Raw genomic sequence first — 71556 nt, 5'->3', positions numbered from 1 at the left:
TCTGAATATTTCCTGGCAGTTCTTTATTTTTTGCTTTGAATAGAATTTGTGCTGTTTGGAATTTCACTAGATCGTCAATTTTCAATATTTCAGACTGCAAAAATAGTGACATTAACAAGGGTCTTAGTTTGAGTCCAGAAGAGCATTTCAGTGAACTAAAATAATGCTGTCCACTTTTTATTTTTAAGAAAATGCCAATATTGTTTAGTATTAACATGTCTTTAACAAGTGTATGAGTCAGTCCGAGTTTTTATTTTTAGCTCATAAAATCAATTCTTGTGATCATTTTGAGGCTGAGTCATTTCTAAATGGCTCATTGATGGTCTCACTCTGTGTAGGTGTGTTACTAACCTTCTGCAGCCACTTAAAATACAAACATTTATCTTTTAAACCTTGTTTGTCTAAACACAGATCGTCCACGTCAGAGTAACTTTGCTCTTGCTGTCTTGCTGCACTTCCACATTTCTCTTCACTTTCAGTGATTTCGGTTACGTAGTTCTTCAGCTCCACCTCTAAAGTTTGGACAAGGTCATTGTAGTTCATCGTTTTAACAGACTGTGAAACTACTCACATCAAATTTCTTGTTCATGTTCACACAAAGAAAAGCAGAAGAAAAGTTCAGTGATACTCAAAAATGAAACAAATGACAGGAAACCTACAATACACAATGACTGCTTAGAAGCTTAGCATGAATGTTTTCAGTGCTTGTGAAGAAAAACTTTAGTTTGCTAACTCAATCAATTAATCAATATTTTATTTCTATAGCACATTTAAAAAGGACAGTGTGCTTCACACAAGGTAGCAAAACAGAAACAACAAAAGCAACAAAAACGGTTAAAAACAATTAAAACCAGTTACAGTTACACAGCACAACTGCAGACCGGGAGGAAGTCCAAACTAATTTGCTTCAAACGCTAGATGGAACAGGTGAGTTTTTAAGCGTGATTTAAACGATTGAATGGAATCTGACACGCGGACATCGGACATGCCAGTGTAGATTGGCTAGAACAGTAGTGATGTGATCATGCCTTCTGGTGCCAGTTAAGAGGTGTTTTGAACTAATTGCAAACGCTGGAGGAGAGAGAATTGGAGGCCCATGTACGGAGAATTGCAATAGTTTAGTCTCGAAGTAATGAAGGCATGGATGAGCTTTTCAAGGCCTTTATGTGGACTATAGGGCTTTGCTTGGAGATTTTGACGTAGCTGCTAACTGTTTGCGTCATTCTGAACAACAGACCAAAGAAACACATCAAAGTTACAAAATAATAATTAAATAATTGATGCACAACAGCTTACTGTGTTTTTGGCACCTGAGCTGTGCAGACTATTGTTTTTCTGGAGTTCTGGGGACACAGTGTAAAGTATTTAGTATCCACTGCTCATCCAAAGACTTACTGTATGATACTGCATGTGTCTGTATAAGCAAGTTTAGTACAAGAGAGCCTAAAATCATCTTTTCCTCTCTCCAGGTCAGTCAGTCGGTGGTCTTTCAGCAGTGACATTATGGCAGCAGCAGCACCTGGTGAGTCCAGACAGACCTGCAGCCTGCTGAGATCAGATTCATTGTTTTATACTGACAGGAGTGTGAAAATTGGTTGGCACTGTTGGCTTTTGGTAACTTACTGTGATTCTAAGACCATGCAACACACCTGTTCACCTGTTGGAAGAAAAAACCCATCATGATAATAATAATTCTCTGTTTTGTAAACAGATAAACAAATAAGATGAGTTTTTTCCACTTTCTGTTGAATTAGTTTTCTCTTAAAAACAAACATAAAAAACATTTATGTTCAGCACATAAATCAGCTCCAAATGAAACTTTCTGATTTCAAGGTTTCATTTCAATCAAACAGATCATTGACTTACAACTTAGTGTGCCTGATGTGTTAGATGCCTTCAGGCAACTGTTGTTGTGATTTGATGACAAAGAAAAAGTTTCTCTTGGCTTGAACTCTAAATGTGTTCACAGGGTGTCCCAAGAGTCTCTATATACTTTAATAGGTTCCTACAAATTACACAACAAACTGAGTTTATTCATGATTTTAGCATCAACAAAGAAGCTGTTGCAGTTTTACTTGCTAGTTTTGCCATCACTTTCCAACACTGTGAAGATTAGGTGTATACCTCCTCATGAGCAGCTCAACTTTCAGCCGTCTTGGGACTTGAGCCTCTCAGACATTTTGCAGCATCCCTTCCCTGACCTCGCTGCAGGCCAGACTCTGCACACTAAACCACCAGCTTCGACCAGAGAGAAGAGAATCATCACTGAACTTTTCCAGGACGGAGGTTGCAGGAGTGATTCACACATTTACACTCATCATTATAATTTGCTGCTTTAAATTTCTGAATAACCTGAAGCTGGTACAGGCAGAGCTTTATCCTCTCTGAAGCATCCACTGAATCGAGCTGTGATGCTGAGTTAGAGTGCAGCCCTCCGGATGAACCTTCGTTGGCTTTGCATGAACGCCTGCTCCAGGAGGCGTTTCAAGAAACTTGCTATGGATTGCATAAGTTGTGTTATGCATTACACTAATGCACTAATGTGACGTCCATAAAGTTTCTCAAACTCACATTGAACTGCAGTCAGGGACTGAAAAATCTGCCAAGCAGCAGGTTTTTCTGCTTCAGTGTTGGCGAGAAAGGCGAGTGATCGTCTTACAAGAAATAAGTCTAAGCTTTCACACGCTGATGCCCAAGCAACGAAAGAAGGAAGTGAACGGGGACTTTTGGGATGTGTGGTATTTGATTAAGTACACACACACACACACACACACACACACACACACACACACACACACACACACACACACACACACACACAGACAGTGTTTATTTACTTATCATCACTGAACATAAATGATTTTAGGAGGAAATACCATTTAATGAGTTGATTGAATTATGATGATTGATGATTTAATTGTAATCATTTTTCATTTTGTACTGATGTAAGCAGTGGTGAGCTCTGACAGCTTGGGTTAAATATTGATCCGTATGTGTTGAAACTGTCTGTGTAAAGGTGATGCCAGAGCAGTTAACAAACTAAACTTACTTTTGCTAGACTGAAAAATTTTTATATTTTAAAACTTTATTCCCGTAGCATTTGTAGATTCTTGTGTTTTCAGCCTGAAATTGTAAATTGGAGCACACTGATTCATGTTTCTATATTTTTGCAGATGATGATTTTAACAAACCAGAACACAGCAGCTCAGAGTTTGAGGACTGTAAGTCAAACTAACAACATTTCATATCATGAATAAAATAAGAGAAACTGGTGGATTAGAGGAATGAAATGTTATGCCAGGAGCTTTTTTATTTAAAAAGAGAACGAAGCATCTATTAAATCCTGCAGCCTGATTTCCTGCTTATTTATGAGTCCAGTCAAAATCTTGACTGCATTGAATGGGAAATTAAATTGATTAAATAAAGATGTATATTCCTGTTTTCACACTGTTAATATTTTTGAAGAAATTGAGTAAAAATGCTCAGTGACCATGGAAATCACTAGCTGGTAGTGAAGCCGTACGTGTGTCCTTGTGCAGTTGAAATAATCCACAAAAGTTGCTTTGTAGCTGAAAACAAACACACAAATATTAATTTCCACAAACTTGAACTCACATCAATCAGGCAGAATGTCGCTGTACACTGCACGACAAAATTATTTAAACTGTTTGACTCCACAGCTAGTCACAGTCAGTGTTGGGAAGGTTACTTTCAAAATGTATTCCACTACAGATTACAGATTACATGTCCCAAAATGTATTTTGTAACGTATTCTGAATACTTTGGATTACTTTGTAAAAAGCATGATAATGAATGTCCTATTGCTGTGTGATTTATTACTATTACTGAAGGTTACTCTCCATACCAACACCAGCTAGATGTTTAAATCTTAATATAAATGAGTAACAGTAGGTGGACATTAGGTAAGGCTGCACTTTTTGCAGCGATCTCGTATAGAAAACTATTCCGCGCATATATAAAACAGGTCCGCGGCTCTGAACCGTAGTAAAGGGACCTCTGGCTAATACGTCGGGTTCGTGTCGGGCTCGTAGCTGAAAAATAGCTTTACTTTGTTGTCTGGGTCAACTTTGCTAGCGAGAGCAGGGCCGTGCAGAGAGGTTTAAAGGGGCGGGTGCTCAAAGTTAAAAAGGGGCACATCGAACCAGGCTGAATAACAACAACACACATTCATCAAGAATCTAATATGGGAAGGGCAGGGCTGTGCTGATCTGAGACTGTAGACAGTAAAAAGTCCATAGGAGAGATGGTAGCTGATTAAACAAGTGTCACGAGATAATAACAAAATGCAAAGATTGGTGACAGCGCTTGGAACCATAAGGCAACAAAAAACTGTGAGAAATAATTTAGGCTCTGCCTGTGAATCACTCTTTGCTTCTCCTCTTCCTTCCATCCCATCATTTCATATATCACTCTCCACTTGCTGTCTATCTGAGAACAAGGCACAACTTGCTATTGCAATAAACTATCATCTAATTATCCACACCTAACAACTCTTGCACTTAATCTATAATAAAATGATGACAGAAAAATGTTATAGCCCTGCCTTTAGTAGCCTCACACAGCTCCTACTGTTTCCTCCTCATGTCCTTACCAGCCATGTCTGGACAATGTTATATCATGAGTAATATTTTTACAAAATCCATATACATAAAACAAACACACACATGCACGCACACACAGTGACATTTTAGACCTTCTTCAGAATACTGTATACACTATGGGCATCACTGTGCTGATCCAGAATCCTTACATTATTATTTATTACTAGAGCTACAATAATAAAGCAATGAGGAGGGGGAAGTAATAAATATGAAATAATGTCATTATGATGATTCCATTTGTTTCACTAACTACTCTGTGCAGGGGCAAAGCTTATTACATTTTTAAACTGTAGAGATACAATAATTTTACTGCAGTAAAATCCAAATTTTGTCTTATTTAAAATATAAATCTAATATAATCTGCTTCTTAATGTATGTTCTTTAAAATACATGTTTTTTAATATATTATAATTATAATAATGCATAATTATGTGGACATGCATATTAGATCGTTTTTAGTGAAATATAATCCCTCCAGAAAGGCAGGAAAAGCCCGGAAACTTACTTTAAAACTAAATATGTTCCCTAAAACGGTGACAGAGCTACAGACCCATGACAGCCTTACACAGGTAGCCAGCAGCTATGACCAGCACTACTTGTGCAGTTAATAAAAGGACAGGTAATGTTTGTCACGCTGTTGCACACACAGCACGCTCGTTTGTTTCAGTTCGTCAGTTGCCACAAGACAGCTGACCAACGTGTACATAATAAGCTAATACTCCTGTGTGCTATACACTACAGTGTACGCTGTACACCTACTTACTGGTTTTGTCGCATCAGTCTGTGTCTGTGAGTTAACTTGTGTTTCTCCTGCAGCTCCGGACCGCTAAAAATGCGCGTGCTCTTTGTGAGCTCGTTCCCGGCTCGTAACCAGCGCGTTCTGCCGTCAAGGGCGATCATTGGTTAAATGTGATCATGTGACTGATGCAAGCCAGATCCTTTTATTTAGCAAAACTGTGATTAATAGTTAAATATTATTGTTGAGGGGCACAGACAGGACTCCGCACGCACACACACATTAAAAAATAATAATAATAATAATTTTTTTTTTAAAAAGTTGCCTCAAAAAAGGGCACTTTGGGCACCCATCAGGAAAGGGGCGGGTGCTCAAGCCCCTCTAGCTCCCCCCTCTGCACGTGCCTGAGCGAGAGACAGAGAGAGGCGTTGAAAGGCTGCTGCAAGGGGACTGTTTCAGAGGAAAACACGAACACGGTGTACAGTCGAGTCTTAATAGCTTACTTACAGCTGGGCTCGTCAGGCTCTCTTCTTGGCTGCAGTGGTTATTATTATATTTACATGCTTCCAGCTCCCGTTTTTGCTCGATGACAGCTCGTACTTTTCCTTTTTCTCCCTCCCTCGCACTCACCAAAAATATTACCAAAAATAGAGAGGACAGAGCCTTTTGACACAGGAAAATACCGCCGTGTAATCCATTTATTTCAACAAAGTAACTGTATTCAGAATACCACCTTTTTAAACGGTAACTGTAACGGAATACAGTTACTCATATTTTGTATTCAGTTACTCCCCAACACTGGTTACAGCCTCTACAGTGCAGAGGTCCAACTGCCCAGCATGGGCGTTATTACTGTGGACTAAAGCAACAGCAGAAACTAAAAAAGTAGAAAAACACTAATTAACCATGAAAATGATGCTAAAATGTGATTTTAAATTAAAATGAATTTCCCCATTTATTTAAGTGTTTCCTTATCTATAACCATTGGAATCTAAATTATTACCAATATGTACATCTTACAACATGGATAAAATATTAGACATTAACAGGCTAACTTTCGTCTCCTACATGTTTAAACTGTTTTAGACTGAAGAAGAGAATTGTTTCATTTTTTTTACAAAAGGAGAAGAAAATGTAGTTAAAACATCACAGAATATTTTAGTTTCTATAAAAAATCAATGAATAATTTAAAAACGTGTGTTTAAAATAAACTCAGTGTTTCAGTAACTGAACTTATTTTTCAGTGTCTGAGCTGAGGGTCGTTCTGCTGGGGAACAGCTGGTCTAAGAGGAGCTCAGTGGGCAACTTCATACTGGGAGCGACTGTGTTCAGCTCTGAGGATAAAGCAGACCTCTGTCTGAGAGTCAAAAGAGAGCTGAAGGGAAAAGAAATCGATCTCATCAACACTCCAGATCTGCTGTCTGCTAAAATCTCCCCAGAAGATCTGACGAAACAAGTTGAGGACTGTGTGAGACTCTCTGCTCCTGGACCTCATGTGTTTCTGCTGGTCCTCCAGCCTGCAGACTTCACTGAGGATCACAGACAGAGGCTACAAATGGTCCTTGAACTCTTTGGTGATCCATCATTTGATCGTTCACTGGCTCTGATAATGCCCAAAGACAAGAGTTCAAGTTCCATTGAAAAGTATCTGCAGCATCCACAGTTAGGAGAGATTATCAAGAAATGTAGAGAAAAATTGTTGTGGCAGAAGAACCTGGAACAAGAGCAGCTGTTAGCAGCCATTGATACAGTGGTGAAGAAGAGCATGAGGGTGGAAGTTTCCAGTGAGGAAACATCTGTTTCACCCAGTCAAGATGAGGAAGAAAAAGTCTCTGCCAGCTTGGATCCTATTAGGGGTGGTGAGTCTAAAATTGTGTTTTTTATACAGTATAATCTGATGGTCAGGTTTAAGTTCAGGGTTTTCAACAGTGTTTTACAAATCCTGCAATTTGTAAAACTGTCTGAAAACTCCTGACAACTGCTGGCTCACTTCCTTTCTGAAAGAAATCCTGGAGATGACTTTTTTTTTTAAATGATCCAGCTCTTAAATATAATCCCGTCCACATGTAAACGCTAAAAATGAAATGTTAGCCAATCAGAAGTCTAGAAGCCTGGGAGGGAAAGAGTAAACAAGCTTTTGTACCTCACAAAACCTTCAGTACTTCTGAAATGTTTTTGTTTTTCTGAAAGGCAGCTAATTTTGTGTTACTTTGCAAGTGCCATTTTCAAGTGCTTTCCTTATTTCAAATGTTAATAACTAAAGACAGTATTTTGGCTGTTGCGTAGACTCACAAGTTAGGAATGAACAACATGCATAGAGCATACAGAAATGTAATTGAAAAAAAATTACATTTATTCAAAACGGACGTCGGGATTTGGGTTTTGACAACGTCTGTGTTGAATGTAGAAACCACGTCCGAAATTCACTCTGACGCCTCTGTCTTTCTTAATGGAGGGACAGTAACTGTGTGTGTATGTAAGCCTGTGAAAACTGCAGATAGTAAGATTAACAGTGGATAGAGACAGTATTTTGTTTTTTATCCGCCATTGTTGAAATTCATCTCATGTAAACAATAGCGTGGCGCACAGCGTGACGTCAAAAACGGCACACACCTTTGATGTTGCGTGAGTAAATTGAAAATCTCCACCCTGGCAGGAGTTTTTTAAAATCTCAGCTGTCAGTGACCCAGAATGCTGTTTATGTGTAGACGAAAGGCACAAACGCATAGAAAAATCTGTGTTTTCAAAAGTACCCATGTACGCGTGGACGTAGCCTAAGGTACTGTTGGTAAGAAAAGTTCAGTTCAGGTTTGAACGATTCCAGTTTGAAAGAAGGTGGAGATCCTCTTCCAACTGTGGACCATGGCCTTTGATTTGGAGGTGCTGATTCTCATTCTCGCCACTTCACACTTGGCTGTGAACTGTTGCAGTGCGAGCTGGAAGAAACCACCTGATGAGCCAAACTGATGAGAAACACATAATCTGAAAAAATAAGCAGAGATGAATTTCTGATGCCAAAAAAGTGGAAGCCTTCCACCACTGGACTACACCTAGAAATTCTGTCCATAAAAATAATTAACTGGATTGGTGACAAAGGGCAGTCCTGCTGGAGTCCAACACCCACCAGGATCTGATTTGTTGCCAGCAGTGTGGACCCAGCTCTAGCAATGGTTGTAGAAGAATCAAATGGCTTGCTGCAACAGGTGAAACACTCCATACCCCTGAAGAACTTCTCACAGAATACTCTGAGGGACACGGTCAAAGGCGTTCTCCAAGTCCACTAAACGCATGTAGACTGGTTGGGCAAACTTCCATGCACCCTCAGATATCTCTGTGAGGTTAAGAGCTGGTCCAGTGTTCCGTGATTGGGACTACAACCACATTGTTCCTTCTGTATCCGAGTTTTGACTAAAGCATGGACTTTCCTCTCCATCATCCTGGAATAGACTTTCCTGGAGAGGTTGAGGAATGTGATCCCCATATACAGTGGCTTGCAAAAGTATTCGACTCCCTTGAACTTTCCTACATTTTGTCACATTACAGCCACAAACATGAATCAATTTTATTGGAGTTCCACGTGAAAGACCAACACAAAGTGGTGAACACGTGAGAAGTGGAACGAAAATCATACATGATTCCAAACATTTTTTACAAATAAATAACTGAACAGTGGGGTGTGTGTAATTATTCAGCCCCCTTTGGTCTGAGTGCAGTCAGTTGCCCATAGACATTGCCTGATGAGTGCTAATGACTAAATAGAGTGCACCTGTGTGTAATCTAATGTCAGTACAAATACAGCTGCTCTGTGACACCTCAGAGGTTGTCTAAGAGAATATTGGGAGCAACAACACCATGAAGTCCAAAGAACACACCAGACAGGTCAGGGATGAAGTTATTGAGAAACTTAAAGCAGGCTTAGGCTACAAAAAGATTTCCCAAGCCTTGAACATCCCACGGAGCACTGTTCAAGCCATCATTCAGAAATGGAAGGAGTATGGCACAACTGTAAACCTACCAAGACAAGGCCGTCCACCTAAACTCACAGGCCGGACAAGGAGCTGATCAGAAATGCAGCCAAGAGGCCCATGGTGACTCTGGACGAGCTGCAGAGATCTACAGCTCAGGTGGGGGAATCTGTCCATAGGACATCTATTAGTGGTGCACTGCACAAAGTTGGCCTTTATGGAAGAGTGGCAAGAAGAAAGCCATTGTTAACAGAAACCATAAGAAGACCCGTTTGCAGTTTGCCACAAGCCATGTGGGGGACGCAGCAAACATGTGGGAAACACAGCAAACATGTGGGGGACGCAGCAAACATGTGGGGGACACAGCAAACATGTGGGGGACGCAGCAAACATGTGGGAAACACAGCAAACATGTGGGGGACACAGCAAACATGTGGAAGAAGGTGCTCTGGTCAGATGAGACACACTCTCACTCTGAACACACCATCCCCACTGTCAAATATGGTGGTGGCAGCATCATGCTCTGGGGGTGCTTCTCTTCAGCAGGGACAGGGAAGCTGGTCAGAGTTGATGGAGAGATGGATGGAGCCAAATACAGGGCAATCTTGGAAGAAAACCTCTTGGAGTCTGCAAAAGACTTGAGACTGGGGCGGAGGTTCACCTTCCAGCAGGACAACGACCCTAAACATGAAGCCAGGGCAACAATGGGATGGTTTAAAACAAAACATATCCATGTGTTAGAATGGCCCAGTCAAAGTCCAGATCTAAATCCAATCGAGAATCTGTGGAAAGATCTGAAAACTGCTGTTCACAAACGCTGTCCATCTAATCTGACTGAGCTGGAGCTGTTTTGCAAAGAAGAATGGGCAAAGATTTCAGTCTGTAGATGTGCAAAGCTGGTAGAGACAGACCCTAAAAGACTGGCAGCTGTAACTGCAGCAAAAGGTGGTTCTACAAAGTATTGACTCAGGGGGCTGAATAATTACGCACACCCCACTTTTCATTTATTTATTTGTAACAAATGTTTGGAATCATGTATGATTTTCGTTCCACTTCTCACGTGTGCACCACTTTGTGTTGGTCTTTCACCTGGAATTCCAATAAAACTAATTCATGTTTGTGGCTGTAATGTGACAAAATGTGGGAAAGTTCAAGGGGCCGAATACTTTTGCAAGCCACTGTAGTTGGAGCACCCCCTTATGTCCCCCTTGTTGAGGATGAGAACTCCCACCCCGGCTTACCAATCTAAAGGCTCTCAATGAGATCCTGTAGAGGTGTGTGAACCAAGACAGCCCTACAACATCCAGAGCCTTCAGGAACTCGGGGCAAACCTCATTCACCCCAGGGGCTCTGCCACCAACGAGTTGTATAACTGCCTCTGTGTCCTCACCTACGGTGAGGGATGACTTTGTCCCTGTTGTCCCCAGACTCTGGTTTCTGGAGGCAGCAACCTAAGCAGAGAACCTCACACCTTGCTATTTCTAGACAACTCCTCCAGCTTATCCGGTGGAATGACTAAGCATTCCCAGGCCTCATGCACTAGCTCAGGCTCCTTCCCCACCAGAGAGGTGAGAGTCCATGTCCAAGTCACCAGTCTCTGTAGCAGGGATCAGTCTGCCAGTGTCAACGTTCTTAGTACACACATTGCACCCGACCTCTATGGCGTCTTAAGATGGGTGGCCTAAAGGAGGATGGGCCTATGTTCCTTCTTCAGGTTGCACCCGGCCAGGCCCCATGGGCTAAGGCAAGTCACCAGATGCTCTCCCTCAGGTCACCTCCCATGTCCTAGCTCCAAAATGGGGCCCAGGTAACCGGATGCCTGACAGGGTAAACTGTTCGCTTGGTCTGGTAAGGGTCTTATAAGGGTCTTCTAAATGGCTTAGTGTCTGGTCCCTCACTCAGGGCCAACTTGTAATGGGACACACAACCAGGTGGCAAAAGCCCCCCAACAACATAGCCCCTGGGATCCCTGGAACACACAAGCACGAAACAGCGATTCACAGAGGGGCAGATAATATTAAAAGGTGACACTGGTTGTGCGCTGTGAGTAGAGAGTGCATCTGCAGTTTTCTTGTTATCGAGAGTAATCATCAGCTAACTGTTTTAAGAAATAAATGGTGGTGGTGTAAACATTGATATTTAACCAATCAGGTGATCTTATTAATATTTCAAACACTGAAACAGAATGTAGTAAAACTGTGGTGATAAAAATCTGTGTGTCACAATTTTAAAGGTAATTTACAAGTTTTATCTTTTGTCATTTTTTGTTTTTCAGCACATGAACTCAGAATAATGCTGTTTGGAAAAAGTGAGAACAAAAAATCATCCCTGGAAAAGATCATCATTAGAAAGAAAGAGTTCAATATGCCTAAAGTTCTTGGAGGAAAGCAATGTCGCGCTGCCTCTGGAGAGTGGAAAGGGAAACCGTTAACAGTAGTCAAAACCCCCGACATCTTCAGTCTGTCTGTGAAAACTCTGTTAGAAGTGATGAAGAGCTGTGTGAGTCTCTGTCCTCCTGGACCAAACGTTCTGCTGCTGTTAGTGAAACCTTCTGATTTTACTGAAGAGGACAGAAAAACTCTGAATTTGGTCCTGAGCTTGTTTGGTCAAGATGTCTTTCAAAACTCAATGGTCATTATAACACAGAAACAAGAGAAAGGCAACAACTCAGTGGAAAAACTCATTGAAGACTGCAACCAAAGGCAGAACTGGTTTGACAAAAATTGTTCTGCTACAGATTATTCAGAGTTGATGGAAGAAATGAATGAGATAGTGAGTGAAAACTGGGGGAAATATCTAATGTTAAAAGAGGAGGCTAAACCCAATCTGAAGTCCAGTCTGAACCTGGTTCTGTGTGGGAGGAGAGGAGCAGGGAAGACGTCAGCAGCCAAGGCCATTTTAGGTCAGACTGAGCTTCATTCAGCCTCCAACTCATCAGAGTGTGTTAAACATCAGGGAGAGGTGTGTGGACGTCGGGTTTCCCTGGTGGAGCTTCCTGCCTTGTATGGAAAACCTCAGGAGGCAGTGATGGAGGAATCACTCAGGTGTATCTCCCTCTGTGATCCTGAGGGTGTCCATGCCTTCATCCTGGTCCTACCTGTGGCTCCCCTCACTGATGAAGACAAGGGAGAGTTAGAGACCATCCAGAACACATTCAGCTCTCGAGTCAATGACTTCACCATGATTCTGTTCACTGTGGACTCAGATCCTACAGATCCAGCTGCTGGTAACTTTCTAAAGGATAATGAAGACATCCAGGAGCTCTGTGAGAGCTGTGGAGGAAGATCCGTTGTTCTCAACATCAAGGACAAACAGCAGATCCCAGAACTGTTTGAGATTGTGGATAAAATTAGTCAGCCTACAGGACAACTGTGCTGTTATACAACTACAACATTTTTACACGCACAAATGGAGAAAGTCTTAAAACTTGTCACTGGTAAGTAGTTTCGATTTTATATTTTCCAATTACCCAGAGTTTGAATCCAGTATACAAGTGTTAACTCTGATTGTTTTCATGTTTTAGGTGGTGAAGTTGGAGAACAGGACTCAGACTGTCTCAGGATTGTGCTGATTGGGAAGACTGGCTGTGGAAAGAGCTCTACAGGAAACACCATTCTAGGAAGAGACGAGTTTAAAGCTGCATCAAGTCAAATATCAGTTACACAACAATGTCAGAAAGTACACGGTGAGGTGGACGGTCATCCCGTTCTTGTGGTCGACACTCCTGGTCTGTTTGACACAAGTTTGTCACCTGAAGAAGTTCATGAGGAGCTGGTGAAATGTGTCAGTCTTTTGGCTCCAGGACCACATGTCTTCCTGGTGGTGATTCATATTGGCAGATTCACAGCAGAGGAGAAGGAGACACTGGAACTCATTAAGAAATTCTTTGGGAAGGATTCTGAAAAGTTCACCATTGTTCTTTTAACAGGAGGAGATGATCTGGAGCATCAGGGAGAGTCTATTGATGATTACATCAAGAAGAAATGTCACAGTTCCTTTAAGAAGCTGATCTCTGACTGTGGAGGAAGATACCATGTGTTCAATAACCGTGACAAACAAAACCACACACAAGTCAGTGATCTGATAGCAAAGATTGACACCATGATGAAGGACAATGGAAGACGCTGCTTCACCAACAAGATGCTGCAAGAGTCTGAAGCTGCGATAAAGAAGGAGATGCAGAAGATTTTAAAGGAGAAGGAAGAAGAGATGCAGAAAGAAAAGGAAGAAATTGAAAGAAGATATAAAAAAGAAATGGAGGCCATGGAGAAAAGAATCGATGAAGAGAGAGAAAAGGAGAGGATACAGAGAGAAAAAGAACTCGAAAAAATGAGAAATAAAATTAGAGAAGAAGAAGAGAAGAGGAAGCAGGAACAGGAAATCAGGGAAAAGGAGAAAAGGGAAAAGGAAGCTGAAGAAGAAAGACGCCGACAAGAATTTGAAACAGAACTTGAAACGCTGGACAAACAAATTCAGTCAGAAAAAGAGGCAAAAGAAAATGTGGACAGAAAACTGGAAGAAGCCAGAGAAGAGATGAGAAGAAAACAAGAGGAGTGGGAGAAAGAACAGAAGGAATGGTGGGACAAACAACGACAAGAAGAAGAGAAAAGACGAGAGGAAGAGAAAGAAAAAATGGAAAAACTACAGGACGATTATAATGAAAAGCTGGAATGTGAAAAAATCAATAAAGAAGAGGATCAAAGAAGAAGAGAAGAGGAAATAAAAGGATTGGAGGAAATTCATAAGAAAACTCTGGATGATCTAAAGAAGAAACATGAAGAGGAAGCCAGAAAGAAAGCTGAAGAGTTCAACCAAGCCCAGAAGAAACACGTGGACGAACTAGAAAAACAGAGGGAAGAACATGAGAAGGAAATGTATGACTTAGTGAGACGTGTGACCAAAAAGACTGAAAACTTGAAAAAGATGAAGAATTTAATGCAAACACATGAAAAAGAAATGAGATCTGTGACAAATGAAGAGGAGATTGAAAACCTCCAGGAAAAACATGAAGAACAACTACATGACTTAATGCAAGAAATCTTGAATGAAGAGATCAAGGACGCGTCAACCTGCAGCATTTTATAAAGAGAAATCTACTTTTACAGCTGTTCTTTAACTGCTAGAGGAGAGAAACATTAAAAATGTGCAGACTTGTTGTTCTGCATGTTTTACACCTGCTTGTTCATCACGACCACAGAAAAATCTGCTGATTGGATATCATCTCAAATAGTTCAGTTCAGTTTTATTTATATATAGCACCAAATCACCACAACAGTTGCCTCAAGGGGCAATAACCAATAATAATCATTTTGATTTACACGTTAACCTGCACTATTTAAGTAAAATTACTCATTTAAATGATTTTCTTTGGTTTGGTAAAAATCACCATTTGACCAAAATGTTTTTTTTCTTTTTTAATATTAGATTGCTCTTAAAAGGAATCTTGATGTTATGTGTTATTTCATATATTGTTCTGTTGTGAATATTTGTGGTTTGATTATGATTGTTTTGTGTTTTTTTTGCATAAATGCGTGATTAGTAATAAACACAAGATGAATAAATAAACAAGTGAAAGAAAACTTAATTATTATTTTTCTTTCACTTATGATAAATAAATCATGTTTTAAATTTTGTTATGATTTAACCTATTCTCTCCAAATATCATTTATTCATTATTTAAACATATCTGCATATCATTTACACCAGTCAGACAAAATGCCTTTAATGTTTTGATTTTTTATTTGTTCTAATGAATATCTATGAATGTGATTTTTTAAAATTTATAATTAATGACATAATTAATAATAATCTAACATAATTATTATTGTAAACAGTTTTTCTCTGTAATCAGCTCTGATCGTTGTTAAATGATGAAGTCAAACATCTTCATTCATCTCTGAATTTATGTGTTTTTAAATTACTGAACTTACCAAATTACATTTACTGCTCCACCTATGCTGACATATTTGATTTGTTTTTGTCTATGAGTAAAAATATGTATAACCTGTATTATGGTAATTAGTAATTGTAATGTGCACAACAAAGTCCTGATAAAGAAACTATTGCTAATAAAAACAAAGGTTGGAATTTTAAGCAAAGTTTTAACTTGTTTCTTGAGTCATACTGTGGCAGGATCAGTCGATTTATGTTTTTGGTCCCTTTTCATTCTCAGCATCATTGCAGGTAAATGCAGGATCCCTGAGCTGTCAAAAAACATTTGGTATTTTTCTTAATCTGATTTAAGTCTCAGCCACTCAAAAACTTTTTTTAAAGAGAACTTGCTGGTGAGTTTTGGATCATTGTCCCGCTGCATTACCCAAGTGCTCTTTAGCTGCAGAGCAGGAAGTGATGGTCGAAGCTCCTTCAGGTTTTTCTGGTGGAGACATTCAGCAGCAGCCCAGCCCATCACACTACCATCACCATGTCTGACTGTTGTTGTGATCTTTTTATGAACTGCTGTTAGTTTGATCCAGATGTAACGAGAATCAAAGTTCAGCTTTTTTCTCGTCAGCCCACAGAAAGTTTTCCCAGACGTCTCAGGGATCATCCAGATGTTTTTTGGCAAATGAGCAATGAAAGGAGACACAAATCCTTTTAAAGAGCAACACCTGAGTGTGAGAGCTGGACTCAAAAATATCCCATTAGTTACTTTCTTACATACTTTTAATCAGCTTTAATTAAAAGTGGCTCTTGGTGGCGCTGTCACTTGGTGTTTGCTCGCTCTGTGGTAGAGTATCACTTCCTGTTCCTGCTTAAACACAGTGATATTTCTCAGTAGCTTATCTGCTTAGCAATTTAATTAAAAACTTTTAAATAGATTATTTTTTCATAGTATAATCTTCACGTGCTTCATCCGAAACACACTTCCCATGTACTCACTACCTAACTTATAGCCAAGGTATTCACTCACTGTCTCTGTACTGTTTTGCTAGCTTAGCTTAGCTCGCAGCCGACTTGTTAGCACCATGGCTACTTCACCTGTCCCTCCTGCACTTTCCTGCTCATTGTGTCAGATGTTTAGTTACTCCTCGGCCTCCTTTAGCAGTAATGATATCTGCAACAAATGTAGCATATTTGCAGCTCTGGAGGCCAAGATTACTGAATTGGAGACTCGGCTTCGCACCCTTCATTCACCCGTAGCTAGCCAGGCCCCTGTAGCTGGTGCAGCCGAAGATAGCGTAGGCCCCGCTAGCTGTTCCCCGGCAGACCCCAAGCAGCTGGGGAAAGAGGGCGGCTGGGTGACGGTGAGGAGGAAGCATAGTCCTAAACAGAAGCCCCAGGTACACCACCAACCTGTTCATGTGTCTAACCGTTTTCCCCACTCGGCAACACACCCGCCGGGGGTCAAACTCTGGTAATTGGTGATTCTGTTCTCAGACATGTGAAGCTAGAGACACCGGCAACCATAGTCAATTCAAGGGGCCAGAGCAGGCGACATTGAAGGAAATTTAATACTGCTGGCTAAGGGTAAACGTAAATTCAGTAAAATCACAATTCACGTCGGCAGTAATGACACCTGGTTACGCCAATCAGAGGTCACTAAAATCAATATTGAATCGATGTGTAACTTTGCCAAAACAATGTCATACTCTGTAGTTTTCTCTGGTCCCCTCCCCAATCAGACCAGGAGTGACATGTTTAGCCACATGTTCTCCTTAAATTGCTGGCTGTCTGAGTGGTGTCCCAGAAACGATGTGGGCTTCATAGATAATTGGCAAACCTTCTGGAGGAAACATACTTAGAAAACAGGAAATACTTTGTATCAATAGGTAACTTCACATCTGAGCAGACAAGTATCACATGTGGAGTTCCCCAAGGTTCCATCTTGGGACCCCTTCTGTTTAACCATTACATGCTCCCACTGGCACAGATTATAAAGAACAACAAAATAAACTATCACAGCTATGCAGATGACACACAAGTATATATCACAATGTCACCAGGAGACCGAGGCCCTGTACAGGCTCTTGGTAAATGCATTGAGGAAATTAATGGCTGGTTGTGCCACAATTTTCTCCAGCCAAACAAAAACAAAACTGAGGTAATAGTCTTTGGAGCCAAAGAAAAACAATTACAGGTCACCAGAGAACTTCAGTCTATAATCTCTACACCTAAAAACCACAAACCGAGAGAAAATTGGGTGTAGTGATGGATGCAGACCTAAACTTAGAAAAACACATTAAGACAATAACAAAATCAGCTTACTATCACCTCAAGAAAATTTCAAGGATAAAAGATCTGATGTCTCAACAGGACCTGGAAAAACTAGTGACTGTAACAGCATCTTTACAGGTCTACCTAAAAAATCAGTCAGACAACTACAGCTCATTCAGAGCTCTGCTGCTCAAGTCCTCACTAAGACCAAAAACGTGGACCACATCAGTCCAGCTCTGAGGTCTTTACACTGGCTGCCTGTCCGTCAGAGGATAGACTTTAAAGTTCTGATGCTGGTCTATAAAGCTCTGAATGGTTTAGGACCAAAATACATCAGTGACCTCCTGACCCAGTATGAACCTTCCAGATCTCTCAGGTCATCTGGATCCAGTCTTTTATCAGTTCCCAGAGTCAGAACCAGACACGGAGAAGCTGCATTCAGCTTTTATGCTCCTTATATCTGGAACAAACTCCCAGAAAGCCTCAGATCAGCTGAAACACTCAGTTTATTTAAAACCAGGTTGAAGACTCACTTATTCTCAGCTGCATTTGAATAAAACACCAAATCCACTTTTAAGCCACTTTTAACACTTTTAAGCTTAAATTTCAAAACGTACATTTTAACTATTGATTTTATCTACTGTTCTGACTTTATCTACTGTTTTTAATCAATTTTAAATTATGCTTTTTATTTGTTTTTGTTTTTTAATGTCTCTGTAAAGCACTTTGAATCACCTTGTTGTTGAATAGTGCTATATAAATAAACTTGCCTTGCCTCTTGTTAGGAGAGACGGCATCCATCCCACTTTGGATGGAGCAGCTCTCATTTCTAGAAATATGGACAAATTTATTAAACCCCCCAAAATATGACTATCCAGAGTTGGGACCAGGAAGCAGAGTCGCCTCTCTGCAGCTTCTCTCCTCCTGCTACCCCCCCCAAAAACCCATCTCCATAGAGACTGTGTCAGCTCCCAAACAGACAAAAAACAAACTAAAAACCAGCAACAAACAACTTAAACATAAACAATCACAAAGAAAGAACAATACAGTATCCACATCTGAACCAAAGAGTAAAACAGTGAAATGTGGATTATTAAATATTAGGTCTCTCTCCTCCAAGTCTCTGTTAGTACATGACTTAATAATTGATCAACAAATCGATTTACTCTGCCTGACAGAAACATGGTTGCAGCAGGATGATTATGTTCGTTTAAATGAATCAACACCCCCGGGTCATTCTAACTACCAGAAACCTCAAAGCACAGGCCAAGGGGGAGGTGTGGCAGCAATTTCTCACACCAGTCTATTAATCAACCAAAGACCCAGACAGACTTTTAATTCATGTGAAAGCCTGATGCTTAGCCTCGTCTACCCGAGCTGTAAAACTCAGAAACCAGTCTTACTTGTTATCATCTATCATCCACCTGGGCCATACACAGAGTTTCTGTCTGATTTCTCAGACTTTATATCTGATTTAGTTCTGAGCTCAGATAAAATTATTATCAGAATCAGAATCGTGTTTATTGGCCAAGTATATGTGCAGGCACATACAGGGAATTTGGTTCCGGTAGATGGTGGCTCTCAAGCACATCAATGTAAATCACACACACACACACACACACACACACACACACACACACACACACACACACACACACACACACGTGTCTATATACACACATTACACATACATACACATACATACACAAAGCTGTGTAAACCAACTATTAATAACTAATCTAAACTTATATACATAAAATACAGAAATGAAATGAGGTGGAATGAATACCACAGAATGTACATAAGGTGCAGTTGCAGTCTGGCAGTGGGAGCAGTGTGACAGGTCAACTGTTAAGAAGGGAGATGGCGAGGGGAAAGAAACTGTTCCTATGTCGGGTGGTCCTGGTCTGTGGGCTTCTGTACCGTCTGCCAGAGGGCAGCAGATCAAAAAGTCTGTGTCCAGGGTGTGAGGGGTCTATGATGATTTTCCCTGCCCGTTTCCTGGTTCTTGAGAAGTACAGGTCCTGGATGGAGGGCAGGGGGGGCGCCGATGATCCTTTCTGCTGCCCGTACAGTCCGCTGCAGTCTGCTCCTGTCCTGTTTAGTGGCTGCAACATACCAGACTGTGATGGAGGAGCACAGGACAGACTCAATGACCGCAGTGTAGAACTGGATCAGCAGCTCCTGTGGAAGACTGTACTTCCCCAGTTGTCTCAGGAAGTACATCCTCTGCTGGGTCTTTTTGAGGATGGAGTTGATGTTGGTCTCCCACTTCAGGTCCTGGGAGATGGTGGTACCCAGGAACTTGAAGATCTTCACAGTCGACACAGGGCTGTCTGATATGGTGAGGGGGAGCAGAGTTGAGGGATGTCTCCTGAAGTCCACTGTCATCTCTACAGTTTTAAGAGTGTTCAGCTCCAGATTGTGCTGACTGCACCAGCCGCTCAACTTCCTGCCGGTATGCAGACTCATCACCATCCTGAATGAGGCCAATGACAGTGGTGTCATCTGCAAACTTTAGGAGTTTAACAGCCGAGTTCTTGGAGGTGCAGTCGTTAGTGTAGAGGGAGAACAGTAGTGGTGAGAGGACACATCCTTGAGGGGCACCAATACTGAGGGACCGAGTTTCAGGGGTGATCTCCCCCAGCCTCACTTGTTGCTTTCTGTCTGTCAGGAAGCTGATGATCCACTGACAGGTAGCTGGTGACACGCTGAGCTGGGAGAGTTTGGAGGAGAGAAGTTCAGGCACAATGGTGTTAAAAGCCAAACTAAAGTCCACAAACAGGACCCTGGCATAAGTTCCTGGGCGGTCGAGGTGTTGCAGGATGTAATGCAGCCCCATGTTTACTGCATCATCCACTGACCTGTTTGCTCGGTAGGCAAACTGCAGAGGGTCCAGCTGGTGGCCTGTAATGTCTTTCAGATGGGCTAACACCAGTCGTTCGAAGGATTTCATGACCACAGACGTCAAGGCGACAGGTCTGTAGTCATTCAGTCCTGTGATGGTGGGTTTCTTGGGAACAGGGATGATGGTGGAGCGTTTGAAGCAGGAGGGAACTTCACACAGCGAAGGAATCTGTTGAAGATGCGAGTAAAGATGGGAGCCAGCTGTTCAGCACAGGTTTTGAGGCAGGAGGGTGAGACGCCGTCTGGTCCGGGGGCTTTCCTGGGCTTCTGTTTCTGGAACAGTCGGCTCACATCCTCAGTGTGTATTCTGAGTTTCAGGGAGGAGGAAAGGGGGGTGAGAGGTGTGGTGGAGGTCGTTGAGTCTGGATTGGAGAGGGTGGTGGAGGTCGTTGGGTCTGGATTGGGGAGGGTGGGGGTGGTCGTTGAGACCTGATTGGGGAGGGTGAGGGTGAAGGGGGGAGAGGTGGAAGGTGTGTTGGGGGTCAATGTCTGAAGCAATGTCCCTGGGGAGGAGAGGGTGGGGCGTGGGAGTCTGTCCGTCTCAAACCTGCAGTAGAAAGTGTTTAACTCGTTGGCCGGGTCTTATTATTGTGGGTGATTTTAACATCCATGTAGATGCTAAAAATGACAGCCTCAACATGGCATTTAATCTGTTATTAGACTCAGTTGGCTTCTCTCAAAATGTAAAAGAACCCACCCACCACTTTAATCACACTCTAAATCTTGTGTTAACATATGGCATAGAAACTGAAAATTTAACAGTGTTTCCTGAAAACCCTCTCCTGTCTGATCATTTCCTGTGACATTTCTGTTCTAGGTGTAGTTTGAAAAAGAAAACACCACTTACCTGCTGTTCCTCATATCTTAAATAACTCTGTAATCAACTTCTAACTAGCATTCAAAGGTGTCCACATATTTTTCTGCATCACTGATTTACAAACAAAAAGAATTTAAACATTGAATAAATAAATAAATAAAATTGAATTGAATTAATAAAAATATAAAAATCTTTTTTTTATTTGTGCGTCATTGCTCATATATTAGTTAAATAGTAGTTAATTAATCTGTATCATCTAACGTGCATTTGCTTCACAAGCATCTATAGAATTATTTAAATGAGCAAAAAACTCCAAAACAATCTGAACTAAATGTCGATGCAGATTCAGTTCCTGCTGATGCTGATTTTGTGATGCTGCAGATTTTCAGTATGTCAGAGAATGCAATATAATCACAACAGTTATATTTTCCTAATCATTACTAGTTTAATGCAGGCAAATGGGTGACTGCAGATTTTCCTCATCGAACTCACACATAAGCTTCATTTAAATCTTCCAGCATTATGTTAAAGAATCATTTCAAGGATTCAAAGATTCAATGAGCTTTATTGTCATTCGCATCACATGTTAACATGAGGTGGAACGAAATTATATTTGGAGGTTTAAACAGCTTGAAATGACAAAATGACTCTTTGTGTGAGCGATGACTTGAGGATGTTTTATGGTGCTTTCTGTTGTTGCTCAAACTTTGTAGAAACATCGTTTAGTTTGAGATGAATAAAAAACAAAAATGCAGGGTTAGGGTTATGCAAAGTAAAGATGATCTGACTGATCGCTCTGAATATGAATCCAACAAGGTTGATTCAATCATCTTTGTTTTACTGAATGGCTCAAATTTATTCTTCTGCATGAAACTTGTTACACAGCCAGTTAATGATGTAATCAATAACTGGTATTGATTAAATCTGAAGCATAAAGGAACATGAAGATCAGACGTGTCCAGACAGCAGTGATAGAAATGAGAGTGCTGTTGTTGGAGAGCTCTTAGTTGTGGGTGTTTGGCCTTTAAAAAGACCTTTTGGTTTGTGGGGTGAACATCCGGCTGACTTGGAGCTGCTGTGGACGTGATGGAAGTCTTTCACAGGTCTGTTTCCTCGACATCGCTGGCCTCCTGCAGACCATCCACAGCCAGGCAGTGAGCGCACACGTGCTGGTCAAAGTGCAGAGCCAGCTCCCGAGCCAGCTCCTGGAAGTCCTGACCACGGCTCAGCATCTCCAGTTTGTCCCTGCAGTCAGAGATGTCCATCGGAGAGAAGTAGAAGCGTGTATGGCTGACGGTACATGAGCAGAGGACAGGAGGTGTCCTGGAGGTCGGAGTCTTGTTGTTGGGACTGGACGGAGTCTGGCTGCTGGATCTGTGCTCTGTGGTCCTGCTTCCATCCATCGTGGTCTGGGTGATGTTCTCAGTGTGAACTGTGGGACTCTGCCCTTTAGGCTGCTTTATATCCTGAGAGCTGCGTGCTGATTGGATGAGACAGGACAGGACCTACAGGTCCAGGTCTCCATTGTTCAAGTGAACCCCCCCCCCCCCCCCCCCCCCCCCCCCCCACCTCACCACAGGGCCCTGAAGCCATTCAGGAACAAACCAGAGTGTAATCAAAGCTGTTGATTAGTTTTTGTTGAACACAAACACAAGACTAATTTTATTAAACATATAAAAGGAACTTTTTGAAAGTTTGATTTGACACAGTCAGAAACATTGCACCTCCTGCTCTAACTGGTCACTCAAATGAAGAGTGTGAAAACTTTCTTTCTTTCTTAATAAGTCTAATATTTTCAGAGCAAACATCAGTCCTCCTCCTTTCTCTGTGACTCCACACCTTAACAGGCCACCACTCTAAAAGAGCTTTGGACCAAGCTCTCTGAACGCTGTCATCAATTTGGTTGACAAAATGAAACCATCCTCTCGCCCACCACACTCTTCAAAAGGGTCTTTAACACCATCTGACCGTTTGTTCTTAAGGTAATTAATAATTCTTTGACCTCCGTCTGTGTCCCTACATATTTTAAACAGGCTGCCCCCCACCCCCACCCGCTTGAGAATTTTAGGCCAATTTTAAAACTGCCTTTTATTTCAAAAGTGTTCTATATATGCTCCCACTTGGGCATATCCTGAATAGCTTTGAGTACATCTCATACCATTGTTATGCAGACGGTATTCAGCTGTATATGTTCTTCAAACCCCAGAATGTAGCCACATGATCTATCCTGTATTCATTTCATAAAGAAGTGTGTGGCAGCAAATTATCTGTCTTTGAATACAAAAACCTGAAGTTCTGATCTGTGCACCCTGTTCTGTTTAAAAACCATCTGTCTGATGTAATGAACATGAAACAGGAAGTGTTCCTCTAAAATCTGGGAGAGTTTGGAGGAGAGAAGTTCAGGCACAATGGTGTTAAAAGCCGAACTAAAGTCCACAAACAGGACCCTGGCATAAGTTCCTGGGCGGTCGAGGTGTTGCAGGATGTAGTGCAGCCCCATGTTTACTGCATCATCCACCGACCTGTTTGCCCTTTAGGCAAACTGCAGAGGGTCCAGCTGGTGGCCTGTAATGTCTTTCAGATGGGCTAACACCAGTCGTTCGAAGGATTTCATGACCACAGACGTTAAGGCGACAGGTCTGTAGTCATTCAGTCCTGTGATGGTGGGTTTCTTGGGAACAGGGATGATGGTGGAGCGTTTGAAGCAGGAGGGAACTTCACACAGCGATGGAATCTGTTGAAGATGCGAGTAAAGATTGGAGCCAGCTGTTCAGCACAGGTTTTGAGGCAGGAGGGTGAGACGCCGTCTGGTCCGGGGGCTTTCCTGGGCTTCTGTTTCTGGAATAGTCGGCTCACATCCTCAGTGTGTATTCTGAGTTTCAGGGAGGAGGAAAGGGGGGTGAGAGGTGTGGTGGAGGTCGTTGAGACTGGATTGGAGAGGGTGTTGGTGGTCGTTGAGTTTGGATTGGAGAGGGTGGTGGTGGTCGTTGAGTCTTGATTGGGGGGGGGGGGGTGGGGCGTGGTCGTTGGGTCTGGATTGGGGAGGGTGGGGGTGGTCGTTGAGACTGGATTGGGGAGGGGGGGGGTGAAGGGGGGAGAGGTGGAAGGTGTGTTGGGGGTCAATGTCTGAAGCAATGTCCCTGGGGAGGAGAGGGTGGGGCGTGGGAGTCTGTCCGTCTCAAACCTGCAGTAGAAAGTGTTTAACTCGTTGGCCGGGTCTTATTATTGTGGGTGATTTTAACATCCATGTAGATGCTAAAAATGACAGCCTCAACATGGCATTTAATCTGTTATTAGACTCAGTTGGCTTCTCTCAAAATGTAAAAGAACCCACCCACCACTTTAATCACACTCTAAATCTTGTGTTAACATATGGCATAGAAACTGAACATTTAACAGTGTTTCCTGAAAACCCTCTCCTGTCTGATCATTTCCTGTGACATTTCTGTTCTAGGTGTAGTTAGAAAAAGAAAACACCACTTACCTGCTGTTCCTCATATCTTAAATAACTCTGTAATCAACTTCTAACTAGCATTCAAAGGTGTCCACATATTTTTCTGCATCACTGATTTACAAACAATAAGAATTTAAACATTGAACAAATAAATAAATAAAATTGAATTGAATTAATAAAAATATAAAAATCTTTTTTTTTATTTGTGCGTCATTGCTCATATATTAGTTAAATAGTAGTTAATTAACCTGCATCATCTAACGTGCATTTGCTTCACAAGCATCTATAGAATTATTTAAATGAGCAAAAAACCCCAAAACAATCTGAACTAAATGTCGATGCAGATTCAGTTCCTGCTGATGCTGATTTTGTGATGCTGCAGATTTTCAGTATGTCAGAGAATGCAATATAATCACAACAGTTATATTTTCCTAATCATTACTAGTTTAATGCAGGCAAATGAGTGACTGCAGATTTTCCTCATCGAACTCACACATAAGCTTCATTTAAATCTTCCAGCATTATGTTAAAGAATCATTTCAAGGATTCAAAGATTCAATGAGCTTTATTGTCATTCGCATCACATGTTAACATGAGGTGGAACGAAATTATATTTGGAGGTTTAAACAGCTTGAAATGACAAAATGACTCTTTGTGTGAACGATGACTTGAGGATGTTTTATGGTGCTTTCTGTTGTTGCTCAAACTTTGTAGAAACATCGTTTAGTTTGAGATGAATAAAAACAAAAATGCAGGGTTAGGGTTATGCAAAGTAAAGATGATCTGACTGATCGCTCTGAATATGAATCCAACAAGGTTGATTCAATCATCTTTGTTTTACTGAATGGCTCAAATTTATTCTTCTGCATGAAACTTGTTACACAGCCAGTTAATGATGTAATCAATAACTGGTATTGATTAAATCTGAAGCACAAAGGAACATGAAGATCAGACGTGTCCAGACAGCAGTGATAGAAATGAGAGTGCTGTTGTTGGAGAGCTCTTAGTTGTGGGTGTTTGGCCTTTAAAAAGACCTTTTGGTTTGTGGGGTGAACATCCGGCTGACGTGGAGCTGCTGTGGACGTGATGGAAGTCTTTCACAGGTCTGTTTCCTCGACATCGCTGGCCTCCTGCAGACCATCCACAGCCAGGCAGTGAGCGCACACGTGCTGGTCAAAGTGCAGAGCCAGCTCCCGAGCCAGCTCCTGACCACGGCTCAGCATCTCCAGTTTGTCCCTGCAGTCAGAGATGTCCATCGGAGAGAAGTAGAAGCGTGTATGGCTGACGGTACATGAGCAGAGGACAGGAGGTGTCCTGGAGGTCGGAGTCTTGTTGCTGGGACTGGACGGAGTCTGGCTGCTGGATCTGTGCTCTGTGGTCCTGCTTCCATCCATCGTGGTCTGGGTGATGTTCTCAGTGTGAACTGTGGGACTCTGCCCTTTAGGCTGCTTTATATCCTGAGAGCTGCGTGCTGATTGGATGAGACAGAACAGGACCTACAGGTCCAGGTCTCCATTGTTCAAGTGAACCCCCCCCCCCCCCCCCCCCCCCCACCTCACCACAGGGCCCTGAAGCCATTCAGGAACAAACCAGAGTGTAATCAAAGCTGTTGATTAGTTTTTGTTGAACACAAACACAAGACTAATTTTATTAAACATATAAAAGGAACATTTTGAAAGTTTGATTTGACACAGTCAGAAACATTGCACCTCCTGCTCTAACTGGTCACTCAAATGAAGAGTGTGAAAACTTTCTTTCTTTATTAATAAGTCTAATATTTTCAGAGCAAACATCCGTCCTCCTCCTTTCTCTGTGACTCCACGCCTTAACAGGCCACCACTCTTAAAGAGCTTTGGACCAAGCTCTCTGAACGCTGTCATCAATTTGGTTGACAAAATGAAACCATCCTCTCGCCCACCACACTCTTCAAAAGGGTCTTTAACACCATCTGACCGTTTGTTCTTAAGGTAATTAATAATTCTTTGACCTCCGTCTGTGTCCCTACATATTTTAAACAGGCTGCCCCCCACCCCCACCCGCTAGAGAATTTTAGGCCAAATTTAAAACTGCCTTTTATTTCAAAAGTGTTCTATATATGCTCCCACTTGGGCATATCCTGAATAGCTTTGAGTACATCTCATCTCATTGTTATGCAGACGGTATTCAGCTGTATATGTCCTTCAAACCCCAGAATGTAGCCACATGATCTATCCTGTTTTCGTTTCATAAAGAAGTGTGTGGCAGCAAATTATCTGTCTTTGAATACAAAAACCTGAAGTTCTGATCTGTGCACCCTGTTCTGTTTAAAAACCATCTGTCTGATGTAATGAACATGAAACAGGAAGTGTTCCTCTAAAATCTGCTGTAGATTCATCGGGTTGGACTGTAGCAGCATAGCTCGAGTTCACTCACATCTATCCAAAGCAGTTTCTATCATGTCACATGACCTAGCTTGAACTTTTATGCAGGTTCATGTTGTTCTGTTACTCTCCCCCAAAGAGTCTTGTATCTTCAAATTCACAACAGTATAACAGACCTCAGGGGACACGAGTACCAAGCTGACCTCTTCAAGAAACCGGAACAAGTATAATAAAGGATATGAAATGTCATGGAGACAGCTGTACAACACATGTTTGACAAGAACAGGCTGACGTCGTCATATTTGAGTAAAAATTGTAATAAATGTTTTAGCTTTGCCTTTTAGGGGAGTTTTTTTTTTTTTTTTTAGACTAGAATAGAATTAAACTTTATTGTCATTGCATATGTCACAGGTACAAGGCAACAAAATGCAGTTTGCATCCATCCAGCAGTGTTTTAGCCATGATATAGATATAATACAAACATATATTATTATATATAATATATTAGCAATAATATAGATATGTAAGTATTTTACAGAAATGGGTCTATTATGGTATGTTATAATGTACACGGTATGAAATATGTTATGAATATGCTATAACTATAAGTATGTACAGGCTATGAACAGGATATAAATATGAAAAACTATACAGAAATGTGAACTATGCAGGTTATAAACAGTTGTAGAATTAAAATAAACACATTTTAAAATGTGTTTTTGTTTAACCAGTTTTGTTTCCACAGAAGTAAAGAACACGATCTGTTATCATAAGACAAAGTGTCACTTTTCGCTTTCTGGAAACTCAACCACACCACAGTATGCAGAGACTCCACCAGGGGGCGATGTTTGTCTCTCTAATAGGATTCGTTATCACGGTTTATTTATAAAGAACAAAATGTACATTTTAAATACATGTAAGCTTCCTTCTTACGGCACATTTAGAATTCATACCTTAAACATTAGCTGGAGATGTTTTAATCTGGTCACTTTGAAACCTTTATCATCTATTAATTACATACAGCTCTAAAAGCTTTAATTCTCACGTGAAATGTATAATTGTGTTTAATGTGTTTAATAGTGCTCTTATAGACAAACCATATTAGTTCTGACTCCATTATCTGATTTAATCATCAAGCTTCTGCAAATAATCTGAGATATATATTTTTAATAGAAACAGAGAAACACTTTCAGCCTCCTGAATGTTTCAGTGTTGATTCCATCTTCTGTGTAAAGTGGAGATCTTTGGCTTCTGTATTTGGGTTGTTCGAGATCCGCCGCAGTAAACTCGCTGTTCTCTGTGGAGCTCACAGCCGCGATGAGCGAAGCATTTTCTCAGGATTAATCTTCAGGTAGCAGGAACAAGGCCCCATTTATGAAGTTAGTTATGATCAGATTACACTTAACAGGTCAGGTTACAGATCAGCAGGTATGACATCACTGCCTACTGACCAATCAGACCTCAGCAGGAGAGTCTAAAGTCTTCGTGTCTCCCTGGTGAGCATCAATAATAAATAAAGATTATTAGACACAGCTTTATTCCTGCATTTTCTTTCTGTTGGCAGCAAACAATTTGTCAATAATTTTATTGTTCAGTAAACGTTACTGACGCTAAAACAGAACACCTGTACTGTACCTGCTGACCTCGTATACTATTTAATCTTTACTCTTGTAACAAGTATCCCCTGGCAGTATCTATATATATATATATACACACACATATGCTGTAGAGAGCAGCAGTCTGGCCCGGAGACTCAAACCCAGGACGCTTCTACTGTAAGGTGTGTGGGTGCTGCTCGATCACTGACCTGGTTCTCAGTGTCTCAGTATTCTCACTGCTTTGTGATCCTCAGTGAGGCCTGTCATTGACATAATGAGCGGTTTAAAGCACTCGGGCTCAGCATGACTCACTCTTCTAATCCCGTTTACACCTTGAACTTTGTTTACGCGTCAGAGATGCAGTGACGCGTCCTGCTTTATGACAGCGTCACTGACTCTGGACTGGTTGTTGGGGGTGTGGTCCAACATTTTTCTGTGCATGCTCACGTGTAGATGTCCCACATCTACTCAGACTCACCCTGGGACTTTGTGAACTCGAACATCAACTCATCAAAGTCAGCTTTATTGTCAAAAACAATATGTACATAAAATCCCAAATCCTTGGAGCGGCTCCACACGAACTTCAGAGCAGTTCGTTTATGGCGTGAACGCGATCCGAACCGACTACCGGGTGTTGGTGACGTAAATGTGTGCTTTGTGTTCGTAAAGCATGACGGTACTATATATACTACAGGTCTGTGAACTAGCAGCTCGCCATGAACCAAACTGTCCAGTCTGCACCTTCTTCCTGTGTTTACTTTTCTTGCGCCCGCCCCCCACACACTTGGCCAATGAATGACGTGGTTTGTTGTGACGCACATAAACCAAAACCTGTAAGTTTACAAACGCACCAGCTGATTCGGTCCAGAGGAAACCGGCTATAGATGTGAAAACACCCACCTGATCTACACAGTACCCGGCACAATAAAAACGATAAATCCTTTATTTATTTAAAATGTGTGCCTGCCTGTAACAAATCAAGGCAGCAGCATTAAAAACACGAACTTCTTTAACTCAAATTAGTCGAGTGCCAGAAAATATCGCAAACCAATAAACCAGTAAAAGTGTCTTTAGATAAGGTAACACGTAACCAGACCTGGTGACCTGTGAGTGACCTGAGAGTCACGGTTTCAGTTTTCTGGACGTTTGTGACGAAATGAAAGTGAAAGTAAAGTTTAGCCTGAAGTCTGGACTCGTTCGGCTGTCAGTGCGTGTCTGTGTGTATGTGAAGCAAGATGGAGGGATCCGAGTGTGCTGTGACCGTGGAGGGGGACTGGACTCCGGCTCAGACCAAAGCCCTGAAGAACAAACTGCACATTTACTTCCAGAGCAAGAAGAAGTCGAGCGGAGGAGACTGCCGGGTGGAGGCGGAGGAAGGAGCGACGAGGGCGGCCGTTTACTTCAGCTCACCGGAGGGTGAGTCCGCTTCATGATGGTTCAGATAGTAAAATAAATCATTTAATAATTAAAAACACTGACAGACGGAGACCTGTGAGTGTAATGATGGAACAAACAGAGAGTTTCACTGTGACACAGAATGAAACACATAATTCTTCAAACAGCTGATCATAAAACGTGTGTGTGTGTGTGTGTGTGTGTGTGTGTGCTGTGATTTCAGTGAGAGAGCGAGTCCTCGCGAGGAAGAATCACGAGATCATCCTGGACAGTAAAACCATCCAGTTGCGGCTGAGCTCAGAAGCAGTAAGTCCAGTTTAGATGTTTCATGTGGATTTTTTTCCTCACTCAGAGTTTCCTGTTTGCTGCTCTGGGTTCAGCTCTTTGAATAAGCACCTTTAGGTTTTTATGAGTCCATAAACTCTCACTGAGCGCCTCCCTTTATACAAATATCACAGTTAGTTCTTTAAAAACAGAAAACTCTGAATAACTGTGACGTATGAACCAACAGTCTAAACAGAAACTCCTCAGTGTTTGAATCATATCCATAAACATGCTGCTGTGACCAGGGTGACTCCAGCCTGCGTGGCAGCTTTTAGAGGCGTTTTGGATATAAACCAGTCCCTGGGTGTGTGAAGCAGCAGGAACAGGTTGGACTTTGAGTCTCAGCTGATATTTTCATGTTTGCCTGTGCACTGTAATCATGCCAACAATAACCAGCCTGACTATCATGATGATGTCACATGGTCTTCAGGTTTATCAGGCAGTGAAATCACCCATGAGGACAGGAAGTGTTCACCCTCTTCCTGATTTCACACTTTTGTCACACTTCAATGTTTCAGATCAGCAAACAAATGTAACAAAGATGACACAAGTAAACACAACATGCAGTTTCTAAACGAAGGAGGTGAAAACCACTGAGGCTGAACAGGTTGTTGCAGGTCGTGATGGCGGCGGTGAGTGCAGCTCGCCGTCTGCCAGGCCTGCTTGGATCCATGTTTATTCAGTGTTTGTTGCCATGGTGTTTCTGCTCTCCTGGTGTATGATATCTGTGCTCTCTTTGATATCTGATCACCCACAAAACTTGCATAGAGCGTGATCTGGATAACCTGAAGCCTTCTACCGTTCCTGATTATTTGGGTGTATTTTTATGACGGTGCGATTGCTGGAGCTTGTGTGGAACCAGCTTTTCTTTCTGTTCGTCCAGGCCTACCTAACTCATCAGTGCTGTTTAGAGTAGTGGAGACGAGGACTCAAATACAGGATGACACAGGCAGGTAGGAATGAACTGAGAAAAAGGAAGTGATCATTTAGGCTGATCGTTGATACTCCAAAAGGCTAAAAGAGCCCAGAATGATAACAGGGAAGTATCAAGTTCCAGAAGACGTAAACTGGGAGACGTACCGGGAAGACAGATGCTCTGACAAAGGAGGACAAGGACGGTGATTGTTTGGCTCGCAGTAATGCTGCATCACTAACAAACAAGACTTTTCTGCTGAAGGAACTCTTTGCTTTCAATGAACTGGATTTTATGTTCCTGACACAGACTTGGCGTCGTGCTGGTGACTCCGCCCTGTTCTTAGTACTTCTTCCTGCTTGTTAGTTTTCAGCTCCCCTCACCTGCTGGCAGAGCTAAGACACCAGTGCCTGTTCAAATCCAGTCTCCAGTGTCTTACCTGTTATCCAAATTTGCAGACATTTTTCATAAACTTTCACAGTCCTGTACTGTGAGCTCTGATCTCCTGCTCAACAACATTTAAAACAGATTTCTTATTGATCAGATTTTCTGTCACTTCTTGAACTGTGTGTGGGCATTAAAGGTGCATCCTTAAATAATTCACTCATATTTGTCAGATAGTCTGTTCTGTGTCAGGTAAGGACCATCTGTGTGTTTCCTTTACTTGTCTTTTGTTCTCCAAACACAGAAAGAAAAGTGCTTCAGTTCAGTGAGGCTGAACTCTGCTGGCCGTTCATGAATATCGTCTCCCTGTTAAATTCAGAATTGAAACACCTGCTCCTCACATACAAGCTCTGTAATAACCAGGCCTCCTCAGAGGGGTTCATATGATTGTTTCTGTTGTGTCTGTAGGTCTTTACCTACCTTTAAAAGCACTCTGAGGCGACTGTTGCTGCGATTTGATGCCATATTAATGTTATAACACTGAACTGAACCGAAGTTCAGTTTGTTTGCAGCAACAGAAAAAATGTAATAACATTAGTAAAAAACTCAAATTTATTTGTTAAAGTATAAGAAAGATATTTTTGTAATATTTGCAGATATATAATATTACATATTTGTATCGTATTTATGTATTTATACACATTAACCTCGTAATGAAGTTGCTTTTGCTATAAATATTTTTCCAAAGTGCAAAACTGAAAAAAAAAATCAGTTTGAATGTTCTTTTAAAAGTAACTGTCGACATATTTTCCTCTTTTTTTCTTCTGTTGCTTTAAACCTTTTTTTGTTCTCAGAGCCCAACAAGCAGCGACCGTGTCTCAGGTAAATCCTCCTCCTCAGTTTCTGTCATCACTGAATTTTGTTCATTTGTTTCAGCATCTTCTTCATGTGAATTAAGTGTGTTTGTGGCAATGAAGGAATATTTTACCAGACTTTATTCAAGCTGAAGCACATTCAGGTCAGATTAATCTCTCGTGATTTTAATCTCAGATGAATCCAAATATGTTCCTGGTTAAATGATGATTCCTGCTCGTCTGGAGTAAAAGACTCAAATCAATTTAAACCAGTAAAATATAAGAAGAATATAAGATATTTTAATAACCATATTTCAGATCTTAGTGCTCTGACCTCTCTGTGATTCACTGTTCATGTCAGACTCATCGTCAGACTCAAAGACGTCTCAGGCTGAAGCTGGAAGTGGAGCTGCTGCTGCCAGCAAAGAGGGTAAAAACAAAGTGATGAAGAATAAAGAGAACAGAGAACAAAACTACAGGAAGTTTTTATACTTTATACAAAGTTGCATTAACTTGGCATTTGACACACTGACATTGAATTTTTTGACACAAACAATTTCAAACGAATTTGTGGGAAAATGTAACCAGTTTAAAATCACACTGTTTTGTTTTTTATGATGAAAATTGACACCTATATATTTATCAAAGTCCAGCTATTTTTGTTAATGAGAAATATGAAAAATATGTTAAAATGTGAAACTTAAAATGAGTTACTCTGCAGTCATGCTTCTTTCACATTTCCACAGCTGTGAACTTTGACACGAACTTACAGAGTCACACGGTGTCTGACAGTAAATGGTCTCATCATTGATTTTCTTTGGACTGCTGTGAGTGGACGGACAAAATATAACTGTGGAGTGTTTCAGTGTTCGCAGTACTAATTAAAGGGTTTGTGTGGATGAAACAGCCAGAGGAAAACATCTGTTAATGTAACACACAGAGACAGAGGCGTAACACTGCTGTCCGTCAAGTCTTAGACCTCAGTGATGAAGCGAGCTGCAGATACTCCTGTCAGAGAGGAAAACTGAGTTCATTCGACACAATGGGAGAAGCTTTCTTTAAATAATGATGCTGTGTGTTTTCTGCATCCACAACATCCACCCTGATCCACACTGGACTGTGACAGCTCGTCATCACACACAGGAACCTGCAGTTTAAAACCTTTCAGATTTATTTGATCATCAATCATGAAAGTTCATGTGTGAAAAGAGCTTCATTCTGTGAGTCGAAATTCAAGAACAAGAGTTTTTCCTTCATAAACTATTATAAATAAATACTCACTAGTGTTAAGTGCACAGTCACCAGCTTTCGTCTCAACTAAACAAATAAATCAAAACATATGTGGTTCTTCTTCTTAGTCCAGTTTACTTTATTTTGGATGAAGTATTTTGATTTTGGCCCTTGACAGTGCTTCATGTAAAGAAAGAGAAATATCAGTAAAGTAAAGTTTCAGGAATAACAGGTGAACAAAAGCCTCCTTCCCTCACTGCTCACAGACACTTTCTTTGATCAGGTTTGTGTGTTTCTCTCAGACTCAGAGTCGTCTCAGAGCTGTGCGGTGGTTTTGGAAAACGTCACAGACAACATGTCCACAGATCTGCTCTCCATGCTGGTGGAGAACATCTCTGGGTTGGATGAGAACGGCTACAGCATGGAGAACATCTGGGAATCCAACAAAGCTGTGGTCACCTTCAGCAGCCCTGCAGGTAGGAAGCAAACACCTACCACCTGATTTGGTGACAGCGGGAAGGAACAACTCCCTTTTAACAGGAAGAATTTACATTCAAAATAAAATAATAATTAAAAAATTATTATTTATTTAAAATAATGAAGGATTTTAAATTTGGTCCTGGATTTACACTCCACTGGTTCAAGAACTTTTTTGAGAAAAGGAAGTTGGAGATTGGCCTGTAATTAGCTAGGACAGCTGGGTCACTCGCCACTTTAAAGGCCAGGGCCCATTAATTGAGATAAATTGATCCAGAGATATGTTAAAGTGCAGCCAGCAGCTTAGGTTAGCATAGCTATTGAAACCAGGATAAAGGCTCGTTTGGTTCGTCCACAGCTTTTGGAATCTTAACCTTCAATAAATGAGTCGCTGTAAGCTCACCTCTGACAGCCTGAGTCTACATTTGGGTCCTGCAACAGTCGACACACTAACAGCACAAAATATTAACACATCTGTCTGCAATAAACGAGGATTATTAAATATATAAAGTAGATCCAACAAAGATTGCCTTTATATTTGAAACAAGGACAAAGCCTGACATCATCATAGAGATAACACTGTGTAATCCAGCTCTTCTCTCTCGTCCTCTGACCTGTTTCAGTCTGAAAGGATTAATCTGGTTATTTTGCAGATGTGGAGAGATTCCTGTCTGTAAGTCAGACCAGCACAAAGATGAAGAAGCATGGACTGACCGCTCGGCCCCTAAAGGTAGCAACAAACATCCGAGTGGAGAGTCTTCCTCCGACTGTGGTCAAAGGTACACACAGAAAGCAGTACATGCTGCACTTATTTTCTTTTGGCTCTTGACGAAGGCGGTCGCACTTTCTCCCTCTCCCTTATCTTTGCTGCTTGGCTTTCTCATGTCTCTGTCTAGTCTTGTCTACTTCTCTCCCTTTGCCCTGGAAGAGTCTCACAGTCTGTTCTCTAAAACCTAAAAGAGGAATTATGGATTTGATCAACTGGTGCCTGAATGCAATTGACACCCTCTTCTCGACGAGAAGCCTGGGTTCAGGAGAGCCCATTGAAGACATCGATCTTTTCGGAACCATGATAACTGATCAGCGCTGGCTTATCAAAGAATAAAGAAAGCGGAAACGGCTGTTCAAATCCCCACAAGGCTGCCCGCTGTGTTGATTGGAACGATGGAGCGAGCCGTGGCTTCTCAGAATGGGCTCATTAGACGCAGCACGGAGGACATCTTGGAGAAGCTTGCGGCTGCTGTGAGTGCTGAGACTCTGACAACATCTGATAACATCGTGGAGAGGCTCACGGCTGTCGTGAACGCTCGTGCTCTGTGAGCAAACTGGATAACTTCTCGGTATGGATGGATAACATCGTGGAGAGGCTCACAGCTCTCCAGCGGGAATGGTGAGAGACCAGTGATGGACATTAGACGACTGTAAAATTGACATGCAGTGGTTCGCACTAAAGAAAGAACACCACCGTTATTTCATGCAGCTACCATTTCGGCGCCAGCTGCGGTCTCGAGGGTGGAGCTGAACATAACAAATAATTTCTCCCCTGATAACAAACTGTGGTTAGACTCTTCGTTCCAAACGCCCTCGTACGCTTATCTCCGAGGCCGAGTCGGACGGTGCGTCAGGGCCCAGCGCTGGATGAATAGCTGCAGGGCAGGATGGCTGTGTCTGCATCAGCTGACTTCTCACCCCTTACCCACCGCTGTGGCTTGTCACGTGCTTCATGATGTTGTGATGTGGACATTTATGAGCTCTTTGTGCAGAGGAGGGTTGTTTCCTGTTCTCATGCTGTCCTTTCATAGGAGCCCAGCATGAGTCGAGCTCTCTTTTTTTCACTTCCTCGACTTGCTGATTGTATTGTACATTTCTGTGTTTATCCAAAACACTACCGATCCCCGACCTGTCTCCCCATGTCATGTCTGTGTTGTGTATGTAAGATCGGAGGGGGGGCGGTCCCATCTGCACGTGACAAATAAAGGCTTTCTTGACTCTTCTTGACTTACTGCTGGGCAGAAGTGTAGTCCTGCCAAAATTAACTGGAGCAGCCAGATATACACTAACAGTTTGGACACACCTCCTCATTTAATGTTTTTTCTATTTCTATTTTTCTTCTTTCTACATAGTAGATACCAACTGAAGACATCAAATATATGAAGCAAGATACATGGAAATATGTAGCAAAGATAAAATTGATAAATAACTCTAAATATGTTTTATATTTTAGATTCCTCAAAGTAGCCGCTCTTTGCTTTGCTGACAGCTCTGCAAACCCTCGGCCTTCTCTCAGTGAGCTTCATGATGTAGTCACCTGAAATGGTTTCACCTCACAGGTGAGCCCGTCAGGGTTCATTGGTGGGATTTCTTACTTTCTTAACGGGACCATCAGGTGTGTTGTGCAGAGGTCAGGTTGGTTCACAGCTGACAGCCCTATTTGACAACTGTTAGAATTCATATTATGGCAACAACCAATCAGCTACGTAAAGAGAGACTGATGGAGATTCATTCAAAATTGAAGGCACACTGAACCAGCGTGACTACCACAGCATCCTGCGTCAACATGCCATCCCATCATTTATTTTTCAACAGGACAATGACCCCAAACACACCTCCAGGCTGTGTGAGGATGAGATGGAGCGCAGATTGAAGGCAAAAGGCCAACAAGTGCTCAGCATCTCTGGGAACTCTTTCAAGACCTCATGAAGCTCAACGAAAGAGACCCGAGAGTGTGCAAAGCAGTAATCAAAGCAAAGGCCGGCTGACATCCAATATATAAAACATTTGAGTTATTTCACATTTTTTTGTTTACTCCATAATTCCACATGTGTTCATTCATAGTTTGATGCCTTCAGCGCATAGTGATTATTCAGACAGGTACTTGTGTCAGTATCACAGTGATTCACTACTGTTGTTAGTCAGTTTTCGAAACAGAAGACAAAGGTAAAGTTTTCACTTACTTCCAGAATTATAACACTTATAAAAGCAGCTGCAAAAACAAAACAAATAGTGTCATAATTCTGTCATTTGATCACTTTTTCTCAGTTATAGCTGAATAAACTTCCTACTGTGTTGAGAAACAAATAACAACTCAAACGTGGGTGTGTGCTGACTGATTCACTGTTACTTAATCAAATAGCACTAAAACTCTGCTGCTAGTTCAAGCAAACAGCCCAGAATCTGCCGCCCTCACCCCTGGAGGGGGCCCTGCACTTTACAGAAAAGAAATGCTGCTGAAAGTAAAGTTTTAGGAATAACAGGTGAACAAAAGCCTCCTTCCCTCACTGCTCACAGATACTTTCTTTGATTAGGTTTGTGTGTTTCTCTCAGACTCAGAGTCGTCTCAGAGCTGTGCGGTGGTTTTGGAAAACGTCACAGACAACATGTCCACAGATCTGCTCTCCATGCTGGTGGAGAACATCTCCGGGTTGGATGAGAACGGCTACAGCATGGAGAGGATCCTGGAATCCAACAAAGCTGTGGTCACCTTCAGCAGCCCTGCAGGTAGGAAGCAAACAGCTGGACATTTCCACATACACAAACACAACAAGGCACTACGAGGACAAACATCCAAAATCCCCTTTAGGTTAACCTTTGAGTCTAATTTTAAACCTGACTTTATAAAAAAATCACATATCTGATCTGGAAAAGTGTAGAGAAGCACAAATCACAAAACCACGTGATATAATTTCAATAATGAATCATTTTTATATAAATTTTACTTTAAACTACACAAACATTGCATTCCATTTACTGTATATAGCATTAAGACTGTAAAATAATAATGGAGAGGAAACTCAAGAATCAGATAGCCACCTATCGGCAAGCACTTTGGTGACAGTGGGAAGGAAAAACTCCCTTTTAACAGGAAGAAACCTCCAGCAGAACCAGGCTCAGGGAGGGGCGGGGCCATCTGCTGTGATTGGTTGGGGTGAGAGAAGGAAGACAGGATAAAGACATGCTGTGGAAGAGAGACAGAGGTTAATAACAGATATGATTCAATGCAGAGAGGTCTGTTAATACATAGTGAGTGAAGAAGAAACACCCAGTGCATCATGGGAATCCAGCCTACATCTATTGCAGCATAACTAAGGGAGGATTCAGGGTCACCTGGTCCAGCCCTAACTATATGCTTTAGCAAAAAGGAAAGTCTGAAGCCTAATCTTAAAGTGTCTGTCTCAGGATTCAGAAAGATAAAGCTTGATGCTGGATTTAAATTGTGCTATTTTAAGAACATTTGTAATAGAAACAAAAAGTAGATAACTGGTGATCTATTGGGGTCATATGGTACTACGAGGTCTTTAGGATCAGATGGGGCCTGATCTTGGTCACGCTCAGCGGCCCTGCAGTGAGGACAACCTGCTTGACTTTACCTCGTAGACAAACAAGTGAAGCACATGTTAAACAAGTTTTACTTTGATATCAGTAATCATAAATAAATTGGTATCAGTAAAGTAAAAGAATGAAAAGATACAAATACCTCTACAGACTCTTTGAGCAGAGGAACCTATCACTGCTCTCCTTTATCACCATTCTGTTTGCTGCCACTGATCCCAACATCTTTGTTGCTTTACATACAACATAATGTCGTCTACATACAAATTAAGATCACAGCATTGCGCATAATCAAGAACCTGAATGAATCAAGAACCTGAATGAATCAAGAACCTGAATGAAATCAAATCACGTCATTCAACTTCAAAAGCAAAAATGTTCTTTGAAATGTACAAAAAGTAATTCTTTAACTAAAACTATGTGCTGTTATTCAAAGTTGACACAGTCACAGAGGGCGATCGTGGCTCAAGAGTTGGGAGTTCGTCTTGTAATCGGAAGGTTGCCGGTTTGAGCCCCGGCTTGGACAGTCTCGGTCGTTGTGTCCTTGGACAAGACACTTCACCCGTTGCCTACTGGTGGTGGTCAGAGGGCCCGGTGGCGCCAGTGTCCGGCAGCCTCGCCTCTGTCAGTGCGCCCCAGGGTGGCTGTGGCTACAATGTAGCTGCCATCACCAGTGTGTGAATGTGTGGATGACTGGATATGTAAAGCGCTTTGGGGTCCTTAGGGACTAGTAAAGCGCTATACAAATACAGGCCATTTACCAATATTGTTTCCTTTGACCACAACTAGTCGAAATATTAACTCTCTTAATCCTTGAATCAAATTTGAAACAGGATCCATTAGAAAGAACACAAACAGCATAAAATGACAGCAGATCTGTCTCCAATAAAGCAGGATTATTAAATATAGAAAATAAATCTATATTGACTCTACATTTAAAAAAAAGAGGAAGCCTCATCTAGAATTGGGGAGCTTCATTCATTCATAAGAACATTTCTAGATAATATGTTGTAGCCCAGCATTTCTCTCTCATCCTGTTTCAGTCTAAAAGGATTAATCTGGATTATTTTGCAGATGTGGAGAGATTCCTCTCTGTAAGCCAGACAAGCACAAAGATGAAGAAGCATGGACTGACCGCTCGGCTTCTGGAGGCAGCAACGAACATCCGAGTGGAGAGTCTTCCTCGGACTGTGGTGAAAGGTACATGTGCTCCTAAAAACCATAGACTGTATGTAAAAGCCTTTGGATAATTAATACATTATTTTTAATAAACAGCAGTTTACCAGAACATGAGCCTACTGCTCAATATAGCTGTTATGTTATAGTCGATTTTAGGTTAGCATTTTACAGTGGCTTTATTTGTTGGGACAGTTTGAGCTTTATCGCTTTCAATTTCACCTGAAATCAACACATGAAATCTAGAAAGGAGCTAATCAATACAACAAGAGGCATCGTTACTTATACAGATAATACACAAACAAGCTAAATATAAAATAATTATCTTCTCCTCAATACAGGAAATGAACTCAGTGCATGAATGAGCTCATTCATCATTATAGCTGTGTACAGTGTAGCTTCCACATTTTTTGCCCCCTGCTGACCCAAATCCAAATGGTGCTGAGTGCTTTAAGGGGTCTCCCCGGAGCTGAGCTGTTCTTTGCCATTGCTACCACATGGCTGTTAAATCGATTCAACCCTAAATTTCTTTCTAACCTTTCGGAACAATAAGGACAATGTCACGGCTCTGTGTGCGGGCAGGCGGAGATGAGGATCCAGATGCAGGACTTCAGCTTTTATTGCTGGCACCAACACAAAAACAGAAACCAAACCAAGAAACCAAACAGGAACACAAAGGCTGGATCTGAGGGTACGACGCGACACCGAGCACGGGAAAACACAGGGCTAATATACACAGGGATGTAATCAGGGAATGGAAAACAGGAGGGAGACACAGCTGGGAGAAATTGGACTAACGAGACATGGGAGCAGTAAAACAGAACACACTCACATGACACACAGACCTTCACAATAAAACAGGAAACAAGAAACCACTAAACAAAGACGCAGACAGAATATAACACGTGGAACTTGAACTATGCAAAACATGAGACACAACCAAGGAGCAAATCCTAAAACATGAATAAACAGAAACCTATAATTCTCATAATGGTCAACGATGTAAAAGAATCAAAATACAATCCAAAGTACAAAATTAAACCAAGACACGAGAAACTCGAAATACTGGGTCAAAGCTGACCCAGAACCGTGACACTACCCCCCCTCCAAGAGCTGGCTCCTGACAGCCCAAAACAAAAAACAGAATAACGAACCAGAGCACCAGGCCAGAGTGGGTGGAGGGGGTCCAGGATGGAGGGACGGAAACAAAACAGAAAACAAGGAGCATGATTCCAGATCAGTCCATAAACAAGAAAACAGGTCAACACAAAACTAGATCCATCACGAGTCCACGAGAAAGTTCAGGGGGTCGACCCGAAGGTAGACAGCACGGGGCCAATGAGTTCAGGGGGCTGGCCATGTGGACCGCAATGGCGGCGATGCAGACGAGACACATCAGGAGGCCGGCCACGCGGAAGGCAGTGGTGGCAACAAAGCAGGTCCGGGGGCCGGCCACGTGGAAGGCAGTGGTGGCAACAAAGCAGGTCCGGGGGCCGGCCACGTGGAAGGCAGTGGTGGCAACAAAGCAGGTCCGGGGGCCGGCCACGTGAAAGGCAGTGGTGGCAACAAAGCAGGTCCGGGGGCCGGCCACGTGGAAGGCAGTGGTGGCAACGCAGGCAAAACAAATCAGGAGGCCGGCCACACAGAAGGCAGTGGTGTCAACAAAGCAGGTCTGGAGGCCGGCCATGAAGCCAGCAGCGGCGACGACCTCGATCTGACGGCGAAGACGTCCAACCAAAGGCCTGGAAAGTGGCCGACAAAGGCGAGGTGGTTCAGGCCGAGCTGGGTCGGACGGCGGTGGAGTGGCAGAGGCTGACGCTGAGGCCGGACCAGGCAAAGCCGAAGCCGATGCAGAGGCTATAGACATTTTTCATTATACTGACAATGAAAAAATAGAAGTACTCAGATTTTTAATGCCAAAAACATTTCTGCTAAAATAACCAGATAACCAACTTTGAAAGTAATTTAACCTTCATGCATCTGTAAAGTTGTGCATTTCTGGCTTTTTTCTAGACATGCTGGAGTTGTATTTTGAGAAGACTTGGACTCATCCCAAAAACATCATCATGATCCCAAAAGAAAAGGCTGCCATCATCACTTTCAGTGATCCTAAAGGTCTTTTTTTGTTGATGTAAACCTATGCTGAATGTATGCAGACACCAGCTTGCTGTAGTAGTGGTGTTAATGTGAGGGCTTTTCCCACCAAGTTCTTTCACGTCTTTTAACAGAAACTGGTTCAGCAAACTTTGGAAACATTTTAGTGTTTAAGCTTTCAGAATGGATTCTGTACGGCTAATAGTTGTCCTTACTGGAGCTAAGCAGCTGAGATGAAAACAACAAAAAACAAACCCAAACGTTAGAACACATCACTCCTGTACTTTGGTTATATAGTGCTTTTATTCCCAAGGACGAGGTACGTCTGAGGCAGCTTCACATAGGAAATATTAGGTCAGCTTTTCCAGTTTTTTAAACTGAACCCGAACTTAGAGGCAAAGAAATCAGTTATTACTAAAGTTAATAAAATAAAATAAAAAATGCTTTAGATTAATACCTGCTGTACTTAGAAGTAGTGTACAAATAACTGAAACGGTTAGCTAACAGTGACTGAGAAACTGTAAAAAGTCTAGATCCAATCTGAAATGTGTTTAACTGAAGTAATTTGAAGATGAAAAGTGTTGTAGAAAAATGATTTTTGTCAGATAAAGAAGGTTCAGAACCGCAAACTAACCACTTATCTAACCTTTGCTTCTCTGCTCCTTGTTTGCTGCAGTTGTGGAAAAGATTTGCGTTAAAAAAGACCTTGAGTTGAAGTCTATCACAGTGAAGGTATATCCATACTACGAGTCACTGGGAACCGCCTTGTACAGCAAAGAACGCCCAACATGGAAGATGCCCAAGCCCTTCACAGAGCCTGTTCACCACATTATCTGGAAATTCCTTGTGGGGAAGAAACTATCAGAGCACATCAATGATCAGATGCGTCCACATTTCTGCAGAGTGGATTTGAATGGCCCCGACGTGAAACTCAGCCCTGTGCCAGAGTTTTTGAGGCAGCAAGATCTGACTGCAGAACATGTAGAAAACTGGATGAGTAAGGCCCAACATGCCTTCCGTCGCCTGATGTCTCAGTACACAGCATTCATATGTCACGTAAATGCACTGGGATGGAGAGCTGCAGAGAAAGATGTCCGTTCAGTTGTGAAAGAAGATGCCATCCTGGTGCTGGATGCATCCAAAGGGGTTCTGACTGTTGCTGGCCGAGCTGATGATATAAAACGAATCAGGGCTCCTGTGGAGAACATTCTTCTTAAAGCCATGAGTCACATTGAACGACAGACAAACAGCATCTCTGAGGAAATGATTTTGTCCCCTGCATGGTTCTACATCCTGAAGCAGGAGGGGCTCCACAAAGCTGCTCTGGACATTTCTCCTGAGATGAAACTCTCTTATAATGAAGGCACCCAGAAGTTAACCATTACAGGACTCACTGCAGAGTTCTACGAGACTAAGTCATGGATCTCTGAGAAGATAATGAATATGAGTAAGAAACATCAGAATGTCCCCCCATGTCTTCTAGACTTTCTCAGAAAATTGGATCCCATGGACATGTCCCAGGATCTGTTCACATCTCAAGGCATCAGTGCAATCTACACCATTGAAAGCAAAGGGCTTCTCCTGTTGGGGAGTTCTGACAGAGCCCTTGTTGATGCAGAAAGTAAGATGAAGGCTGCTTTGGCTTATCAGATTGTAGAAGTGGAAGACCAAAAAGTTCTAAAACTTCCCACCTGGGGCCACCTGAAGCAAAAGCTGCTGGATACCTACAACCTATCGAAGAAAAAAACTGTTGCCATTGAGATGCATCCAGAAAGAAGAAACAAAATAACAGTGGCTGGTTTTGTGAATCCAGTGAAAGAGGTCAGCCATAGTCTGAGGGTATTTGTTGCAAGCAATTCACAAGTCCAAGAAAGCCTTCATGTCGAATCCTGTGCTGTTGTTTTGTTCATTAAAAAGAAAAAATCAAAGGAATGGTCCAGTATTGCCAAAGATAATCATGTATCAGTAAGGTTTTATGTACAGAAGCAGAGCATCAGCATCCTTGGTGCTCGTCTTCATGTTCAGAAAGCCAAATCCTGCTTTATGGAACTGGCCAGTGCTCTCTTCACTGACACCTTAACTGTGGACAAGCCAGGAGCAAAGAAATATTTCCAAAACCAAGGAAAAATGTTACTGTCTACATTAATGAATGACTTAAGATGTGCGGTCTTCCTTCGTCCAGAGATTGAAGAAGAAGAAGAAGCTGCGAATTGTGGAGAAGAAACGACCCTTTGTTATTGTAAAGTGCAGACCAACAGTGGAGTACTGATTTCTGTCAGTAAGGTGGACATCTGCAGCTTTGGTGTGGACGCTGTGGTCAATGCAGCTAATGAGGACTTAGACCACATTGGTGGCCTGGCTTTGGCACTGCTAAAGGCTGCAGGACCACAGCTGCAGAAGGAAAGCAGCGACTACGTTGCTAAAAATGGACGTCTACGTCCTGGTGACGCCATCATAACAGATGCCTACAACCTGCCTTGCAAACATGTTGTCCATGCAGTTGGTCCACGATTCTCTGACTTTGACAGGAAGACGGCAGTGTCCCGCCTGCAGACTGCAGTTAGAGAAAGTCTGAGACAAGCAGAGATGGCCAACTGCTCCAGCATTGCACTGCCAGCGATCAGCTCGGGCATCTTTGGTTTCCCTGTTGACCTCTGTGCTGAGACCATAGCCCAGGCAGTTCGGGAGTACTGTGACAGCGCACAAGGTGTGAGATCATTAACTGAGATTCACCTGGTGGACAACAACGATATGACCATCAGAGTCATGGCCACAGCTGTGAGCAAGGAGTTCTCTGACCTCGGACCTACCATGACCATCCCGCAGCAAGCAGGCGGGAAACGAACAGGAGCTTCAGGGTAATGTTAAAGTTTTTTAATAATGAACTTTTACTGTAAACATCTTAACATTGATACTCATCAAGCTCATGATCACAGGTAACAATATCCAGCTCCATGTAACGTCCTTATTTGGATTTTGTCTATTGTATAACTGTATAAGCTCGTCTGTATACCTGACAGCATGGAGGTAATCTATATCCACAATACCCCAAAATAAAACTATTTCTTTAAATCTTTTCAGTAAACCTTGTTGATGCTGAGCTAGTTGAGAAAGATTATATCAATTTATTGGTCAGATTTATGGTTTATGGCTTCCTAAGCCACAAAGATGACTGAGCAGCTATTATTAACTTTAAATGGCTGCTTAAGTATTCAGTCAAATTGGAGTAATTTGGAAAGTATTTAAAATTGTCATTACTTCCTAGTGGACATAAGCGGGGTCAAGGCAGAGGCAGAGGTCAGAACCAATCACATGATGCCAGCTGGTGTAATGAAAAACGAGAAGAAGGAAGAGGCGGTGGAAGAGGAGGTGGAAGAGGAGGTGGAAGGGGAGGAAATCATCACGGTAACAGGGGAGGCCAGAGCCCCAAGCAACAAATCAGCCATAGAGAGCATGGAGGGTAAGGTGGTTCACCTTCTATTTCTTTGGTTTTATCACACTCTTGATGACGTCATGTTCATGAGGCCTCTTTGATATCATCAGTCCTGTTATCTGATTGGATGCAGGTTGGAGCAGACCACAGCTGAGGGGCTGAAGATCATTTTATGTAAGGGAAACATTCAGGACCAGACTGTGAGTACCTGTGCTGTCATTTGGATCATAGTTTAGAGGATTCTGTAAATGGTGACGTAATTACAACATGAAGGGATAGATTTGGCTTACATACATCTTTAAACCAGGATTAAAAGTAAATTCTGGTTTATGCAGTTGTTTTTTTCAATCTGTCGTTTCATGTTTTTGTGGAGTTTCACTCTGTTCTGCTGAACACCACAACAGTGTTCACTACAGGGCCAAATGAGCTTACTACATAAATTCATTTGAATGCTGAGTTTACAAAGGAATGCTCATCAAAGACTTTTGTACATTAGTGCATTGATAAATACAGCACATTCAAACATCCACTGATTCCAATTTGAAAGCTGCTTTATGTTTTTAATTGACTAGTGTGAAGGTGTCGCATGTTTCAAACACGACTCAAACTTTGCTCATTTAACTATAATTTGATTAACATGTCAAAATGCCTGGATACATTTCCTGGTCTTTCTATATCAGGTGGGCAAAACAATCAGCCAGAAATAATATATTAATTAAGAACAAAGCTACACACCTTTATCAGCAGGAACAACGAAGGCACATACAAATCTGATCAGATAATTAAGAATTTATACTGCAATATTTTTATGGAAGACTGTACAGTTTGTGTATTTTATATACTGTAGTTTGCAGACATTTAGTGTCTCGGCCTTTTTAATGCAAAAATAATAAGATGTTTTTGATTTTTTACTTAAAACTGACTTTCATTTACCAAGCTTTTTGTGATTTTACTTTTGTTCCACAGACTGACGTCATCGTCAACACCATCTCAGAGGACATGAAACTGAACCAGGGAGCTGTGTCCAACGCCATCCTGTCAGCAGCTGGAAGCAGTCTGCAGGACGCCATCTACTCTGAAGCCAGAAGGAACACGCTGCGATACGGTGATGTTGTCGTCACTGACGGCTACAACCTCACGTGCCAGAAAGTCTTTCACGCTGTTTGTCCTTTCTGGGACAAAGGAGGCGGCCAGGCAGAGGAGGTGAGGCTTAATAAAGGTTGGACACTGTAAAGATGAAGGACCCAGGATACACAGTTTAGCTTTCCAGCTGCTGGTCGCACACACACCAGCTCTGGGTCCTGATGCCACTGAAATTAGGAGTGTGATTAGTCTGTTAGGCTCAGCTGCCCTGTCAGCCTGCTGAGTACCCCCCCCTGAGCCCACTGCACCACCCCACCTCTGCAGAGGAACTGCAGACCACACCCCAGCACAAACACTTAGAGTGTGTCCCACAGATATCTGTGAAGTTTGGGACATTTAGTCTTTACAAAGAAAACTCCAGAAAGTGCTTTTTATTCTCTTTTCTTTTCTTAAACTCTCTTATTTCCATAAGCCCCAGCATGTGTGAGATACTGTAGCTTGACACAAACAGACACCATGTTTCTGATACTAACACAGCACTTCTCTACTCTCACTGAGAACTCCAGATTCTTTCTACTACAAGCCTCACACATTCATCCGATCACTGTTTGTATCCCCAAATGCTATTTTAACCATCATTCATGCACTCATCCACTGAGGGATGCATCAGGAGAAACTCTGTGCCCCTCACCACCAGTGAAAACAACACTTTTGTTCCTGGTCGTTCACATACCATACTGTGTTTCTTGCCCAGTCACTGAAGTCCAGCCTCACTTTATGTCTCATCTCTGTCAGGAGTTAACGTCCATCATCAGATGCTGTCTGGTGGAGGCTGAGAAACGTCAGATGGCATCGTTGTCCTTCCCAGCCATCGGGACAGGAAACCTGAGCTTCCCCAGAGCCCTGGTGTCCAAACTCCTGCTGAGGGAGATCCGCTCGTACAGCAGCAGCAGAAATCCTCGCTGTCTGAGAGAGGTGGTCATCGTCGTTCACCCCAGTGACAGCCAAACCGTGGATGTGAGTTTGTGACTCTGATAGGAGCTGAGAGTGTTTATCATGTTCTGACAGTGAGCACTCGAGACGAGCAAACCCACAACAAACACATGGACACATAATGTGCAGGCAGACACTGATCAGTCACACTGTCACCTAGCTTAGCACACAAACTGGAACAAGTGAAGCTGCTTGTGGCTACAGGTAGCAGAAACCACACTGAGTGGTGATACACACTGTTAGTACAGCGGTCCCTCGCAATAACGCGCTTCACCTTTCGCAGCCTTGCTAATTTTTCATGGTTTCTTTTTTCTTTTCTTTTTTTTTTTACAGTGCATTGTGCTCTGTGTCCCGTTTGGCTGTAGACCATTGTCAATCAATCCTGTGCTGTGTCTCCTGCACAGTACAGAATGCGTTCGGCTTCAGCAAAGAAAGATTAAAAGAGTCAAAAACAATGTCAAAGAGCCGCTGATGGAGATTTTCTCTTCTTGATTTTTGTCTTTTCCATTTTGGTTAGCTAGGTTTAACTAGACAAAACTGCTACTGGGACATTTTTATTTTACTAAAAGTAACGTATATTATTGTCTTCACTCAAATTAAATGTAATGTTATTTGATCATGCTCTCTCCCCTGGTTCACTCCCTGTGCATGGGAAGTAAATGTGACTGTAGACTGCAGCCAAAAGCATTAGAGACACTTGGACTGAGCACACCACGTTTACTTTACTTCATTGTTGAATCACATCCCTCAAACCTTCCTAACTACGAGCACCTTTTATCAAAGCTGAAAACGTGAAGGAAAAAGGGGAGATCACAGCTTTCTGTGGGGTAATGTTCCCCCACAGACAGCTGCTCATTAGTCAGCTGGAAAACAGACGAGTACTCTGGCTTTTTAACTTATTTCCTGCTTTTTTAAATTTTCTTAGCTACACCATTAAGCAGTCAACGCTTTGTATTTCTACGGTAATGACATTAGCAGAATTATGTTTTGTCAGCAGTGTGAAGCATACAAGCAGCTGATTTCATTAGAGCTGTATGAGAATATACTTGATGCTGCTTCAGGAGGAACAAAACTATGATGTAAATTTAGCAACAAAAAACAATAAAAACTGACAAATCAAATACAACAAAGATTAAATCGACTACATTACATAATCCCATTAACATGCAATTAAAACCACCTTCAGGTTTAAAATGATAAAACATTAAATAGTATTTTTTCTCTGCACTGAGCTGCAGTTACAGCAGCTTCATCAGTGCTGAGAAAACAACAAAATCACCAGTATGAACGTAACACATGAAATATATTATCAGTGTTTCACCAGAGAGTTCACCGCTCAGACCGCTCAGAGGAACGTCCAACATGAAGCACGTGGTTTTAATGAGGCACCAGCTCAACAGGCTGTCGACCAATCACAGCACTCCTCAGGTAAGAACCATCAGAACTACAAAGAGCTCCAGCAGAGTCCTGATTAACCTGATGTTCACAGGTTATTTAGTCTTAATGTAGCAGGTCAGAGATTGGCCAGGACAAACTGAGGATGTTTCAGTTTCACTAAGTGGCCTGATGTGACCATCAGTGACAATTCATGTCGTTAAAGATGTATGCGAGCCCAGTTTAACCAGCAGGTGTCGCTGTTGAGCTTATGTTAAACACATTGGACAGAAGAGAGTAAACACTCTGTGTGAATGTTGGTGGGTTCACAGTTATTAAAAGTTCTTGTTTTAATGCCTTTAGTGTAGTTTTAGAAATAAACCTGTGAGAGGCGACATCGTGCTTTGCTCATTGGGACATTAACTTTACAGCTCTGTCTATTCCCGTTTAATTATATGGAAGAGTTGGTCAACTGTGGATTTTTAAATAGGTGTGAGTGTGAAAAAGTGAGTGTTATAAAAGAAACTGTGTGTGTGTGTGTGTGTGTGTGTGTGTGTACATTTCTCTGTCCCAGTCTTGTCCACCTCCCTCGATGTGTACCAGATACAGATCGATCAACTCACCCTTCAGGCATCATCAGGTGACATTACCAAGGAAGCCAGTGATGTCATTGTCAATTCCTCCAATCAGAGCTTTAACCTTAAAGCAGGTGAGTGTTGACTTTATATTTGTGGCTACAACAGTTAAGACATTGAGTAGGACCTTCCTTCAGGGTGCTGTGCAGTATCTGTGCCGTTCCTAAGACTGATCTGAGATGTTGTTCCTGGGATCTGCTGGAGCCACTCGCCCAGGTTGATGGTCACCGCACCGAGTGATTTACCACTGTTACCTTCACCCTCCACATCTTCTCGAGCTCTTCTCTGAGCCCTTGGTACTTCTGCAGCTTCTCATTCTTCCTGATGGTGCTGTCACTCGGTGTAGCTACATTCCTACAGCTGTCTTCGTCTGCTTGTCCACCTCTGCTGTCTGGTGCGTTAGAGCACTCAGGGCAGTGCCCGTCACACTGGGCTGGAGGCTCCAGCAGATTCCAGAGCAGCGCTTTGTTCCTAGGAACAAACCAAAAATCAAAAATACTGATGAAGACCGCCTGCAGGGCGGGTAGAGAATTATTATTTTTTAAATATGCACATTTAAAGAGAACGAGACAGAGGTAACTGTGAAATTTAACTCTGTGAATATAAACATGTTTTTTCTGTGTAACAAAATCTGACTAACTGCACCTGTTGCTCTCCTCTTATTGCTGCTCAGGGGTGTCCAAGGCGATCTTAGACGGTGCTGGAGTAACAGTTGAGCAGGAGTGCGCTCAGCTTGGTGTGTACATGAAGCTTCAGCCTTTTCACTTCCTTTTTAGACTCACTATGCTTCACACTTCTCCTAACGCTGTTTCCTCTCTGCAGTGAGCTCCACGGCTCAGCCTCCTGCAATGATCCTGACATCAGCCGGGCAGCTGCGCAGCAGGAACATCGTCCACGTCGTCGGCCAGAACGACCCTGCAAACATTAAAAACACGGTTTACTCGGTGCTGAGGGTCTGCGAGGAGAACAAGTTCAGCTCTGTGGCCTTCCCAGCCCTGGGAACAGGTCTGTGCAAACTACAGTCATGTGAACAGGAACAACCTGGGATGCACACAGCTGTGCGTCCCAGCGTATCGGGCTTTGCAGCAGCTTTCCAGACGTCGCTCTCTCCCCTCTCAGCAAATAGTGAGAGCACGACTAGTTGAGTGGACTCAGTTGCCCTGCCAGCCTGTCTGTCACTGCCCCTGAGCCCGCTGCACCACCCCTCCCCTGCAGCAGAGCCACAGGCTACACCTCCATCACAACTCGGTTCACTGTGCAGCAATGCGAAGCATCCTTACTTCACCCCACTCTTACAAACCTGAGTTTGTGCCACTAAAATGTCTTTAATACAAAGTTGAAACACAGCTCCTTTCTATAGACTCTGTGTGATGTCAGATTACACCGATGTGTGATTAGAGCAGCTAACTGTCCAGTGGATTTACTGCTGCGAGGTAGTTTCCATCTCTGCTGTTCCTCCATGCTCGCTCATCTCAGTCACATTAGTGCTTTTTCCAACAGTGCAAACGACCCTGAGGTGGACTGTTGGTGCTCCGTGTTCTAACTGATTTATTTCTATGTTTTTCAGACAGTCAGTATGTTTCATTTGTCCAGGTCTTTCTCTTGGCACTGTATTGAAATGAAACTCATATTCTGAATCATCATTATTATCATTGCTTGGTCCTTGTCTGCCCATCAGGTCAGGGAGGGGCCAGCCCTTCAGAGGTGGCTGACGCCATGGTGGATGCAGTGGTGCAGTTTGTGAAGAGGAAACAGCCGATGTTTGTTCAGAGTGTGAAGATCCTGATCTTCCAGACGGCCATGCTGAAACATTTCCACATGAGCATGAAGAAGAGACAGGAAGAGACGGTGCAGGAGAAGACTGTCGTTAGCGAAGCTGAAGGTATTCCATTGTTTTTTAATCTGTTAACAATAAATCCACATTCTGATGCACTTTTTTACATCAGCTCTTCTTTGAACAAAACTCTGTCAGTGATGAAGATCTAAGAATAGAAACTGTTACAGTGTCTTAAATATATTATATTTTACTATTCTCAATTAAAATATTGTTTATATGTTTTTTTTTAAGTGTTTTTATGGATTTTTCGCACATTGTTTTATGGAGATTGGACTCTATGTGACATTCACAGATCTCTTTGCTATAATACAACAGTTATTTTGAGCTGTTTTAGACTAACTTTGTTTTTGGGCTCGGAGCAGAGCAGCCAATCACTGCTGACTTAGTCCTGGAGAGGGAGGAGTTTAAGCCTGTAGTGCTTCAGCTGTGTGCCGATGACCACAAGGTACAAATTCATTCACATCATGTTTCCATTCTTATTTATTTATTTTACAGGAAGTCTGCTTTCTAGACAGAGGTCAGTGCATTTTAGGATGAACCCTTTCTTTAAATAGTCTTTTTACTTTAATAGTCATGCATAAATATATTATTAGACACAGTCTCTTTCTTTTATTAATATTGATCTCAGATCTTCCTACATGTGTAATGCAGAGCTCGAGGCTAGTTTAGCATAAATATCAAAGCAGCAGAGAAATAGATTTCCTTGTTTGGTCAAAAGTTCAGAAAACATTGTTAGAGAATGAATCCACAGTTCCTTCAGAGTCAAGTCTTTCATCACAGTGAGGTTTACTACCATCGTAAATATAGATCAAAGGAAAAATCTCTGCTTCTAACTGAGCAACCAAAACTATATTCAGAGACACTGTGTTGAAGTAACTGCTGGTCTGTATACGTGTTGCTCACGAGGATATAGTTCCAGTACACTCAGTAGAATAAAAATAAAATTATTGTCTTTAAATCTCTGTTATTAACACATATTTGTCTGATGCTGCAGGCAGCGAGTCAGGCCAAGAAGAGGATTATTGAGCAGATTCGGACTGAGCAGGAACAGAAAACCATCTCTGACCCCTGCATTAGTCAGCTGTCACAGGCTGACATGGAAAAGCTGAAGGCTCTGCAGAGAGAACTGACGGTCAGCATCCGTCTGGACAAAAGAGCAGAGGACCAGGACCCGGAGATCCACCTGGAGGGTCTGACCAGGGATGTCTACGCTGCTGAGTCTGCAATCAGGTCAGAAAACAGGAAAGCCACATAAACCAATGACATGCAATGATTCTTAGGTTTAAAGTGTTACATGTTAAAGTATTGCTTTATCTTTTTATTCAATGACCATCAGGGACATCATCCGTAAGGTGGAGCGGGCGGAGGCCTTGATGAAAAAGGCCTTGGAGATGAGTGAACTGGTGGAATGGCAATTCAAGGACCATAATGGGTCAATGGTGGCCTTTGACATGAACACCAACCTCACGCTTGAGGAAGCTTTCAAGACTAAACAAAAAGCAAAGATCAAGATCAACAATGACGCGTACACCGCCGACCCAGAGCGTGAAAAAGCAGTTTCAGCAAACGGACGTCATGACGTGGAGCTCCATCGAAAAGACCTGAAAGGTGAGTCAGTAATGTGCACGTAGTCCTCATTTAACCTGCTGGAAGAACAATGTGTCCAACGTTTTGCATTGGACCAAGAAAAGGCTGAAAAGTTTCAATGGTGAGTTTTTACTTTTTGTTCTGCAGTTACCAGCGCTCTGCCTTTGCCTTCATGTTGGGAGGACATGAAGGACGACCTGCTGAAGTTGTTTGCTGTGGCTCCAGCATCTAATGAATACAACGATGTGGAGAAAGAACTGACGAAGACCGGACTCAACCTCAACATCATCAGTGTATGTTCAGTCATAAATACACAGCCCAGGCTGTATGATGTACACAGAAGTTTTCTATATTTTTTATATAATTGAAAACAAAAGGAGAGTAAATTAGTTCCCAAGTCTCAGCTTTAACTTCAGTTGGTTTGGCATAAACTGTAATGTTGGACCTAGACATGTGACATCACCCATTGGTTTTCCATTCCCAGTTTGAAGCCTTGACTTTGCCACCTTGGATCATTTCAATCCAGCAGAATTTGAATGTTGAATAAATTATAAATACTTTGTCAACAATCATTAGAGAACAGACACAGAGGTAAGAAGGAGAGTTATTGTACTTCAATGAAAATCACCAACATGATGTGTTTGGATTACGTTTACAGATTGAAAGAGTCCAAAATCCGTCACTGTGGCAGAACTACCAGATCATGAAGAAACAAATGGAGGTGAAGAATAAACACACAAACAATGAACTGCTTCTGTTTCACGGCACCACTGACACCTCCATCCATCTGATCAACAAACAAGGCTTCAACCGCAGCTACGCAGGAAAAAATGGTAAAGCCATCACATGCAGTACACACATACAAGGGTAGAATATTTTAACACTAGTTTAAGTGAATTCGTTATTCAGTTAATATGTTCACTCTGTCTACAGCTGCGATGTACGGCAACGGCTCTTACTTTGCTGCGGACCCTTGCTATTCAGCAGGAAACTACGCCACGCCCGACACCAGTGGACACAAGCGCATGTACCAGGCCAGAGTTCTAGTTGGAGACTACACCCAAGGAAAAAAAGGCATGATCACCCCTCCTCCCAAATCTGGGAGTGCCTCAGACCTGTATGACAGCGTCATAGATGACGCTGCTAATCCAACCATGTTTGTGGTCTTCAATGATATCCAGGCCTACCCAGAATACCTCATCACATTTACATGAAGTACCACACTCCCAGTCTATCAACTCTGTCAGATAATATAAAATACTGTACGTCTTTGAAGGGGGCGCTGTTGCTTTCATGTTTCTTGCTGCTGGTGTCACTTTGTACTTTAAATCTAATCAAATGCAGTTTGAAGGAGCATTAAAGTAACAATACAACAATTCCAGTGATTCTCTTGTTGGTTATTTCATACACGCTTCATGTTGATAATGTTATGTTTGAGTTTACAGATCATGTTGTGAATTAGTCACTTGAGCTTGGATACATTTATTAATAATGTGTAGTGAAGGACATTTCCCTTCATCAGAGGACTGAGGATGTCCACAGTGATCATTTTCCACTGAGCACTACTGTGAAGTTAATATACGTCTAAATTACGGTTATGGTCCATCGTTCCATCTTCTCAAACCTTAAAATACTTTAAAATTAACAAAATACTAGAGCTGTTCTTGACTAGATTCTGATACAAATCAGAATGTGGAATCCCACATTGGTAAATAATCCTTCCAAGTTTAAAGTTGAGCCAAACCTCATGGATGACATTTTCATACAGACCTGTGCAAAACTGAGTGAAGAATCCTGAAAACAAACAAATAGGCCAAACCAGTCAAAAATGTAATTTGTATTAATACTTCAGCTTTTGGCCTCATGTGATGACATCCATTGGATTGAAGGCTAACTGTGTATTTATGCTTCAGCAGCAAACCTGTACCTTTCACTATAAACACTATAGTGTTGTAGTGAAACATTATAAATAATCCTTATAACACTACGATGTAACCTGACATGCATATTATTGTAGGGTCTGCCTTACAATATAAGCACCTTGAGGCGACTGTTGTTGTGAGTTGGTGCCGTATGAATAAAATTGAATTGAATCTCCCTGGAAATCCAACCACACAGTGTTGTGGATGCATTTATGAACTATTGTGATTGGTCTGATCACCGAGTGATTCCTCCTCCTGAATTTCTACATATTTTTTCACTAAAGTTACAAAGGAAAAGCAACAAGCAGAAGTGTCAGTGTGATGGAAATTCTCTTTAAAAGGTTTTATTCAGGCCTACAAAACATTTGTACTGACTCATCTAAAGGAATGAACAGATCAGATATTCAGGTTTGACGGGCTCAGGTGCAGAAACAGAAACTGAGTGCAGTGAGAACAGTTTGTCACTAAATAAACGTTTGGAAGTTTTCCAGGATTACTTACGCAGTCTTTGAAGAAAGGCATGTTGCTTGAAATGTCCCAACAGTAGAGCCACACCTTCTAGATCAGGGGTCGGCAACCCTAGGCACGGGTTAACTGATGGCACGACCATAGCTGGACTGGCCATCGGGCATACCGGGCATTTGCTCGGTGGGCGATGATTTTTTATTTATTTTTTTGTAACGGTATAAACAATCAAAGGTGGTGGATTGGCCAGATGCTGGCCGGTGTATAAAAATAACTCAGTTGTTTGGTGGTGGCTATCGCGGAGCTTCCACAGATTCAGTAACATTAGCAAGTGGTGGAGGCCAGCGGGTGGATGAGGGAAGGGGAGGCAGGAGGAGCAGAGGCCCGAGGCGGTGAACTGAACTTCAGGTAAGATGTTATGACCTGCAGTCTATCTGGATCAGATATAAACCAAGTTTAGGTGGAGTTTATTTTCGTTATGCTGACTTTTTACAGTCAGTTATAATAACTCGTACAATAACTCGTTCATGCTAGCTAGCATGAACTTTATTTTATTCATAACTTAGCAGAGTTGCCAACCGCTCCTTAAAAAATGGAATTGTCTCGTATTCAGAGAAAATATTACGAGTTTCGTGTTGAGCTGAGAAGAGACACAGTTTGTCCCGGACGTCAGCGACAATGAAAAAAAAAGACACAAAGCTGGAGTTATTCTGTGTCTTTGCTGCACAGCTGCCTCTTCTTCTTTCATTCTCCCCCCTCCCTCTCCTGTTTCTACTTCAATCATGAAAACTGATCAATGATCAGCTGATCGGCTCTCTTGTTTGTTTATCGCTCACTTTGCGCCAGAAAGAAGAAACCAGCAGATGTCGCGCTAAACAACAGCAGCACGTTTAAGCTTGATCAGCTGTTTTGTTAGAATTTATTTAATATTAATTTCTAGTATCAGCTGATGTTTGCTGGAGCCACAGCTGTAAAGCTGCTGGTCAAGATGTGGGTTTGGATATGTGGTGAGAGGGAAACATGCAGATGAAACCAGGAGATGTCCTTACTGAATCATCAGAGCTGAACAGGTGATGGAGAAACAGGTTTACCTTTTAGGTGACATGAATAAGTTGAAGTTATGAACTGTTTCTGAGAGACAAATAACACCAGGATCCTTTTCTACATAGCTGACAGCTGGTAGCTGTGCGGGGGCGGGTCTAGCAAAGTTTTGCCAGGGGGGCAGGTAGGGCATTAACAGGGAGAGGGGGGCACAAAGAAATACTTTAAAATGTCTCGCTTTTAACAAATAATTATCTAAATCTTTCAACCAACGTTTGTATCTGATGTAAAATGTATAGAAATCACACATATACCAACAAGACTGTACATCACTGTCACAACAGCGTCTGTTTTCATTCAAAGGCTTTATGGCTTTAATACCTGGTGGGCTGGCCTCTAGTCAAAATGCCCGTTTTTTTGTCCCAGTCCAGCCCTGGGCACGACATGCAATGAATTAATCTGAGAAGGTGCATTAAAAAATAAATGGCCGTACCAGCGGTGCACATCGCAAATCAGCTCACATAGACACATTAGTTGTGCCGCTTCTTAATGATGGTATCTTAGCTAACAACCCCAACTACCAGATTCAACTTGTAATTGGCTAAAAATAACTTTGCCTACTGGTGAGAGGGATGTTGTTAGCTTTCCACATTCCAACACTTCAAAAGCTTCAGGATCTGTCCGCTCAGCGCAGCATCAGCACCACGGAGATACACGGATACATCTGTAGACTTGACAGAATTCACAATGTGTTTTCAGGACTTTCAGGTGTTTGGACCAATGTTTTCTTTTCTGATCAAACCAGAAGCTTTAATGAGAAGCTGGATTTGTCTTGGAAAAAAAACTCGGATTTTTCTCTGATAGAGTGATTGGAACAGATACTTCTTTGTCACAAAAAAACATTCATGAAGTTTGGTTCTTTTATGACTTTATTATGGGTTAACAGAAAAATGTGATCACATTTTCTGGGTTAAAAATATACAGGGTGGCCATTTATATGGATACACCGCAATAACATGGGAATGGTTGGTGATATTAAAGTCCTGTTTGTGGCACATTAGTATATGTGAGGGGACAAACTCCTCAAGATGGGTGGTGACCATGGTGGCCATTTAGAAGTCGGCCATCTTGGATACAACTTTTGTTTTTTCAATAGTAAGAGGGCCATGTGACACATCAAACTTATTGGTAATGTCACAAGAAAAACAATGGTGTGCTTGGTTTCAATGTAACTTTATTCTTTCATGAGTTATTTACAAGTTTCTGACCACTTATAAAATGTGTTCAATGTGCTGCCCATTGTGGCCTGGCTGCATCTGACGTCAGAGATTTGTGTTGAACTAATAAATTCTTCTCATCTGCTGTGATTATTCATTGTAATTGGTGACAGAAATAAATTACATAATTATGTGAAGAAGTGCTTGTACAATAACTTGTCTTTAGTGTTTTTGTAAGCTAACAAATGGAGTTCTGTAACATACCCTTATATTGTTAGGTTGTTTTTTGTGTATTTATTGGAAATGAATACATGTATTTAGCTTTAGAAAATAAGGAATCTCCAGGCAGAAGTGTTTTCTATGTGCTACAAAATATGGGGAAGTATACAGAACTTTAAAGAATTACTGATTCATTTTTGTTTTGTTTTTAATAACATAAAATGAAGCATCTGAAACTGTTCGTTTCTTATCACATAACGCTGCAGGCTGATGCGTCATTGATCTCTTCTGATAAGATTTCTTGCATAAGCGTAACTAATTCTTTTTCATGTGTTTCCTGGAGTTCCTCTTTTTTATCCTCATCCTTCACTTTCTTCATTTCATTTTCCTGTTTTTCCAGTAATCTCTTGATCTTGTAATAACTGGAATTCCTTTTGATGACATGTTTCAGTAACTCATTCATTTCCTTCTGATATTCTTTCTTCTGATATGCTAATTCCTCCACAAGTTTCTTTTGGGATTCATTGGCATTTTCAGCTGCCTTTCTCGCGTCTTCTTCATGTTTTTTCTTCATCTCCTCCAGGGTTTTCTTATGTTTCTCCTCCAGTTCTTTTTTCTCCTTTTCCTCCTGTTCTCTTCTGAGGTGATCCTCCTTAAGTTTGTTTTCATATATTTGCTTTTCTTGTTTGTACTTTTCTTCAAGCTCTTTGATTTTTTGCTCTTCCTCTCGTCTCGTCTCTTCTTCTTGTCGTTGTTTCTCCCACCATTCTTTCTGTTCTTTCTCCCACTCTTCTTGTTGTTTTCTCAGCTGTTCTCTGCTTTCTTCCAGCTTTCTGTCGACATTTGTCTTCTCCTCTTTTTCTGACTGAATTTGTTTATCCACAATTTCAATCTGTTTGTTAAAATTCTCCCGATATCTTTCTACTTCCTTTTTCTTATTGATTTCTTCTTCATTTCTAATTTGTTCTTCTTTTCTTCTCCTCTCTTGTTCGAACCTAATTTTCTCCTCCATTTCCTGGAGTTCTTTGACTTTTTCTTGTCTCTCCTGTTCCATTTGTTTTCTCTCTTTTTCCATGGTTTGCTTTATGGCTTCCATTTCTTGATTGTATTTTCTCTGAATCTCTTCTTCCTTCTTCTTTAGAATGCTCTCCATTTTCATCTGTATCGCTACTTCAGCCTCTTGCAGCATCTTATTGGTGAAGTAGATGCCTCCATTGTCTTTCACCATGGTGTCAATCTTTGCTATCAGCTCACTGATTTGTGTGCGGTTTTGTTTCTCAGAGTTATTGAACACATGGTATCTTCCTCCACAGTCAGAGATCAGCTTCTTAAAGGAAATGTGACATTTGTTCTTGATATAATCATCAATAGACTCTCCCTGACGCTCCAGATCGTCTCCTCTGGTTAAAAGAACAATGGTGAACTTTTCTGAATTCTTCCCAAAGAATTTCTTGATGAGCTTCAGTGTCTCCTTCTCCTCTTCTGTGAATCTGCCGACCTGTATCACCAGCAGGAAGACATGTGGTCCTGGAGCCAGGAGACTGACACATTTCACCATCTCCTCTTGAATGTCATCATTGGTCAAACTTGTGTCAAACAGACCAGGAGTGTCGACCACAACAACAGGACGACCGTCCACCTCACCGTGTACTTTCTGACATTGTTGTGTAACTGATATTTGACTTGATGCAGCTGTAAACTCATCTCTTCCTAAAATGGTGTTTCCTGTAGAGCTCTTTCCACAGCCGGTCTTCCCAATCAGCACAATCCTGAGACAGTCTGAGTCCTGTTCTCCACCTTCACCACCTAAAACATAAACATAAAGTTTTATATTTATTATTTTAGGTTGTTATGTCAAGACTGTAGGACATCAGACTAAGAAAAATACTTGTGCTTACCTGTGATCATGTTCATCTTCAATTTCTTAGCTTCATCTTGTTGCCTCCTAATGGTTTGCTCTTGTTGTAAGACTTTCTCCATTTGTGCATGTAGCAAGGTTATAGCTGTATAACAGTGTGGTTTGCCCATGCTCTTTTCAGACAGGCTCATTTTATCCACAGTCTGAAGCATGGTCTCTAAACTATCCCTCTGCTGTTTAGCCTTGATATTGAGAACCACATGTCTTTGTCTGAAAGTCTGAAGGAGCTTCTGGATGTCCTGGTTTTCCTTGAAAAAGTTAATAACAGTTGGAGCTGTGGGATCTGAGTCCACAGTGAACAGAATCATGGTGAAGTCATTGACTCGAGAGCTGAATGTGTTCTGGATGGTCTCTAACTCTCTCTTGTCTTCATCAGTGAGGGGAGCCACAGGTAGGACCAGGATGAAGGCATGGATTGCCTGACAGAGGGAGATACACTTGAATGATTCCTCCATCACTGCCTCCTGAGGTTTTCCATACAAGGCAGGCAGCTCCACCAGGGAAACCCAACGTCCACACACCTCTCCCTGATGTTTAACACACTCTGATGAGTTGGAGGCTGAATGAAGCTCAGTCTGACCTAAAATGGCCTTGGCTGCTGAAGTCTTCACTGCTCCTCTCCTCCCACACAGAACCAGGTTCAGACTGGACTTCACTGTCTTGGGTTTAGCCTCTTCTTTTAACGTTAGATATTTTCCCCAGTTTTTACTCACTATTTGATTCATTTTTTCCATAAACTTTGAGTGAGATATGGGAATGTCTTTTTTGTCAAAACTGATATATTCCTCCCTGTGATCACAGCGTTTGATGAGTCTTTCCACTGAGTTACTCTTTCTCTCATTATGTGTCATGATGACCATGGAGTGCTTAAATGCATCTTGACCAAACACACTGAGGACCAAGTTCAGAGCTTTTCTGTCCTCTTCAGAGAAATCAGATCTCACTAACAGCAGCAGAACATTTGGTCCAGGAGGACAGAGACTCACACAGCTCTTCATCGCCTCTAACAATTTATCAACAGACAGACTGAAGATGTCGGGAGTTTTGACTACTGTTAACGGTTTCCTGTTCCACTCTCCAGAGGCAGCGGGACATTGCCTTCCTCCAAGGACTTTAGACACAATGGATCTTTTCTTTCCAGTGATGATGTTTTCCAGGGCTGATTTCTTGTCATCATTTTTTCCAAACAGCATTATTCTGAGTTCATGTGCTGAAAAACAAAATTCATAATGAGAACACACATATGTCCATCACACTCCCATTTACCACATTTCATTACGTAGTTTTCAATAACTAAATAGACCACAAAATGTTCTTTAAAATATTTCTTACTATATCTTTTAGTTGGTTACAGGTGGATCAGCACAGACAGAAAACTTAGTGTTACACACTAAAGTGACACCTAACAACCGCTATCAAATTTGAATATTATCTCACTGTCAACTGATCCATCCATCTCTCACCATGTTGTCGCAGTGTGTGTGTGTGTGTGTGTGAAACTATGGACCGTATATACTGAATGCAGTTACAGTTAGGTGTGGGTAGTTTCCTTTTACACTCAGCTGTCTCTACAAAACGATGGACTGGTACAGCATCTGTATCACTTCAGCCGCAGCACCAATCCGTCTCTCGATATCCTGCTTCCTTCTCCCGTCACTCGTGAACAAGACCTAAAGATACGTAAAATCCTCCACTTGGGACAGGATCTCATCCATGACCCAGAGTGGGCACTCCATCCTTTTCCAACTCAGGAACATGGTGGAAATTTGAAAATGTTGATTCTCATCCCCACCGCTCACACTAGGCCACGGCCTGTTACAGGCAAACTGGAGGCCATTTCCCACCAGGAGTCTGACTTATTGCCTCCGACGTTCCACATGCCACAGCTGTGAGTTGAAGATCTCGTGGACTGGAGCCTCTGCCAGGCATTCGCAGCGCACCTTCACTGTAGTTTTAGGTGTGCTTGGTCTGTCCGTGTGATTCGACTCACCACCAGGTCGTGATCAGCTGATATCTCAGCCCAACTCTTTACCAGAGTGTCCAGAACATATGGCTACAGGTCCAGTGATACATTTACAAAATCCATCATCGATCCGTGACCTAGGGCATCCTGGTGCCATGTGCACTTATGGAAACCCCTATTTTCGAACATGGTACTCGTTATGGACAAAATGGGATTTGCACATAAGTCCAAGAAATAAACGGAGTGTCACAGGGCTCTGTATTAGGTCCCCTTCTATTTATCATTTACATAAACAATCTTGGCCTAAATGTGTTAGATGCAACATTGCACTTCTATGCTGATGACACAGTTATTTACAGCTGTGGTTCAACTCTTGTCCAAGCCATTGACTTCTTGCAGAAAACCTTTTCTCCTGTCCAGCACTCATTACTTTAGCTTAAACTTGTTCAAGTTCAAATTCAAGTTCAAATTTTATTCGCCACATGCAGTGGCAGGTTGCCCTGCAGTAGAATGAACCCGCCCCCCGACCATACACACACAACACAGACATCACATGAGGATACAAGTCAGAGAACGGTTGCATTACAGAAAAACACTGAAATGTACACTACAATAGGAAAGTACAAGAGGAAAAAAAAAAGACCTCTACTCATGCTGGGCTATAGGAGGACAACATGAGAACAGGAAACAAAAAAACTCCTCCGCACAGAAAAGCACATAAATGTCCACAGTACAACAATATGGAGCATGTGACCAGCAACAGGGTTGGGTAGGGGGTGAGGTGTAATCCCAGGCAACACAGCAGCCATCCTGCCACTGCGCCGTCTCTCCCACACGGGCCCAGACCCGCCTCGTGTTCCTCAAGAGGAGTCAAGCATCGAAGGCGTTGGAAGGGGAGGAGGGAGAGTGAGTGCTTATCAGTGTAAGTGTATGTGTGTGCGTGTCCATAGTTCAGCTGAGACAGTGTCCTTCGCCCTGCCAGGCTAAGTAAACAGTCTACCAGCCAACCCAGGTGGCCTTGCATGGAATGGGAAGAACAGTCTAAACACAGTCGTTATCAGGGAGTTTTGTTCGGCTCCAGCCTTGAGCCCACAGCTGGCGCTGAAGGGATAGCCGCAATTAGATGGTAGTTTTTTCTTTTATACGAACAACTCATGAGAATTTCAAAGTTGTACTTTAACACTCCGACACCGACACTGGTCTCTCAATCTCCCTTTGGAGAGCCGCGAGCTTCTCCATGATGTTATCAAACTTGCGCTCCGTGGCCTTGTCATTCTTGTGCTCAGAGAGCAGATTCTGAGAACTCACGACTGCAGTGAGCTGCTCCACGATGTGATCCAACCTTTGCTCAGAGGTCTTATTCTGAGTATTCACGGCAGCTGTAAGCTTCTCCAAGATCTTAACCATGCTGCACTCAGTGAGCCGATTCTGAGAAGTTGCGCCTCGTCCCATCGTTTCAATCCCAGCGGGCAGCCTTGGGGATTTTGCACAGCCGGTTCCGCTTTCTTAATTCTCCGATAAGCCAGGGCCAAGCCAGCTCCGATCAGCAAGAACCCTGTTATCATGGTTCCGAATAGCTAGATATCTTCAGCGTCCTCGATCGACTGTCCCGCCAGGCACACGACCCTCCAGTTATGCTACCCGTCCATCGTGTATCCAGCAGGGAAAGTACCTCCAGGGCACTCGGGCTCTCCCGAGCCGGGGCTTCTCGTTGAGAAGAGCGTGTCAATTGCATTCAGAGACCAGTTGATCAAATCCATAATTCTCTTTTAGGTTTTATAAACAGACTGTGGGAGAGTGTTCCAGGGAGAAGTAAAAACACGAGACAAGACAAGGACATAAGAAGCTAAGCAGGGAAGATAAGGGAGAGGAGAGGAGAAAAGTGCGACCGCCTTCGCCGAGAGCCAAACGAGCAACTCAACTGTTGTTCAACAACTGTTCTCAATTCAGGCAAAACAAAGCTAGTGTTGTTTTCTAAATCAGGGAAATGGACCCAAACAATTCCATCAGTAACCACTCTTCAGGGTAATATAATAGAGTTTGTTCACACGTATAAATATCTGGGTTTTTCTTTTAATACAAAGAAGCGGCTTGTTGCTGCAACATTTTTACCTGTGCTGGATTATGGGGATATTCTATATATGAATGCTTCTGCTGCTCAATTTCTTCGAATGGTTTATACTGGTTGATCTGATGTTCATCACTAACCGTACATTTCAGACTCACCACTGTGAGTTCTATTCTCAGGTAGGATGGTCTGCTTTGGCAAGTTGGAGGAACTCTCACTTATGCAGTTTTATTTATATGGCAATACTGGGATTGCTGCCTTCTTATATATGTTCCCAGCTTGCAATGAAGCATACTGGTCGCTATCCTCTTCATCCACAAGGTTATTTGTTGCTTTCTGTTCCATTAGCCCGAACTGAATTTGTCAAAAGAGCTTTTGTCCATTTAGAACCCTGTGCTTGGAACAACCTGCAGAACGACTGGAAAATGACTGCATGTGTGTTGTTGCTCCCTGTGTTTAATTGAGTAACTTTTGTAACTGTGAGACTCTTCCTGCTGCCTATCTTGGCCAGGTCGTCCTTGAATAAGAGGTTTTTAATCTCAATGGATCTTCCTGGTTAAATGTGTGGATGACTGAATGTAGTGTAAAGCACTTTGGGGTGCATAGGGACTAAGTAAAGCACTATACAAATACAGGCCATTTACCATTTAAATAAAGGTTTTTTAAAAAGAAAGAAAGAAAAAACAAACAAACACACCACTCGGGTTTTAATCCGGGAGGCCGCTCTACCCAATCACGCCCCTCCAGGTCTCATTGTCGTTGCCCACATGACCATTGAAGTCTCCCAGTAGGACAACAGAGTCCCCAGGTGGAGCACCTTACCCAAGGACTCCAAGAAGGCTGGGTACTTGTCATTCAGAGCATATGTGCAGATGACAGTCAGGACCCATTCCCCGACCCGAAGGCGCAGGGAACAAACCCTCTTGTCCACGGGAAAAAACCCCAACATAAGGCACCAAACTGAGGGCATACTAGAATACCCACCTCGGCCTGCTACCTCCCACCAAGAGCATCTCCAGCTGGAGACAGAGTCCATCCATTCTCCAGGAGACTGGTTCCAGAGCCCAAGCTGTGTGTTGAGGCCAATTATATCTATTCGGTGCCTTTCAACCTCACACACTAACTCAGGCTCCTTCTCACCAGAGAGGAACATTCCATGTCCCAATTTCTTGTCTTGGTAGCCGGGGATTAGTCCGCTAGGGCCTTGTTCCTGGCTGCTGCCCGACATACTGCACCAGACCCCTACAGTGCCTCTGCAATAAAACATTTTCTTCATTTAGTTTCCTGTGTGAGGGGTTATGTATGTTACTCCTCCCTGTTCCCTAGCAGAGGGGGTCGCAACATAAGCAGGGGCTCGTCCGGGATCTCCTTTTCCCCCATCAGGAGAATTCCATTTGTGAAAAAGAGAGAACCTGTGTTTTGCTACCTTTATTTCCCCTCTGCCCTCCTCCCTGGTTGAGCACCATGTTGGCTGCATTTTGTTTGGATTGGTTCTTAGCTGCTCCATCTGTTGAGCTCCTTGATAGCTGCCACAAGTGTGAATTGCTGCAGATTGCAGGTCACCTTAAGCTTTATGTCCTTAAAACACTCTGTAAGAGTAAGCTGAAATAACTAGTAGCAGACAAGTTGGTGGAGGCTGGTTTGATCTAAGCCCCTTACCTGCCTGAAGGCTCTGGTGAGCTAAGACGAACTTCCTTGTTTGAGGGCGACCATAAAGATGGTTCTAGTATGGATGGTGTGGGAGATGAGCGGCTGAAGACACCGCGCACGCTCCCTGGCTATGATCACCTCTCCTCTGGAAGTTCAGAAGCATGGATTGGGGGCCCGGTTAAAGGTGCGACTGGTACGGCTCCATTTGGAGGCTGAGGAGAAGGCCCGGGTCAGGCGAGCTCAGCTAGAGCTCGAGATCCATTGCTTGGAGACAGAAGCAGAAGCAGAAGCTGGAGTCTCATTCACAAGCCTCATCTGTCTCTGCTGTTCTTCCAGGTTCTGCCCCCACTTTGCAGTGGCCGAGTGATATATGGCCCCTTTTATTGCAGTGTAAACTGACTGGCAAAGCCCAGAAGGTGGTGGCCATACTTCCTTTACAGGACAGTTTGAATTATTCCAGTGTAAAATCGGCTGTTTTTCAGGCCTATGAATTGGTCCCTGAAGCATACAGGCAGAAGTTTCGGCAACAGAGGAAACTTCCCTCCCATACATATGTGGAGTTTACCAGGGAAAAAGGGATCCTTTTTGACAAGTGGTGCTCTGCGTTAAAAGCCAGTGATTATTAATCACTGCGTGAATTGATGTCACTGGAAGACTTTAAAAAGGGCCTTCCAGAGAGTGTAGTTTTACACTTGAATGAGCAGAAAGTAAACACTTTAGCAACTGCAGCTGTTCTTGCTGATGAGTATGTGCTCACCCATAAGTCCTTTTTCACAGTTAATGAGAAGTCATGGCTCAGTGCCGTGCAACAGGCAGGCATGGCTAAAACTTTAGGTTCAAAAGAGTCATGAATTTCATGTTGTCATAAACCGGGACATGTCATTGCGAACTGTTTGGACCTGAAGCGCAAAACATTAAATTCTCAGCAAACTAAAGGTATTGCCTTTGTGAAAGCAGCGTCCCATCCTGAGGTGCTTGGTTGTGGCGGTAAGGTGCCAGGACTTTATTTTGAACCGTTCATCTTTGATGGTTTGGTCTCACTAAGTAATAGAAACACTGACCTGAAACCGGTGCGCATATTGAGAGACACTGGAGGTTCTCAGATTAATTCTTTCTAGTGTTTTACCTTTCTCAGCAGACAGTGCATGTGGTTTTAATGTTGTGCTGCGTGGAATAGAGATGGCTCCCAGACCAGTTCAATGGGTTTATATATAATCAGAATTTGTTGCGGGAGTTTTTCCCATCGCAGTATGCCCAACCTTGCAAACCTTGCGTGTTGTTGGGAAATGACGTTGCGGGTAGGTTAGTGCATCCTAGTCTGGAGGTTCTAGATCAGTGGTTCTTAACCTTATTGGAGGTACCGAACCTCACCAGTTTCATATGCGCATTCACTGAACCCCTCTTTAGTGAAAAATAAAATTTGATTTTTTTTCAAATTCAAGACATAGATTTTGTTTTACTGGTGCACAAAATGAGCCGTGCATGTCGCGGCGGAGGCTCTGCCGAACCCCTGAGACCGACTCACCAAACCACTAGGGTTCAATCAAACTCAGGTTAAGAACCACTGTTCTAGATAATCCCCTCAGTCACAAGGCCCCAGACATTTTGTTGACCCTGAAGCTGTACCCAGCTTGTGTGGTTACTTGTGCACAAGCCCGTAAAGGTGTTGATATTTAAACTCTTTTTGTCTAAGTGCTTGTGAAATATGTCAGTGCAGTGTGTTATCTCAGTGAAGATAACTGGACTCACCAGATTCTGAAAAGGCCATGATGTCACTCTGCTGAAAACACCATAGACTGGTTGACCTGTAGAGGAGAAAGTGTTTGATGCTATAAACACAACACTGACAAATACACACTCCAAAAGCAAGGCGACTGTAGAAAATTAATCCTTCTAACCAAAAAGAATCTTTAACCTTAACTATGATGTCATTTTTAATTATTAGTATTTAAATTAAGTGATAGGTATGGAAGAGGCAGAAGCATGTAATTTATGCATAATCATCATTAATATTAACATAATATTAAAAGTTCAGAGTTAAGAGGTTCTCAGTCATCCAGGTCATCGTAGTCTAAGGAGCTTGGAAAGAAAAGCGTCTGGACTTCTTTAAGTTGCTTGAAGACGTTCATATGGCTAATAACTGTGATTTGGTGTTTAAAAAAAAAATCAAATACGCATTGCCCCTTAGTATTACTTTGTACTATTATTTCATATAAAATTTTGATATAATAATTAATTTGACAGTTACCAATAAGCAATTTTCAATTTTGGGTGTGATCAGTGATTTACTTTCTAAATACATTATCGACAAGCTTCATTTACATTTAATTTGGAAGAATTTACTTTCATTCTAGTTCACTCACCTGCTGATGTCTCCAATGTCTCCTTACACCAAGATTAACTTGACAGCTCAAAAGGTATGAATTAAAGTAGAGCTGTGCCTGGATTAATAAAATAAAATAAAAGTGTTTTATGGCGATATTTCTCCAAATGTAAAGTTTTAATACAAACTTGAGTGCTACAAAGATCAAAGTGTTTACAGCTCTTTTTTTATGTTTGAAACACATTTCCATTGCATATTTACCAATTGCTGAACATATTCTACAAAACGTATTCAAAATTCAAACTATTTAAGAAAAAAATATATACAAATGTCACGACTGCGGCGGCAGACGTGTGGAGTTATGATCGAGGACCCAAAATGGAAGCACGGCTTATGATGCAAGTGAGTTTTATTTAAGGTGCGCAGGATACAGCAGGAGCGGAGAATGGCATACACAGAAACTAAGGGGAACCTAAACAGAGGAAACACAGGGAGACTCCAGGAGACATCGCAGACGGACCAGCGATGAGAACGAGATGACTGCACTACAAATACACAAGCAGAAACATGAAGGAATGAGGAACAGGTGGCAACACAGCTGGAACTAATTGGGCAGGACGAGACAAGGAAGCAAAACAGAATACATGAGACACAGACCTTCACAATAAAACAGGAAACTCAACACACACAGACTCAGAGACACAAGCTTTACACAGAGACCTGACTACACTGGAACAGAGGGAGCACAGAATAACATGAGGAGCAAAGGGATCAAAACTAGGACCTAGAAATACAGACAGCAATAACATGAGGGAAATAAATAATAAACAGTGCAACTCACTGGGTCACAGACCCAGGACCAGGACAATAAATACAAACAAAATAAAAACTGAAAACTCACAAGCATATAATTTATGATTACACAGAAGGTTATCTGTTGTAACCAGTAGTGACTGAAAGTCACGAAACATCTGATTCTGGAGGTGGAATGACATGTTCTCTATAAAAATATGTAATCATATAAGAATTTTACATAAATTGCTAGAAGTAATCTGAAATGTCAGCTGAGATCAAACAAAACAAAAATCACCACTTATTCCCTCACATTGAGAATTGTATTTACGTCAGTAGTTTCCCATGTTTTCTTTCAATAAAGGCATTTAGGTATCTAGGTATTACTTAGCTGCTGAAGTCAGTTGTGTCCTCACACCAAGATGGCTAAAGTGAAAGTAAAAAAACTCCAGTTCTACCTGTGAAATATGTGGACTGGGTGTGGTTTGGAAAAAAATGTGTCAGGTAACACTAGCTTGTTTTTCAGTTGAGAAACATGGACTCAGACATCAAGATGTTAAATCCCACCATATCTGTGCTCTCATAATGTTTTTCCCCTAATGGTTAAAGTGCTCTTTGTAAAAAACATGAAGAAGTCATCAAAAATGTTTTGCAACAATCAATACACTGAAACAAAGAAATTAGTGAGTTTTGGGGTTAAAACGCCACAGAGATGTGGTGTTTTGAGTCAATGGGCTTTGATCAGTAATGGTTCCATTGTTAATTCAATGGTGCTGGTTTGGTTGGTTATTATGCAAATGTACAGTTTATAAGGTTGGGGAAACCTGCAGTCAGCTGAGACTGAAGAAGTCACTGAGTGACGAAACGTTTCTCCCACTGAAAACATCCAGATGAACAGAATCAACTTTTTGGGATTTACTTACCTGGATGATTGAGCCTGAGCATCAAAACATTTTACCCAAGGACGTTTGGCAAGAAGACTAAAGCAGCCTGGAATCAAAACACCAACATTTCGGTTGAGTAGGTGACTTGCTCTACTGCCTGAGCTACAACCACCCCAGACATATTACAGGGTTTAAAGTCTACAAGAATTAAACATCTTGGAAAGAAGAAAGCACAAAACAAAAAAAACAGCTGGGAGAAATTGTTGTTCTTTCATTTCCTCATTGTAAAGAAAGTATCTATGACTCACTCCCTTTGTTGTTATTTTCATTTATGTCACTAGGCCAGAGTTACAGGAAGCACAATTTGTTTGTTGCCACAAATGTATCGGCCGTATAAAAACACTAAATGTTTCTCAATCCTAAAAGCTCACACAGCGTCTGTTCAGTGTTGCCAACTTAGCGACTTTGTCGCTATATTTAGCGAGTTTTCAGACCCCCTTAGCGACTTTTTTTCTAAAAAGCGACTAGCGACAAATCTGGCGACTTTTTCTGGTGTTATTGGAGACTTATTTATGACGTCTTTTTGACGTGAAAGCGCGTATCGCTTTTACTCTCAACAAGCAGCGGTGCTGCCGTGGGCACCTCGCCCGTGCCAAAGCGCTCACAGGCGGAGGATAGTCCTCCACCAGCTGCTATCAGGGCAGGAGATGTTCACCTATGCGTCCAAACTGCAAATGAATCGCGCATGAGTGAAGCCGCTGCTCCCACACTGAATGTAACGCAGTCAGTTCTTTTGCTGTTATGTTGTTTTGTGGATCAGGTTTAAAACTACTTATAAACACACACACACAGTAACTCCACCAGAGTGCCTATTTCGGGTCACTTTTGCCGGTCCAAGCCCGGATAAAGGAGCAGGGTTGGAATTGTGACATTAAAAAACAATAATTGCTAAAATATATTTAATTCGTAGTTCTAAATAAATTCTAAATGCATTTAGGACGTTTTTTACTCACTTTATGTCTCTTCCACGATGTTATTTCTCTCTCCAACAACCTAGGTTACAATTACATTAGCATGACCAATTATGCAAATTAGGCGATGACATCATTTAGCGTTTTCTAGCGACTTTTAGGACAGCCAATAGCGATTTTCCTTACTGAGGAGTTGGCAACACTGCGTCTGTTATGCATGTTTAGTTCTGTAAAGAGAGACCTGCCTGACCTGTTTTGTACCTGGTTGGTACAGTTTTCAGTGTTTTTGCATTTTCATTTCAGCCAAACATCAGGTCAGACAAACTTTGTTTCAAAGAATTGTTCCCCAACCAACAAAAAGATGGATTAGTCAAAGCATTCACAGTAGTGATGCGCGAATCATGAACGAATCGTTCAATACTCGAGAATCACTTTACTGACTCATGAATCATGATTCACAAGCCCAACTGAATCACTGACTCATCCCTGTTGCTGTTAGCAGCAATATATCTAGCTTATAATTAAAATTGTGGAGAAAAACACAACATCCAGTATCTTAACAAAAACATTTCTGCTCTGAATTGGAAGAAAAAACCCTGAGTAGAAGCTCACATCAAGACAATAGCTCCTCGGTTCACAGTAGCATCGCTCTGCTAACATGCTAACAGCACATTTGAGCTACTCACTAGTGATGGGTCGTTCGCGAACGAAATGGCTCTTAGAGCCGACTCTTTGAAGTGAACGACGCGAGCCGGCTCCTTATTGGGAGCCGTGAGTTTTTTTTTTTTTTTTCTTTTTCTCACCCTCTCTCTCGCCCTTTTTTCCGCTAAACTCCGCACGGCCTGTACTTTGCGCTGGGCAGAGGGGGGAGGGGCGTTAGTTACACTTGCAGTAGCACAGGAACAGAGAAAGAGAGCGAGGGACAACAACGTCACATTAGAAAGGTATAGTAATCATCCGCTATTTTCAGTTGCAGGTGATAAAGGATTCAGAAATCATGCAGGCCCATATGACAGAGAATGTGCATCTTCTTTTTGTTTTAATATTTTAATTTATATTTAATTGTGTTGTGGTTTGCAGTGTTTTGTGTTGTTTCACGTTAAATTTGTTTAAAAGGAAAATGCTGAAAATTTAAATAGTTAAAAGTTTAAAACGTAAATAGTTGTTTTTTGTATTATATGATTTATTTATTACATTTTATGTGGAGTGAATAAATAAAGTATATTTATAGTGGACCTTAGAGACAAAGCACGTAAAAACTCAGAAGCACGTACAAACTCCAAAACACGTAAAAACTCAGAAGCACGTACAAACTCCAAAACACGTAAAAACTCAGAAGCACATACAAACTCAGAGTCACGTACAAAAGACAACAGAAGTGCTCCAGGTTTC

General features: G+C 42.0%; 4 protein-coding genes across 4 annotated transcripts in view; 3 read left to right on the top strand and 1 right to left on the bottom strand.

Annotated features, from left to right (window-relative positions):
* The window catches only part of LOC102793137 (uncharacterized), a 13553-nt gene extending 2545 nt beyond the window's left edge, over positions 1 to 11008 (top strand). Inside the window, exons 2-4 of the mRNA XM_087849647.1 lie at positions 6603 to 7217; positions 10596 to 10718; positions 10809 to 11008. Of these exons, the coding sequence (XP_087705773.1) occupies positions 6603 to 7217; positions 10596 to 10718; positions 10809 to 11008 (938 nt within the window). The remainder of the gene's footprint in view (positions 1 to 6602; positions 7218 to 10595; positions 10719 to 10808) is intronic.
* Positions 11009 to 11585: 577 nt separating this feature from the next.
* Positions 11586 to 14568, top strand: LOC102776169 (GTPase IMAP family member 8-like). The gene is made up of 2 exons (XM_087849549.1): positions 11586 to 12759; positions 12847 to 14568. The coding sequence occupies exons 1-2, from the start codon at positions 11616 to 11618 to the stop codon at positions 14406 to 14408; spliced, it is 2706 nt and encodes a 901-aa protein (XP_087705675.1). The 5' UTR covers positions 11586 to 11615; the 3' UTR covers positions 14409 to 14568.
* Positions 14569 to 29825: 15257 nt separating this feature from the next.
* Positions 29826 to 54099, top strand: LOC102791104 (protein mono-ADP-ribosyltransferase PARP14-like). The gene is made up of 25 exons (XM_087849513.1): positions 29826 to 30029; positions 30232 to 30314; positions 32484 to 32511; positions 32845 to 32913; positions 34016 to 34189; positions 34844 to 34969; positions 37515 to 37688; positions 39594 to 39719; positions 41709 to 41810; positions 42466 to 44647; positions 45055 to 45249; positions 45356 to 45422; positions 46189 to 46425; positions 47101 to 47322; positions 48612 to 48726; positions 49247 to 49381; positions 49981 to 50043; positions 50130 to 50312; positions 50986 to 51189; positions 51507 to 51589; positions 52139 to 52374; positions 52481 to 52752; positions 52879 to 53024; positions 53390 to 53564; positions 53665 to 54099. The coding sequence occupies exons 1-25, from the start codon at positions 29849 to 29851 to the stop codon at positions 53943 to 53945; spliced, it is 5859 nt and encodes a 1952-aa protein (XP_087705639.1). The 5' UTR covers positions 29826 to 29848; the 3' UTR covers positions 53946 to 54099.
* A 3584-nt stretch (positions 54100 to 57683) lies between these two features.
* Positions 57684 to 67632, bottom strand: LOC102793729 (GTPase IMAP family member 8-like). The gene is made up of 4 exons (XM_087849525.1): positions 67558 to 67632; positions 66944 to 66999; positions 59494 to 60723; positions 57684 to 59401 (listed from the first exon to the last, which is right to left on the bottom strand). Exons 2-4 carry the CDS (start codon positions 66960 to 66962, stop codon positions 57846 to 57848), a joined length of 2805 nt encoding a protein of 934 aa, XP_087705651.1. The 5' UTR covers positions 66963 to 66999; positions 67558 to 67632; the 3' UTR covers positions 57684 to 57845.
* Between the last annotated feature and the right edge of the window lie 3924 nt (positions 67633 to 71556).

This window comes from Neolamprologus brichardi, chromosome 12 (genome assembly GCF_056152115.1).
Source record: "Neolamprologus brichardi isolate AB-2024 chromosome 12, ASM5615211v1, whole genome shotgun sequence".
Taxonomy (NCBI): domain Eukaryota; kingdom Metazoa; phylum Chordata; class Actinopteri; order Cichliformes; family Cichlidae; genus Neolamprologus; species Neolamprologus brichardi.
Note: the sequence above shows the minus strand (reverse complement) of the source record. Positions and strands in the feature narration are given on the sequence as shown.

What these genes read in the sequence shown, in the direction of transcription:
- LOC102776169 (XM_087849549.1), top strand. Translation starts at nt 11,616, where the DNA reads ATGCTGTTTGGAAAAAGTGAGAACAAAAAATCATCCCTGGAAAAGATC. An exon ending in AGTCTTAAAACTTGTCACTG is followed by an intron (nt 12,760 to 12,846) that starts GTAAGTAGTTTC and finishes TTCATGTTTTAG; the next exon opens with GTGGTGAAGTTGGAGAACAG.
- LOC102791104 (XM_087849513.1), top strand. Translation starts at nt 29,849, where the DNA reads ATGGAGGGATCCGAGTGTGCTGTGACCGTGGAGGGGGACTGGACTCCG. An exon ending in CCAATCACAGCACTCCTCAG is followed by an intron (nt 48,727 to 49,246) that starts GTAAGAACCATC and finishes TCTCTGTCCCAG; the next exon opens with TCTTGTCCACCTCCCTCGAT. An exon ending in TGTGTGCCGATGACCACAAG is followed by an intron (nt 51,590 to 52,138) that starts GTACAAATTCAT and finishes CTGATGCTGCAG; the next exon opens with GCAGCGAGTCAGGCCAAGAA.
- LOC102793729 (XM_087849525.1), bottom strand. An exon ending in GAAGATGAACATGATCACAG is followed by an intron (nt 59,402 to 59,493) that starts GTAAGCACAAGT and finishes TTTATGTTTTAG; the next exon opens with GTGGTGAAGGTGGAGAACAG.